Here is a 65,481-nt window from a genome sequence, read left to right on the forward strand (position 1 = left end):
TCTGATATATAATTACTGATTTGTGAGTTTTCCCTGAACCATCAGTGAACACTATGATCCTGTCCAATGTTCCTCACTCATTTTTGATTTTTTTCTGAATCCTAATTTTACTTTCAGCAACCTGTGACTCAGATAGTGAATTGTATAAATACCTGTATAATCTAACAATACAATTGCAAAATCCTGTGATTTTGGTGTACCAAATCAAAACACTGCTTTTTCATGGGTAAACACATTATAAAAAATCTCTGCCTGTCATTGTCATCAGCCTTGTTTTTCCCTTTATTATGATCTATTATTTTTAAATCTGTAAAAATTGTCTTCGGGGATTGGTAAGATAGAAAAATCCACTCTATAATCAAAAGTTGGTCCCTTTAAGACTCATCCCATTGAAAAATTAAACCATATGACTGTGTTCCTTCTCCCAACACCACTAAACAAAAAGGCAATGAATCTAAATAACGATGTGCTTGTTTCTGCTATAAAATTTCTGCAACCTTTTCCAAAGCTCTTCGTGCTTTTGGTGTGAGAGTTTTAGAAAATTTGATATCGCTGTTCCTTTCAGAAAATTAAATAAAATGAAAGGTTTTCTCTTGTGATTTCTAAAATCGGTTTCATCCAGTTTATCTTTCCAAAAAATTGTTGTAGGTCTTGCAAATTGTTGATTTTTGAATTGATTTCTATTTTCCTGAGACTTTACAATCTCATTCAGCTTTCTGAGATCATGAAGCAATCTCCATGAACCAGAGGTCTTCTTAGAGTAACAAACATGAAAAATTGCAATGTGCAATTTCACAAATCTTGAAGTGCTAATTTCCAATCCAGCCTTTTGCACTTTTGTGATCAGACAGTCATGAGCTTTTTGCAGCTTCTGTTGCATGGATGCCGCAATGAGCAAATCATCATCTTGACGAAATTCTTCAAATCACTCAATTTCTTCATTTTCAAGGCCTGCTGACCCATCTAAAGAGGTTTATTAGTTTTTCAAGTCAGGTGTCTGGAGAGAAGTTCATCATCTTTGTTTCTGATTCAATCTGTGAGCTTGCCCCTTCACTTCCAGGGCTGGCATCTGCCCGCGTCTTGTCTGGACATTGCCTCACGTATTTCATTGGCATTCATCTCCATCCTTTCTCTGTGGAGACACAAGCAGAACCCTTCCCCCAAATGCTTATTTTGAAAGCTTTTCAATATTTCTTTGTTTCTAGATTTTTGATCAAAACTGGAGAATTTTCCTTCAACTATTTTCTAACAAAAAAACCCACAAAGTTTAAATCTTCTGAAGTTAAAACACAATTCAGCGATTATCAATACTTTAAACATCAGACATACATTTACAAGATTAGATAATCATCAATCTTTAAAAAACTGTGTCATCAACTCTTAAAAAACTGTGTCTTCACCTCAGGGTCTGCAAACAGCTGACAAACCTCGATTCAATGAGGAATCAGATGGTCATCTCCGGAAAATGAACACCAAATTCACTTCAAGGTTAGCTTCAGCTGTCATACTGATAAGGTCATATTGCCAATCCAAACGACTGGAATATTATTTTGATGCAGAAAACTCCTGGGTTTACACATTTTTCTCTTTCAGTCAGAATCAAGGCTTGGCCAGAGCCTAAACTCTAATTGGAAGAGAACTCCCTGACATCTTCTTATTAAAGAAAAAAAAAAAAAACCCACAATTCTTAACAACAAAACTATAATACAAAATATTTCAAGGTGAAGAAGAAATCAAATTCCTTTAGCAACTCATTTTCTCTAAAATTCTTCTTTAGGGTAAAATGCTTTGAACATGGCAATCTGCTGCAATGCTTCTGTGATAGCAACTCAGGAAAACCATAACACTAGAAATTCATTCTGAGAATGGAGCTCAAGTAATTTTCTGAAATTCTGCAGAATATTCAAAACTTGCACAGGGCCAGGTCACAAAAGACCTGCCAAAATAAAAGAGAGAATTAATAAAAGAAAGACAAAAAAGCATTAAATTCACAACTTAACTAATTACACATTTGATTCAAGAATACACCTGGAGACTTTCCAAAACTTACTTAAAATGCTGACAGAGTTCAAATTAAACAATGAAACAGAAAATAAAATCATTCTGTGATACAGAATTCATACAATCTTATTACAGTGTTTTTAAAATTAAATACAGAAACTATATTTAAATCTTAAAAATTGAACTGATAGATAAATACTGCTTTTCCAATATATGTGAAAAGAATTTTGATTCAAATTAAGTTTTACAATTCAAATGATGATCCTAGAAGTGGTCTTGATTTGTGTTCACACAACATTTCATTGATAATTTTAAAAATGTAGACTAGAAGTCCATTGCAATTTGATTTGAAGGGAAAACTAAAATATTCATAAATCTGCAAAACATAAATCTGCAAGCTTCTTATAAGAATTCGAAATCTATTGATTTATATTGACAGTATTGCAAATACTTAGAAACTGGTTTCTTTGAAACAATTAACTATAGGAAAATTAAAACTCAATGTTGACATTTAAATAAACGTACACTCATATCTGAGAAATAACAAATCACTAAATATAGATGATGTGCATTCAAATAAAATACAAAATACCTTATTATACCTTCAATTATTAAAATACCTAATACTATTAAAATACCTTTACCACTCTTAAAATTATCAGCATCTTTTTAACAACAATACAAAAACAAACACCTTAGTTTAACATACAAGAACTGAAAATAAAATTAAGTCTCTTATCAATTTCCCTCGTTCTGCTTGTTCTCCACAATATAGGTAAAAACAGCTCTTGGCGTCTCTCCATCCCCCATTCCTCCTCCCCTCAGCAGCACTTGACCCGTGCAGGGCAGGGGAGAGCAGCAGGGGTACTGTCGAAGCCCTTTTTTGGGAGCGGGGCAGCCTCGCTCCCCCTCCTCTCTGTGAGCCCCGGGCTGGTGACCTCACGCTGCTGTGTCTGGGTTTTCTTTGGATCCGCACCATCCGGGCAGCTGCCTGCAATTGCTTAAAAGTTGTTAAATTTTTCTCTTTTGGCTTTACAAAGCATGACTTTTTCCCCTTTTGAATCTGTCTTTCCCTGAAACCATTTTCCCTGTATCGGGGCTCTGTGTCCCTATTGCTGACATTTCTGGATTTTGTATTTTTCGCGCGCTTCCTGCTCGGGGACGGCCGGGGCCGCTGCTGCCGCACCCTGTCCGCCGTGCCTCCGTCCAGCACGGGCTGGCTCCGCCCTGTGGTGACTCATTTCTGGCCCTTCCGAGCTGGAATCACTGCTCTGTGAACTAAATTTTGGCCTTCGGGCTCGCATGGTGTGATGTCTGTGTCCCTGTTCTGTTCCTGTCACTTTCGTGTTCGGGGATGCTGGCATCTTCAGGCGTTGCGCTTGCGTGTGTTCCCTACGCTTAGGTCGAACCACGCATGCGTCGCTGGCTGATCTCGAGTCGGGATGTCCTGATCTCCCTCCCGGGTGTGACCCGCCCCCCCCCGGGCATGGCTGGCCCCGCCGCCGCCGCTTGTGTGCCGGCCGTCGAGACCCAACCCGTCCCCGGCATGGGCAGCGCCACCCCCGAGAATCCCGCCGCGCCGATCCCGCTCGGAGCCAACTCCCCCCGGCCGCAAGAAATTCCCCCGCCCGCCGCCTCCGCGGCTCCCGCGTCTGGGATCGATCCCGCCGCCCCTGGGGGTCGCTCCGCCTGAGTTCCCAATGGGGCGCCACTGACCAACGGGGTTTTTCCGCGGACAATGAATCGCGCTGGGGTTTCTATACTCATATCTCCACCCCCCGCCGCTGCTGCGCGTGTTCCTGTCCCCCCCCGCCCCGCTTTCCGAGATCTGTGGCGTCCCTCTCTACGAAAGTGGTGACAAAGCCGGTAAAATGTCACTGATTTGAAATCTCGATGGTGTTGCAGTTACTCTGTGTAGTCCCGCAGCACCAGGAATCGGAGTTATAGTCTGTTCTAGCATTGTGGAAGTATAAGGCACCGTGTGTCCCGTTTCATCTCCCTCCCCTCTGTCCCCCACGGCCCGGGGAGTCGTCTATAGCGCCCTCCCACCTCCTGGGGTCAAGTTTTCTGAAGGGGTGAAGAAACAAAAAATCCGAGTTCTTTAACTCACTTGGAAATATTTTTAACTTCATTTTTCCTGACCTTGCTGCTGGCAAGACCTTTGCTGAACCGGCTGCTGCTGGCATGGCAGCTATAAACTTCCCTCCCCCAGCTCATGGCTAGGTGAGAATCCTTCCCCAGTCTCTGAGGGACTTTAATTGCTTTCTGCCAAGGAGAGACTGGATAAAGCTACACTTTCGGGAGTCCTTCACTCCCTTATCTCTCAGAGTTATTGACTGATACCAATTACAATTAACTTTTTGCTAGAATCCTGCTGTAAATAGCATATTTGTTTCTGCCTGTGGGTAATGAAGCTTCACCCACACAAGTAAATCTCAGAATTCCTTCTCTGTGACAGAGACAGGATGAACAAAAGCTAAAACTTTCAAAGTGGATGGTAAAGTGAGTTGTTCCTTGCTGAGAGCTCTGCCTATAGTGTTCCTATGATGTATCTGAATCTGAACCGTCTTACCCAAAAGCAATTTGTCCAAAATCGATTCGCAGGTTCCTGAAACCGACCAGCAGTGCACAGGAGTGAGGCTTCCCGGGACACCTCCTCTCCGACTCGCGTCTGGACCTCAGCTTTTCTTGGCAGAGGGCCAAAAATCTCCTTCACAGTCCTTTTCAACGGCGTCTTCTCGAGCTGGGTTTTCTGAGTCCAGGGGTCTGCACCCACCTTTGCAGGCTGCAGCCCACCCAGAGGACACCAAATGTCACATCCCAAGGTGTCTCCTTAGACCTGAGATCGCCTTAGGTGGACATGCAGGTGGTTTGGAACCCAGCTCTTTCCAATGCCCGCCGATGAGAGACTGCAGGAGGCTGTTCTTAGATGTTTTCATAGTTGTTTATTGTTCCTTATCTTAGGAATGCTTGGTCCAGCGAACAGCAGTTTGCTCGCCAGACATCCAGGACAGAATCTGCCTGGCAGAGGCAGGACTTATCTTTTATAGTCTAAACTACGTACTAGATATTTACAAATGACCCCCAATATAATACAATCTTGTTACATGGTGCAGCTCTGTTCTCATCCAATCTAAAAGTGCCAGCGTGTCACCCAGCATGGATGACATGGAGAAGAAGGAGGAAGAGGTATCCACACCCCCAATTCTCCATCTTGGCCACGTGTCCCTTATCACAAACATTCTAGAAATCTGCTAATTCTACATTCTAACAGTCTAATTTACACTTCATTCACTCTTGTGGCTTGCATTTCGTCTCTCAATGTTGGTAAGTTGCTCCAAGGAGCTAAATCCAGCCCCTGAGACACTTGGGTCTCATTCGAGGGTCTTTGGGGACCCCGCCAGTGGGGTCTTAAACCTTCCAGGGAAGCCAGAGGAATACTCTGGACTCCCACATGGAATGAAATCCTGAACACGTGGCCTGCGTTCCGCCGGCCATGCCAGCTCCGGGGAACCCCTGCCGCCTCAAGCGGGGTTTTAGGGAGTCCCCCAAGAGCTGCGCAGCACCGGAGCCGCCAGCTGCAACAGTTCGAAAGGGGTTAATTTAGCGATCCTGCTTGTCTCGGCGGGGGACCACTGCGTCGAGGCGCTGCCGCTGCAGCTCGAGGTGTCGCAGCTCCCACAGCAGCTCTGGGTCCTAAAGCCTGCCCTGCTGCTGCGCCGCGACCGAATCCGCCCGGGGAAACCCCTTCCCTCCGGGATCCCTGCCTCCCACAAGGGAATAGTCTTTACCTGTCCTGACGGACCTCGGTTTCTCGTGTGATTCGTGAAGTGTTTATCTTCTCCGGCCGGCTCCCTCCAGCACTGAGAGTGGAGTTATCGACCATCTGCCTCCGTACCTGGGAGCTGTTTAAAAGCAGCCAAGCAAGGGGGGTAGTTGATCAGACCAACGAGCTAAGAATTCCCAAAAATGGGATTCTGCTACCTGTGGGCTTGTAATTAAAACAAGCTGCACACATTGGTCGCCAACTGTAACACTCTATAATTCCCTCCTAGCTACTTACTCTGAGGGAGCTAAAGTGTGCTACATTAGATAAGCAAAAGAATCCAAAAGAGGCTCTTTGTCTTTCTCAGGGATCTCGTTTATTGCATCATGACTCCAGGGGACAAAGAGGGTTAGGGTCTCAGCTAACGGACTTTTCTAGGGAAAAGGTCAGGGAGGGGACTTGGAAAGAAGCCAATAGGATGTGGACATGGAGTTAGGGTAACACATTCCTTATACCTCTTTAGGTATTGGGTTACAAAATTGAATATTAATATTATTGAGGAAAAGGAAATGACTCCACATTAGAAGATGCTTTGATGAGATGTTTTCCATGCACTACAGCATTGAGCCATTTGTTGCATCCAGTAGTTGCTTGGGGTGATAGCAAGTAAAGGAGCAGGAAAGACCTTTGCAAGCGTTTTCGAGAGATGTATATTTCAGCCACAGGTGTGTATCGTCCAGAGTTCAGGACACAAAGGTGAAGGGCTTGTGGGGGGGGTTCAGGTTTGGTACATGGGATGAGCGGGCGGGGACCAATTACCAGGGGACAGGGGATGTCCAAGGGCAAAAAAGGCCAATAGGGGAACAGAGGGAGTGACCGAAAGGCTGACAGACAGGGAGAGGTCACAGGGTTGAACCAGGGAATACAACAGAGGCTTGTTTCCCCTAACTGGGAATGCTTTCGGTCTCCACAGCTCGATATAATTTTTTCATTTTATTTCAATGCAAGACTAAGTGCAGGTTCAATTTCTGTTCAGAAAAAATTATCACGCAGTTTCAGGATAATGTTCACACTTCCAAAATGAGTCAATTTACTAATCCTTCCACCCACATAAAAAAATTAACTTGGCAGTAACTAAAGAAACATTGTAAACCTACAAACTTCTGAATACAAATAATCTTATTGCAATAAAACTAGCAAAATTAACTCTTTCCATGTATGTAGTGGAAGAATGTCCCCATTTTGTTATATTGACTAGACTGATGATAAGATTAGCAAGATAAGAAAGCACAAATGATTTGGCAATACTGGTGACTTTATATCTAGTCCAAGTACTCTCAAATAACTATTGAAATTATTGGTCTTCTTTACAGTGCTTAATTGCATTTTATTTGTTATTTTATTTGTAATTTTTCCTTTCAGATAGTATGAAATTGGTGTTTTGAATGCAAACCTTTGGCATAGAAAAAAATCAGCTTATTACCACAGGGATTTACAAGCATTTTTTTTCAGTTTTCCTTTCCTTGGTTTCACATTTCTGCTTATCAGAATAGATCTTAACACAGCTGAAATCAATCAGATTATTTCATTGTGGTGTCTGGAAAACAGCAGTGGCAAATTAACCCATATCACATCTCTTCTCATCTGAAAGAATTTCCAAAATCTCTTGGTGCTGTGGTTCTAGACCTAAAAGAGGATTCGTACAGATTTTAAGGCCTTTAATTGAAGTGCACTCGTCACAGACTAAGGCAGCCCTAGAGGATGTGCCTGCAAACAGCTCCACTGCTTTAAATGACAAGTGTCCCTAAAGTGATATTCAGCTGCTTGCCTCACTCAAGATTGCACAATTGCCCTTAATATAGTTTGGCATAGAGTAAAATTAAAATCCATTAGATGACCTCTGGCTATAAAATGCCAATTTTATAGTAAAGCCTAAATAATGTGCTTGGAAAGGAATCAAACTGGAACTTGAGATGAGGGCAGGGGAGAGAGAGAAGGAAAAGGGAGGAAGAGAGATGGGGGAAGGGAGAAAGAAGAAAAGGGAAGGAGAAAAAGAAGTTCACAGTGCCACAGACTGTGAGCCATTGGTGCTGTTTATGTATGTCCTCAATTACCTAGTGTACCTGAAGCTGTCAGGTGAACGAGAACTTTACAATTCTGTCCCACCAGGGATCTCCCCAGCACGTACTGTACAATGTTAGTTATACCACAAGCACATTGCGCAAATATGAAATGCAACATTTCTGTTTCTGACTCTCTTCCAGAAAGAAAGAGGGAACAGGCTGCAGGTGCTTCTGCAATCATTGTGAGGTCAAAAAGAATGGGAGTTGGGATGGGACAAAAAAAACCAAACAAATAAGAAGCAGCATCCACTACCAAATTAGAAAAGCAAGATTTAAAAGCTGTGTCCTGTGAAAAGATGCCATCCGTGGGACCTTTTGTGCAGCTCTAAAATGGATCATCACTGAAGGGGAAGCATTTGTAATTCTACTCTTTGACAGAAAAGTTCATCTGTGCTAATCAAGCATCATGGGAATCTCAAGGCATTACATATTTCCATATTTCAGTGTGACAACATGATAATGCATGTAATTTATATTTTTATCATACTGAAATACATGGATGCACGCAAGAGGGCTACTGTGAGAAATTTCCTGATTAGAGTCTTCCTTTCTTGAATGTTTGATTTTATGACCCTGGTCCTGCAATTATATACTGCATTAGAACAGAAAATCTACCATAAATTGGAAGGAATTACTACAGAAACATATACACTGTATGTATACACTTATCTTGTCTAAGTTCCTTGCACTTTATTACCTGCTTTCCCTCAGTTCAGAGAAGCACAATGAAAGAAATATGTACTCTGCATTTTGTTCTCTCATTGGGAAAAAAAAAATCTGCTTTAGAACTAATGTACGCTGCACAACTATAAAGACTAAGGGGTAGTTTCTGTAGAAGACTCAAACTTAATAATAAGGAGACTTTGCACTGAATCTGTGTTCAGAGCTTAAAATATGGCACATTTTCAGTTAATTTCTCTTTTTTTACACTTGTTTTGTCCTAACAAAATTGGTATTTTGAAATGTGCAATTCTTTATACATACATGAGCAAAATAGCTTCTATTATAACAGTTTCTTTTAAATAACAGTTTCTTTTAAATGAGGAAAGCTCAAAAACCTGAAGTTAATTAACTGTGGGTTGAAAAAAATCTGATACTAAACAAGAAGGAGCATGAAAATCTTGTCCTTTTTGTTTGCTTGGTTTTGTTTGTTCGTGGAGATCTTACTTGGTTTTGTTTTTTGTTTTTGTTTTTTGTTGTTGTTTTGGTTTTTTTTTTTTTTTTTTTACTTAGTCTCATGTATATTAATGAGAAAAAAGGGAGGGAGATAGAGGGGTATTAATTTTCAGGTATATATACTTTTGGCCATGTTTGCATTCCCATCTGTTACTTAATACTGTAACTGCAAAATTGAAAGTTGCCATCATCTCTGAAATACCATGTGCAAGAGTATACGTGGAAATTATCTTTCAATTATTGACTACAATAGTATTGAAGCTTTTTGCTCTACACATGCTCAGAGCAGTCTATCAGCCTGTTGTATCTCAGATGCAAAAAATGAAATAAAAAAAAATTAAACAGGATTGGTTTTAACTCTGACCTGGAATGCTGCAGCCTCTGGCCTGCCTCTTATTGCTTCCTCTGAAAGGATCTCCAGTTGCAGGCTGGGGAGCAGCGTGGCTGCTGCAGCACCTGGTGCCACAGCCTGGTCTCTAACCTAAAGAGAAAAAATAAACCCAGCATTAATAGTAATTCTCCTTCAGACAAACCAACTGGGATGAACTGGGTCTCCTTGAACTCATTGAGTGAACTTGCATTGATTGCTGGACCTAATATCCATGAATAAAGTATTGTGATATATGATATAATATAATTCATGTAAAGTTGTAAAAAAAGTAGAATGAGCAATGCCTGTATAAATAAAATAATAAAAGCTTGAAAACTGGGAGCTGCAAAGGGAGAAAGAGTGATTGCTTAATTGCAACTCTAACTGCCAACAAAAGTTGAACGGCTAAGGTTAGCAAGACAACAGAACTAGCCACGGTGGAGATTGCTCTGTCCAGGAACACCCAAATGATAAGAGCCCGATAAGCACCCTCAATTAAGATAACCAGAGCCATCAAGAAAAATACATCTGAATGTCCGTTTCCAGTAAACCAAAATCTGCAAGTAACATCTCAATTCCATCTTCCTGTAAACCTGAACTTGCCTTCATCAAAATTCATCATCTCCCAGGATATGGTCTCGTCCAGCTCAGTCCAGCTCAACAGCGGTGAAAGAAGACTACATGAATATGCTGAACGACAAGAGAAGACAAAGACCTTCGCTCCGGGCAAGGAAAAACTGTATAAAAACTGGACTAACTAAAGCGGGTGTGTGAACATTTGGGGATTCGGAGCGATAGAGTTCGAATCACTGTGTGTTCGCCCAATGCCGACCCCGGGTTCGGAGTGTCCCTTTTTGATTGTGGCTATCGAGGACCGTGTTTCGGTCGCAAAATAAATATTGCTTATTTTAATCGTGTTTAATTCGGCTTGATCTTGTTTTTATCCATAACAGTATGATCCAATTTTCATTAAAAATAAATCTCTAATGCACAGTGCTGGGAGAGAATGCTGCAAAAAAAACAAATCAAACCAAAGTAAAACCAAAAACAAACCAAAAAAACCCAGAACCCACCTTGCACTAGTCTGAAAATAGAAAGGCCAAGGATATGGCATGTATGTATTACTGTAAAAACACAGCACTTGCATGACATCCACTTCCAAAGTTTGACAGAAGCCACTATGAAGATGATGGTGGCACAAAAGAAATCTTTTATCCGCAAAGTCTGCTGCAGGAGAAACACATAGTTTAGGTTCTGTCACTTTCTGTGAACATTAAAGGGAAGAGACTTGAAAAAGGCATCTGAAAATTAAATTAACAACAGTACTGGTGAACGCAGAAACTAAAATAGAGTTTCGAGTTTCCCATCTTGCTGGGAATTAAAAATGTAGTAAGGAAATTTGACACTCCAAGGTACGAAGACGATTCTTTTGCTCTGTGCTGCTCTAGATTAAAAACAGTTATAAAATCACCTGACATTAGAGCTATAATTGAAAAGAGCCCTTTCTCCTAAATAATTAATATATACAGCTTTGTTGGACCTTCAAATAATTCTAAACCATGGCACAGTTTTACAAGTCAGAGAGAAAACTTGAGATTACTATTAAATTTAAAATATGCTTTTAAAAATACCATGGAACTTTCTGACCACAGAACTTTCTGCCTTGCCATTTATGATGTTTACAAGGTTAAAGTAGCAAACACAAAGCCAAATGTTTTATGGCCACCAAGTATATGACCTCATTACTCAGAGAGGTTTAAGTCCACAACAATTGCCATATTTTTGCGTGTTCCATTAGTCTTCACTTGGCAACCAGAAATGGTGCTCAGCGAGGGACAGAAAGTGAATTTTGTCATAACTTCTACATTTAGAACAAGTTGTTTGTGTGCTACAATCTTGCATTTTATTTCACTGTGGTTTTTTAAGATAGAAGAAGTTGAGGGGGGAAACTTAAACACTAAGGAAAGCAAGTTGCTTTGCAACAACTTCCCCTGAGAATAATTCTAAGGCTTTGGCATGTTTGGAAACAATCAGAGGGAACACTTCAAATTCTTACCGCATTCAGGGTGGCATCCATAGCTTTCATATGATTAATGATCAACACTTTGTCTCTATTATAAAAGAAACAAAACAAAACAAAAACAACAGAGTAATTTTATAGAACTGAAATTCTACCAATATAAAAATTCATCTGCTACTTTATGGCTGTCATGTCTTGTAAAATAATTGTTGATAACTCAAACTGTTAGGATTTTCTCTCTTTTTCAAATCTCCAATGCAAACCCTAAAAAAATGTTCATGTATCACTATTTGGTACATTTCCATATGAAATGTACCAAAAAAAAACAAAATCCCATTTTTTCCATTAAAATAGATGTAATTATAGGTCCATCAATGAACAACCATCATAGCTTGGATATAGAGGTGATAAAATTTTCTAGCAGGATGGTATTGTATTCTTGTATTGGAAAACACCGGCAGATTCTGTTTATTTCATCTGGTTTGCTTATATGTTCCAAGGGGAGAAGAAAACCATACCAAATAACATTTGTCATTTAATTAGCTTATTAAACATTTCATTGAGGACTATATGAATTGCATTATTTCCCTAGTGCATAAAACCCTTAAAGCTTCTCAGATGTTGTTCTTCAGAGGTAGAATGACCCCAGACATGATGAGAAATTCTAATTAACTAAAATTTTTTTTAGACCCTAGCCATTGAACAACAATATTCATAATACATACTTCATACTATGATTAGTATTAGAAAACAAAGTCTGCAAATATTTATTTTTTTATCTGACCATAGGACTGTAAGAATAGGTCAGTAATAAGTCAAAGGGGTTCCTTTTGACTACTAGTCTTTTCAAGAGCAGTGCTGGAGCCTTCCACTCCAGGTTATGGTGTAAATGGTACAAAACTCCCTGAAATCAGCTGGAAGATCTATCTTGGCCCACAGGAAAGGCTAGGCCCAAAATGGGTTTCAGTCTCTTTGGCAGCTAAGACCTGTCCCCTTGCTGATGCCTCTGTATTTACTACAAATAAATTGTATTTGTCTATAAAAAGATGGCGTGGAAACACAGGGAACAAACAATCATTTCTTAACTAAACAAAACCTTAAGTATCTGCTAAAGAGATGTTGTCTGATCAGATGGCACAGATAGCACCTGTATTTTGTTTGCCAATTATTTCAGAACTCAGAATTTGGAGCACTATTATGGGATAACTGCATAAAATGTACGACCTAGTGCTTTGAACTAACACTTTTGTTTTTAGAAGACCATCCCGGAATTTAAAAAAAAAAAGAGACAGATATAGTTTTCTCCTCTAGCCTAACAGTGGCCAGGCCTAAAACCCTGCCCATGGAAGTAGGAATTGAAATTTTTGTTCATTTAAAGGGACATCCCCCAGACCCCAGGGCTCACTTTGCTGCCTGTTGGGAGGGCATGTTCTGCCTCCTGGAGAGCCTCCCACAGCCTCTGCCAGTCCTGCTTCATGTCTTTCAGGAGTTTCTTCTGGTGATTTGGAGCTTGGTCTCTTCTCCTCAGCTCCTCAGTTGCATCAGAGAAGCTCTGCCAGCAGACAGACGGCAGAGTTACTCATCAGCCCAAATAAACTTCACTTTAGGCTTTTGACAATGTGGGTGACAAATTGATCTCAGAAACTTCTCATGAACATTCTTTTTGAATACTCTCATTCCAGCTGACTTTACTCTGTTGAAGACAAATCTTCTTTTAGGATACATAAATCGTAACATTTCCAACAAATGGGAAGACCAAACTCTAATTTATATGGGATATTTCGTTCTATGAATCAAAAGGAAACTCCAGTGGAAAAGGAGTATTTCTAAATACATATGACTTCTAGTTTAGTGACATTTACAAGGCAAGTTTTCTTGAAAATTCTGTTAAAAGTTAATCAATATTATGGTTGTTTTCCAAAGGAATACAAATCAAAAAATGTGTAAAAAGGAGAATCTCCTTTAAGCAAGAGAGTCTCCAAATCAAATATGCTTACATGCTGAAGTTCATTTAATTGCTCTTGCAATCTTTGGGCTTTTTCAGCATCTTTTTGCATCTCATTGAAAGACCATTTGAATTCTTCAAGCTGCAAGTGCAGCAAGGGTGACTCTACCTCTGCAGTATGAAGCCTTTGTGAAAATTCAAATATTTCTTGCTGCAAGATTGCTATGTTTATCTGTCAGCAAACAGAAGTTGATGGGCTATAAAATCTGCTATTTTAGCAATAAAAAAAATCATATTTAAGACCCAAGAAAATTAAGACAAAACTTTTATTTTTTCCTCCATCTCTAAAAGACATACACAACGACGAAAGTTTGAACCTGTCGCCTACCATGTGTTACTACAAATTCTGTTTACAAGGAAGTACTATTTTCACCTAAAGTCTACTATAAAAGATTATGACAGAAAGAGTTTATCCTTTCATTTTGGTTGAAGAGAAGAAGGTTATTTTTACTGAAAGAAAGGAAAGAAAGAAACATGAGAAAATAGAAAACAGTAATAAAAAGCAACCTTAACATTCACATCAAGCTAAATCAAATTTGTTCTTATAAGCTAATACAATTCTAGTAGAACTTGAAAAAAAAATCTTTCACTTGGATACACTAAACCTCCTCCAAAAATTCTTTGTCAATAAAACAGAAGACCTATCCACACCCTAATGTGTGACAAATCAACTCCTGAGTGCCCACACAGTGGTAATTTATTGTAATGGACTCATGACCAGCCTGAAAAAAAATAAATGATCCTATCAAGGGAGCTTCACTGTTACTGTAAACCTTCTGTTTCCATGAAGGAGGACTGTAAATATGCTTGCTGTGCTGAGCAGTCTGTCATGCAATTCAGCTTTCAGAGCCTGGGCATTTACTCTGTGGAGTCCATAAGCCAGCCTCTGTATCAGGAAGTCCTTCTCCAGCTCTGCACTCGCAAAGTTTCCCTTGAACTGTCTCCATCAACATGCTCAGATTGTCCATCAGTTTTGCAAAACAGTTCCTAGCTGGACTGATAAGTGAACGTCCAGAAACCCAGGAGTTTGGATCTTTAAGAAACAACAAAAAAAGGGAAACATCAAGCAGGCTATTAGTTCTTATAATATCTGTCTCTATTTCATGTATACAGGATGGAACTTTCAAGTATTCTGAAACACAGAATACTGAATCTGAAACATGGTTCAAACTTTGCTTTTTAAGGATATGAATTCAATTTAAAACAGCATGATCAAAGAAGAAAATGCCCAAAACTGAATCTAAACACGTTTGATTCAATGGCAATTTTTATACCAATTTAGTGTTCAGTCTTCTGGAAAATGCATCACCTTGTCTTTGTCCTGCTATTTCCCTTTATTCATGCGAATTATCCCTTTTCTAATGTTCTTTTTTCTGTGACAAAAATGTGGGGACTCTAAAATGTGGGGACATGTTAATAAAGAATCAGGCCTGGCAGCAATGCAGAGATGAATCAAGGGAGCCTGTATCAGTTCTCACTGCAAATAAACTCCAAAAAAACTCTGCAGCCTCCTGCTCTCATGGCTCTATATACTGAAAGGATAAAATATGCTATGAGCCATTAAAGAAAAATAATCTGTTCCAACAGTACAGAGATGTGATCATTCAGAAAATGTAGAAGAGGGGTATTATTTTACCCTGCAATAAAATTACCCCTTCAGGGAAACAACCCCACAAAAATTTGTATTGACTAGCTCAGGATATAACCTCTAATCAAAGGTGTCTATCATAATATTCAGAAATATCTCTTTGGAGCTATGATCTAGAATAATTTAGATAAAATTGTAAAAATGGAAATTATGTGACTGCCCTGACATTTATTTTTTAAAATATATTTCTGCCACAAGAATATACTGTTAAAATTACCTGGTTTGTTGAGAACATCCTGCAGTTCAGAGAAGGAACTGATTATTGCAGTATAGAGGTTAGATCCAGTCAACTCCTTTCTCTTCAAAACCTGTGGAACAGAATTGCAGCTAGCAGGATAACTGAATTACTAAGATACGGCACACTGCTATCTCCAGCTCTTTCAGAAATTAACCAAAAAAATGCACACACAGATTAATCAGGACAATTTAGACCATATATGCTTCCAGAACTACTAATAAAAGAAAAAGAAAAAAGTAGATGAAACTTCTAATTTGCAAAATATTTTTGGTACCATTTATCCTTGTAGGGGGAAGCATAAACTGGTCTGGCAACAGAAAAGAACAAATAATAAATAATATTAATAATAAATAATTAATAATAACAAATAAATAAAGGGACATAATCTCTAAAGAAAGTTTCTAAAGCTTATGCTAGTATTTCACCTGAATCAGAAAGCAATTTTTTGTAAGCTTTAGTAGGAAATAAATACTAAAAATTATTTTATAAAAGGAAATATCTTTTTAAAAAGCACAAACAACAAGTTGGTGGTTAATCATTTCGAAACATTGCAAGATGTTTACCACAGAGAAGATGCTGTAGCACCTACTTCTGAAATCCATGACACAAATATCAATTATGTCAGATAGTGTCGAGTTCATATGTGTTGCCTTTAGCTGTTGCTTGGGGTAGATGCGCAGAAAAGGCCTTTGCAGGGTTTTACAAAGATATTTACTTCAGCCACGCACAGATTCAGGGTTCGGAGAACAAAGGCAAAGGCTCTTGTGAGGGTCCAGGTTTAGTACATGGGATGAGCAGGGCGGGGAGAGCATCAGGGACCAATTTTCAGGGGACAAAGGGGTGTCACAAGGGAAGGGCCAGGGCAGAGGACCAACAGGGAATTAGGGTGGGAGTGACCGAAAGGCTGACGGACAGGGAGAGGGCACAGGGTTAACCGAGAGAACAAAACAGGGGTTGCATTCCCTAGTTGGGAAAACTTTTCTGGGTCTCCACAAATGTGTATAATTGCAATTTTACCAGCAATGCTTAACAGATTAGGCATTTCCTCCTAGAGAAATACATTTGTCAAGAAACATAAAAAACATAAATCCATAAATAATATTTGTCAAAATGTCATTAATAACATTGCTCTTTGTTATTCCCTAACCATGTAATTTGACATAACGCTTTAAAACCATTTCACTTACTTGACTCATGATGCCTGCCTTTGGATTCTCCCGCACAAACTTGAATTTTAGTGCTTCCTCTTGAGCCATCTGTCCAGACGAAAAGGAAGTAAGAATATCGGGCCAGAGCTCTAAGCCTTTTGGTGGCCAGAACTGCAATCACAGCTCTTCAGAACACATAGATCAGCTGTTTGGCTCTTCTCTGCCTCAGCCTTTCTTAGTCTTGATTGCTTTCCATGTTAGTAAGGAGAGCATAAAGGAGAGTCCTGATCTTCTGGTTCACTAATTTGTGAAAGTTTGCCTGGTCCTGGAGAATGTCTCTTTGGGAAGACATAGCACACAGTTGGCTGTAGAGAGGACACAGTGCCCCTGGCAGCACTGCACAGGCTGCCAGCAGAGATGAGTGCTCCTTGTTAGCATGTGAAAATGTATTTCTCACAGAATTGTTCTCATGGGCCAGCTTCTCGCAGATTTTTTCAAGGCCATACACCTTTTGCCTGCTTTTCTGTGCTGCTTTTTCACCTTCCTGCGACAGAAACAAACCAAACAAAAATGGAAGAAATATTAACTTTGTGGTTTTTACCTAGACAAGAGCTAAAAGAAAATTGTTAATTCTGCCATTCAAATGATGCATTAAAGGGGCAAAAATTGTTAGCAATAATGGTGATGAATGTATCTCTTCTAGTAAACAATTATGAATTAAAATCAGATGTATGAAACCAAAGCAATGAGTATGAGAGAAATTCGTATGATCATCAACTGCAAATGGACTCCTGATTTCTGACAACAATCCACTAATACCATGACAGCTCACAGAAGGTTCAACACCACCTGTCTCACCACAACATAGTTTGACTTAATGTCAGTAATAACATCCTCCTATTTCAAAGAGAGCCTTCCTCCACCAAGCAGAAAGCCAGTGTAAGTGAGAGGAAAAAAGTAAGGAAGGCTGGACCATGAAACTAGACAGATTAAATTTTTCAGCATGCAAAGATTTCCAGTCCTGAAATCTGCATCAAGTATAACATTATTCTGATGAAGTAATTTGCAGTAACTCACAAATATCAGGGGACATCTATTTCCTTTATTCACAACACTTTTAATTGAAACAGGTGTGAAGGAATGTGATGGTAAAGACAGTAAATGGTGGTTGTGGAATAATGGAACATTTTAGATTACAAATAGCTAATCTAACAAGAAGTGAGAGCTTTACACTTTTAAACCACTTCTCATTGTAGTATCAGTAAAACAGAGTCACTTAACACTGTTGAAATCTACCATTGTCCTTAGAGTCAATACATATGTAACTAAATTTATCCCCAGTTAACACCACATTATTGCTACTCTATACAATCTCTGCAAATTATGATGCTGAAAAAGTAGCTGCTGTTGTCTGTAATTCTTAAAATAAGCAAATTTGATCTTACAGCTTTAACATTCGTAGAAAAAAAAATAAATTACCAACTGTAGACCAAATCCGGCTTCTGAATTGGGGCTGTAAACCAAATTCTCTTCAGAATGCTTCAACAAAGTACTTTATTTATTATTTTAAGTGATGTTAATATTAGTGCAGTGATGGGTTGGTTTGTTGTTAGCTTTTTTTTTTTTTAATGTAAAAATAAACTAAAATTCCCAAATTACCTTAAACTGCTAAGGTGCTTAAACTACTGAAACAATCCATCAAATGTTTAAAAAAAAATTAGAAGTTCACAGTGTCTTACCTTACAAGAGCATGTGCTCTTGCATGAACTTCTGCAAGGAGATTTGAGTACTGGTTCTCAAGATACTGCTTTTCTTTCTGCCAGCAGTCTTCCTGTGCTTTTAACTGTCCAGACATTTTCACAAAAGCGTCCTCCTGGTTCTGCTGAAGGTTGTTCATAGTGTTAGTCTTGTGCTTGCAAATATATTCTAGATGAGATATCTGTGTGACAAGCATTTAAGAAGAAATTATTCCTTACCTTTTCACTTTAAGTTAAGCACAGACTATTCCAGCATAAAATCTGAACTGTAATGTCGTCAATATTTTTATTAAAACTAAGTAAAACCCTTTCATGGCACATTAGTTACTTGGTTCTCAAAACAAAACTGAAATATATTCTGAAATAAAGTATTCTATTTGGTTTCAGTTTTGCCATCCTTGTACCATCTTGCAGATGTTTGTCAATTTCTTTGTAGCAAACCTGATGCAGATACTTCATACTTTTTTTAAACAATTGTATTAAATATTAGTAAATTAATAATCCAAGTATATTCTTTAGAAGTTTGTGATGATGGCAAACAATAATTTAAAAACAGCCTTTAATTTTTTGTTTGATTGTTTGTGTTTTTTGTTGTTGTTGTTTAAAAGCCAGGACATTCCAGATTAACACAATTGCAGAGAATGTTTTCCTTACGAGTAGCTCATAAATTCATGATGTGTATTCAACAAGCATGAAGGGATTCACTCTTGTGGTTTAACACTGCACTTCCCATGCAAACTAAATGGAGGAATGAACCAAGCCAACAATGATCTCCAAATGGACACACCTGCATCTTGTTACTAGAAGTAAAATCCCAGAAAAGCTGCTAAGCACATGAGAATAGCCCTAGAGACCTCACAATCACTCTTAATAACAGTACTTAATTAAAAAGCAAGCAACAATAAGATACAAGCCCCACAAATACGGCCAACAATATTCATCCCCCTTCCCTTTCCTTTCCTCCTCTACTTCAAAAGAGAAATAAACCAGAATAAAAAGTGGAACCCTAAAGAGTGGCAGAGCTTAGTCTTTAGAGCCAGCTGACTTATTTAAAAAGGGGCTTTTTCCTTTCTAAAAACACTAGGATTTCTGGGAAGAATGACTGTGTAAGCTCACTTGCATTAAAATCACTCAAAAAGTACAGCTCTCCTTTCACACAAATACTAACATGTTGTATAATAGTTATTTCTATTGTGTTTCTGAATAAAAATGTCATAATCCAGAAGTTACAATTAAACAAAAAAAACCCCCAACACTGACATTCTTTTATATAGTACATCTGAACCATCAACACATAATTTAAAGATGGAATTCCTGGATAAAGTGTCTTTTGCCCCAGGATTATGGTAAAATAAAGACCTGCTTCACGACTGTGAATGACTACATTTTGTGAATTTCTTCATCAGTAAGATGAATTTATTATCTTTTAATTAGGTCCCTGTGGCTAGTATTAGATAGACCTTTCAGCATGTCCTGCACAGAAAGTGGAGCTAAGAGGCTTGATTCACACACCAGTCAGATCTAAATTGCCACAGCAACAGCATCAAACTGAGCAGTGGACGAACCATGATTAATGGTATTCATTTGTTAATGTTCAAATCTTTTGGGGGGATGTGTATCAGCCTTTTTTAACAAGACTGCAGTGTGAACAAATGTCAATGAGCTCAGCAGAGGAGACTCACCCTCTTGTTAGCCTTGTGGAAGTTCAAGATCAGGGCTTCAACATTCTCATTCTCGAACTCTCTCCAGGGTAACACCTCCAGGGGAATGTCCGGGTGTCTGGCAATCACATGGCTGTCTGCCATGCTCTGGAATATGTTCAAGAGGATGGACAGCTCCCTCTGGAACACAAAGAAAAATTAATTCCTGTATCTGAGTAATGTTAAACTTAAAAGAGAGGCATCATATGTGTAGTAGCAGTGCTGCATGCAGCTGAAAACAAGCCCTCAAAGTTAATTCTCACTGCTTTACAAAATTCATCAGTTCGTATCTAATAATAGCAGACATAATATTGCATAATATTACAGCAGCATGAGAAAGCAGGTTTCACAAAATGTATCTAATTAGACACATTATGTAAATAAAGTATGTGAATAAATTCCAGTCCTGTGGGGACACAACCATGACATAGCACAGATAAAAATTTCTATGCTCTTATAGGATGCAATTCATTCACCCATGTTAACACTTTCAGGCGCACTCAAACTGTGCTCCAATGTCACTGCCCACCCAGAGGGACGCCAAATGTCACATCCTGAGGTATCTTCTTAGGCATGAGATCACCTCAGGAGGACATAAAGGTGGTCCGGAACCCAGTTTTTTCCGATGCCCGCCGATGAGAGACTGCAGGAGACTGTTCTTAGAGATTTTCATGGTTGTTTATTATTTCTTATCTCAGGAATTCTTTGCCCAGCTAACAGCGGTCTGTTCAACCAGGCATCCAGGGCGGAATCTGCCTGGTAGAGGCAGTACTTATCTTTTATACTCTAAATTACGCACTAGATATTTATAATACAATACAATCTTGTTAAACTGTCCAGCTTTGTCCCCATCCAATCTGAAAGTGCCAGCATGTCACCCAACATGGATGACACCGAGAAGAAGGAGGAAGAAGTATACCCCGCCCCAAATCCTCCATCTTGGCCACAAGACCCTTAATATAAACATTCTAGAAATCTGTTAATTCTAATTCTAACAGTCTAATTTACACTCTGTTCATTTTTGCAGCTTGCATTTCTTAATGTTGGTAAATTGTTCCAAGGAGCTAAATCCAGCCCCTGAGACACTTGGGTCTCATTCAAGGGTATTTGGGGACCCTGCCAGGGGAGTCTTGAAGCCCCCAAGGAAGCCAGGGGAACACCCTGAGCTCCCACACCCCAACACCTGCACCAGAAAATCATCCAATTGTTGTGCTTGGCAGCACAACACACTCTAAATTCTTTTAAAATTTCGTTTTGCATAGATTATGTATGATTAAATCACTGGCCAAAATAGGCCTACAGCTCCACAAGCCATGCCTCATTTATTTACAGTGACTTTAATCAGTGGTATAATAAATTGATTCAGTTTATAAATAAATTCTAGCAACAACAGCATGCAGTAGAAATTAAATTCTTCATACTTTAAGTACATACCAGCAACTTCAAAACTTTGATTAAGATAATACAAAGCTGTATCTCAAATGCCACGAGCATAAAGTATGTCAACCACTGTATCAGTATGGTCAGAAATCAATATAAGATTCTCTAGAATGAAAAGAACATATTCAGGGAGCAGAAAAGTAGTATAAACATGAAAAAACACCATATAGGTCAGGAAAACAGAAAGGGAAAATGAAAGGAAGAGAACACACTGACATTTTAGGTTATTTAAGAATTGTTATTTCTTTTATCTCTCAATGCCCTTGTGCCCTTTGGGCACCAAAATTCTGTCCTGGTTTTAAGAACAGGTATTTGCCAATAAAGGCAGAAGCTTCTCTTTGAAAGGGAGAATGTAAACACCCTCCCTCCAAATTATTATAAATTTGAAATTAAGGGCCTCTATGGCAAAGATATGGGAATTAAGAATAACAGTTCTTTATTGGGAAAACAGAAATACAAAATATGTATTACAAAAAAACTCCCAATCCTAACCCTGACAGAGTCAGAATACAACCTGACACCCCATCAGGGTGTTGATAGCAGTCTGATCAAATGGTGGCTACAGTCCTCCTGCAGAGGCAGGAGCAGTGCTCCTGTAGAAGGGTGCAGCCTTCTTCCAGAAGTCCAGGGATGATGTAGAAAGGTCCGGCTTCTCCTAGGGAATTCAGTGGAAAAACTGATAACTTGCTGTCCAAACGCTTCGTTTTTATCTAGGTAGGAAAGGCTTGGTTCCTCCCCCTGGCTGGAGCATCTCCCAATGGGATGATGTAATTTTATCAGTCAAACAGTGGGACTTAATGGTCCAGCAGCAGATGATATCTTCTTGGAGGGAGGATGGGTTGTGGAAAAGATAAAGATGATTGCCCCTTATGGTCTTAAAGATGGCCCATTAGCAGACAATAGTGTCACGGAGATAAGGAATCACTGCCCCACCCGGCTTTCAACAGATGGTGATAGAATACACATTTCTGGCCACATCAACCCACTACACCATGATAGCACATCATATGGATTCTGATGTTGCTTTCCTTTTTTAATCAAATGAAGAAACTTATATTCTTTCTAAGAATGTCTTTTCAAGTGGTTATGTGTTCAGTTACCAAGCCTCATATCATGAAATTCAATTGATTACTTGGATATGACCTAAAAATTACATGTAACAGACAGAATTCTTCATATTTTAGTTAACGCAACAGCTCTCTTCAGAGAGACCATGCCACACCTTGCATCATCAACCTTGATTTCAAGTACAGTTCTTGCTCCTAAGACTCTACTCTGGAATGACTTTTAAAGCAGACAACCTAGAATTTTAATCTGTTCTTGTACTGTGTCAGTCAGGAAAATATATACATCAACAGCCTGGCATGACTAAACAGCCAGACGATGAGAAAACTGCAAGGCCAAACAACAGCACAAAAGACATAGAAGCAGAAACAAATCCAAGGAAGAATTTAAAAAAGATTGCCTGAGTATTTAGGCATGGTATCAGAAAAGCCAAAAGCTCGCTTAAAATTGATGTTTGCAAAGGATAACAAAGGTTTTTACAGCTCAAGTTTTAACTCTCTTACTAAAAACATCTTAATTACCATGAATCTTGAATGAAATGCTCAGACCACAAACTTCCTTTCTTGACGGAAAACCAATTTCTTTCATTCTCCACTATTCCGTGTGTATGTCAACATAAACACCTCTGTGTACAGACCCAGATAGTTCTAGGCTGAAAGAGAGGTCATCCAAGTTCTGTTACCACAGACACAGCAGATTGTGCTGAGCAGGAAATATGCCCCAAGTGATTTCCTCTGCTCTCCCACATTTCAGTATTTTTTAACTGATTAAAGCTTTCTGCAGCCATTCAAAAGTTGAAAACAAAGATTACCCACTATAAATGATGCACAACTTCTTGACAGAGATTCAGTTGGTGCACTGAAGTGGAAAACAATGTTTCCATAATAATGTAAGTGTATATAGGAAAGCCATCTTTTCTAGAACTGCTGAATATGTTTTCCTACTCTCACCCCAGCCATTACTGGAGGCTAGACCCTACCATAACTATGATTTTCAAAATTTTTGTTTTGGCAAATAATCTGTAAAAGGCCAGTTACTCTCTCTACCCATTCACAATATCTTTGGTTACTGATATGGGTCTGCTATGAATGGACTGTCAGGTTCTGAACCTTTGGTTTGGCACATTGCAATAAATTTTCTGCTAACTGAAAATTGCAGGGAATATAAACTACAAGCTGCACTCAAGCTGTCTACTGCCTTTTTACAATGGCTTCAGAAGGAAGCTTACACTTCTTTTCCTCTCTCATGTGCATTTTCTGTCTCTTTGAAACCTTTCTTTGCTACCACTGAAAGAGCTTCTCTCCTGCTGTCTTGCTCTTCAATCAAAGCATCTTCAAGTTCTTCAATTCTTAACTACCAAGTGATAACAAAACAGTTTAAGGGAGCTAGGAAAGACTACCATGGTCTTCAATGCTCTTCACCATTATGTTCTGCTTTTTACAGGTGAATATATTTTCTTTAAATTCTATATGGAATTAGAAAGCATTGAACACATATAAAAATGTATTAATACATAGGGTTTAAAACAGAGAGAAAGAGATATGCTGATCAAAAGCACATTTCGTTTTCCTTTCATGGTATTTGGATTTTCCTGTTTTCAATTATTTATATTACTGAAGTTTTCCAGGGGAATACTATTTTTTTAAGTTGACTTGTAAAAGGGTGAAAATAACTGACTGAAGAAGTGACAATGCTTATTTGCGCTCATCAGAAAAGAAGAAAAAAAAAAGATTAAATTCCTTTTTCTTTTCTCATTTAGTTTTTCAAAAATCCAGTATGAAGGCTTTGTTATTAAGTACAAGATCCCTCAGTAATCATCTTACAGGTTTTTCCACAATATTTTTTTTTAAATTAACCCTAATTGCTTTAATGGATCAAACCCTGTGTGATGCAGTTTAATAATAAAATAATTTAATATTCAAGTATACATATTACATTTTTCCATTTATTCAAACTTCTCTGGTAACTGGGGATATAACAGCTTTGAAGCTGAAATGTACTCTGAATAATTACATTTGGAACGGCAATCTCAGGATGCATTAATATCTCACATCTAGAGAAGCTGGATGTATGCACTTTATCTCCAAAATTACTCGAATGCCCATTCCAAAGATATAGGACAGGATATTTTAACAGTTTGACTATTGTGAAACATTTTCTTTCCCCTCACTGTTTCAATGCGACTTTGAATTCTCAAACATAAGAATGTGACATTTTATTTTAATATTTATTCTATTAACTTGATAGTTCCCTGAAAAAGGGAGATATTTTTCTATTACCTTCTACACTTTTGACATTCATTGCAAAAAATCTATTCAGGTTTTCACTGGAGCAAAGAACTCTTACCATTTTTGAAAGATTGTAGCTTTACAAGCTCATCTTCTGTTTAACTGTAAACTTCTACCAAATATTTAATAAAAAGTTTACCTGCATGATTTCTATTATGTATTTATATTCCATATGTGCGAATCTTGCTGCTTCAGCATTTTCCTCCAGTTTCTTTATTTTCACTTAGCTACCTAAAAGTATATTTTGAAAATATTTAAGTCCAGATAGATGATAACATCATGCAAAGACAACTTTATTTGTTCAATTTATTAGTTTATTATTTAGTAGTATATCAGTTTATTAGTTTATTTATTTAGTTTATTATCCATCAGCCAATCTGTGATATCTGAACTACTTGCACTTTGGAACTGTGAAAACTCATATCAATAAATAAATAAAAGAGAAAAAAAGACACACCCAGAATATTAAAACAGTATTTTCTGTTTAGTTATAGAAATTGACATAGAATTATGTTCTTGTTGCATTTTTTATAATCACTATCTCCATATAAAGACCTAGACATGGAATTTCAATTGAAAAAGTGCTTTCAGCAAAAGCAGTAACTGCGGAGCTGCTATAATAGAAATTCACATGCAAATTTAACTGCACTGTTTTCTATCAAAGAAATCTTTTCACTTAGAGTGATGACAGATTTGAAAAGAACAATACACCCCAAAATGACTCCTGCCTTCAAGTTATGCAACAAAGATCAAGAAAAAGACATGATTATTAAAAATCATTTCAGACACTTAAGGTTCCACAGATATAAGTGAAGTAACTGATTTTGAAAAGGTAGAGCAAAGTAGCAAGTATGTAGGACTGAATCCGCATTCTAAGCACTTCTGTTAGGGAAATATGAACAGAAAAATAAATAAATAAATAAAAGTTTAAAATACTAGCTGTTGGCAATAAATTTAAACTCTGTATAGTCTCACATATTCATAAAAGGAAATAATTGAGAAACAGAGATCTGTATAAGGTCTATGACAGACAAAGTCAGCAACAGTACAGAGCTTACCAAACCTAGTCCGCAACATCAGCCAAAAGGCTTAAGCTTTGCCTCTTCTCACAAGATTTATCTGCTTAACATGCTTAATCAAAAAAAAAAAAAAAAAAAAAAAAAAATTTCACAAATCCTGCACAAATACTCCCCCTATACCTCCATATTGCTAAGAGTATTTTCCCAGTGACATAAACCTCTTCCCATCTGCTGTTCAAACACCACTCCAGGTCAGACTCGCAGCATTCACCTATGAATCCACCTTTCCTTGAGAAACTCCACATTTTGTTAATCAAACACAAGGCACTCAGAGGTTCCACCCCTCAAAAATGAAACTTCTCATTTGTGCCAGTGTTTTCTGAGACTCCTTTCAGCAGGCAGAAAGCTTTACCTCCAGGTCCCTGACAGGTCTCTCCTTCTGTCTGTCCTTGAGATCCAGATGATCAGCCTGGAGCCTCAGGATCTTGCTGCAGCCATGGTGCTCTACCTCCATATCCCTCAACTTCCTGAGTGTGTTTTGCAGGACAGCATTTGTTTCCTAAAGAGAAATAGGCAAATGAATAAATAAATGCATCAAGAGGTACTTTTTGGAAGATGAAGTATTGCAGTAGAGAGTTCAACAGAAGAGTGGAGACTGCATCAGAAGATGTTCGAATTTTAAAATCTAAGAACGCCAACAGAAACTATCTAAGAATACGTCAACAGAAATGTTTAACCAATGCAGACACACTTTTAATTCGTCATCAAGAAATCTGTGAAAAATCACTGTGAACATCACATTCTGTGGTAAAACTAAAATCAGAGCCAGATCTCCACATCAAATCTTCCCTTAAAGAGTAGAGCTCTTCCAATCTCTTCTGTCTCCCATCTCAGTGGCAGTGATAGAAATAGGGTGAATTTGGTGAAATGATGCACGAGGGCAGAAGTTCATTTTTGTTCTGATTTTAATTGCTAAAGCTTCAAATCAGATGTTTTTAGAAACAGTTATTCCCACAGACTAAATAGTTTTAATTACTGCTATTCTGAAAAGGATTTTCTTCTACCTAGAAATTGAATAACTTTAAAAGCTTATGAAATATGAAGTCCTCTGTAGAATAAAATAAGCTGGTCCCAACTTCAATTTCTGTATTCAGAAATTGAACTAAGCTACAAGTTGGGAGAATTACTGACATTGCTGGACTCTGCAGCTCTGTGAAGTCACTGCTACAAAATCCCTGTAGCCCATATGAATTTGGACTATATTTAAGCTAATCCTCTAGGTTTGCTTGTCCAACAAGACAGGATCCTTCCTTTCAGAATGCTAAACAAATAAATAAATAAATAAATAAATAAATAAATAAATAGGAACCATTTCTACAGAAATATATACCTGGAAAGATGAAGAAATACGTATTTCTTCAGGTTTATCTTCCAGATGTTAACAAATGTGAACTGGACAATGTGAAATAAGTAACAGATAGTTTGCTAAACAGATAGTTTTTATACTGGAAATGTAAGTAATATTGGCAAACTAAAATTGTCGTGAATATTTCAAACTCATTAAACAAGTCACCTTGAGCTGCAGGATTTCAGAGTTTTGAAGAATCTTTTAACTTTTTGGAGGTGGTATTACTAATACAATAATAATAATAATAGTAGTAGTAATAATAATAATAATAATAATAATAATAATAAATTATTATTATATATTATTATATATAATATATAATATATAATAGTAATATATGTTTAATACTATTCCTGTAGCCACCTGCAAATATTTTTGAAAAACACTACTGGCCTTTTTTTTTTTTTTTTTGAGCATGTGTAAGCTGTGCAATCTCACAGGTATTATAATGAAAAAACTGTGAAGGGATATGATCTCCTGCCTAACCACAAGATGATGCTATTGCCCTTCCTATAGAACTCCAACCTCTCCCATCCTGGACCAGGATACCCCACCACAGCTCACCACAAACCTGTCACAAAGCAGAGAAGGTGACTTTTCCTGCATGTCCCAGAGTCACATTTCAATACTCTATGACTTTGCTCCCATGTCTGCCTCAGCATTTTCACAGCCAAATTCAGAATTGCGGCTCATGAAGTGCACTTTTTCCAGCCAGGATTTGCCTGCTGTAAAACAGTGCTCAGAATCTCACTTCTCTGCACGTATTAAGACCACAATTAAATCTCCCCAGCTTTCATTTTATAATTCAGAATAACTAAAGGAGATTTAAACAGGGCCTGTAAATATGTAACACAAAACACTGCCACACATTCCAACTCATAATTTATAAATCTCTTCCTCTACAGCCACGGGCAGAGAACACTGCCAAGAAACTGACAGAGAATACTATGTCCTGAGCCATCCACTGCTCCTTTTGTACTTTTTTGAAGACAAACATCACTTGACAGAGCATGACTGTGTTAGTTTCACATGTTTGGGGGGAGGGGCGGATTCACCTCAGAGCAGGCTCCATGAGGCTGGGGAGTGGAAGGGGCTCTCCCGTCTCTGAGAGCTTCCCCTGTGAGCAGCTGGCACCAATCAGAAAGCTAATTTGGTGATTGACAGCTCGGGAAACCAATGAAAAGTTTGCTTTCACAAATCACAGTGGATCAGGTCTGCTGGCTCTCTTTCGGCTTCCGGCCTCCGAGGGTGGTGGTCCCTGGCAGGGGGGCTGCGGCCCGGCTCTGGGCTCGGCCTGGAATCCGGCCCGGTGCCCCGGCTCGGCACCTCGGCTCTGCGGGGGGCCCGGCTTAGGACCCCAGCCTCGGCTTGGTGGGGGGCCCGGCCCGGCCGCATGGTCCCGGCACCCCCCCCCCCACCTCCCCGACCACATGGCTCCGGGCGGCTCCGGAGCTTCCCTCTCCACGTGGCATGGCTGAGCAGGGGGGATCGGGGAGCCACCAAAGGCTCTCCCTTCCCCCCTCCCCTCTTCTTGTACCTTTCTAAGTTTTAAGCCTGCCTTGTCTCTACTCCTGAGTCCTGTCTCTAAAAGAAATTAATATATTAAGGTTGGCAAACCCAAATCACACCGTGACAATGGCAAACTTTTTCAACACTGATCTTTGATGCAGCATTAAACTCTCTGAATGTAGCTTCTACAAAACACTGTACAAAACAGAAGGCAAAAACATTTTAGAGCCTCCACACAATAACTGAGCCACTTACTGTTAGCCAGAACTTAGAGCTTACCCTGCTGTATACCTGCCAACTTAAAAAAGAAAACTCTCTTTAAATTAGCCTATATCCTGCCCTACTTTTCCAAGAATTAGTTTTGAATAAAAACTGACTTGTGTTTCTCCTTGTTTTGAGAAGGATCTTATGTGATGTCCACAAACTCCTTTGTTTTCCTTTACCACTGCATCCTGATAGCTTGGGTTAAGTGTTTACCATGACAAACAGCCACAACACATTCCATCAAAGCCCCAAAGCAGTGTTGCACACTAAGTGTAACTTCATGAAGCTGTAATCTTCAGAACTATTCTGCAGTACTTAGCCATTTGGGGGATTATTTTTCCCCTTAAACCAGAAAAATCCCAAACCACCACATACTTTGTGCCAAAAAAATTTTCAGTAAGCATCTCATGGAACTTTCCATCTATTAATACAGCATACCTGATGTCTCAGTTTGATTTGGATTTGCCAATTTTAATATATTTAATTTCTGTAAGAGATAGGATTTAGGAGTAAAGACAAGGCAGGCCTAAAACTTAAAAGGGTATATAAAAGAAATTTATTGGTAACACAGGAAACATAAGAAATTCAGAATAAGATTTCCACATAATTCCTTCCCCCCTGCCCTTTCTATATTTCTTAACCACAACATACAGAAACACTTCAGTCAGTTTTCCACTTAAATAATGATTTCAGTTCACTTTAGAGAGAAAAGTCCCTTTTTTGGTTTAGGCATAGGGGCTGTCTTCACTTTCACAATTTGCATCCGCCCAGGGAAAATTTGCAAATTGTAGAAATTCCTCCCATTTTCACAGTCTTTCCAGAGCTGTGTTATGGGTTATGCCACACACATGGCGTATTACTTTTAAGGACAAAATATTCAAAGACAAAAATTCTCTTCATCACCTTTTCCATCAAATGTCTCTGTCCATCTTTCCAGTCTCCAGAACAGAAAGCCCCATTCCCTCAGGGCAAAGGATATTTTCTTCAAGCACTTCAACTCTCCCAAGTAATTTTCCACTGTTTAAAGTAATTTCAATGTAGTCCAGTTCCCCCAGAGCTCACAAAAAAAAGGTTTTTTAGCCAACTTATCTATGGTGTCTCTTCAATCTCTTCCCATCTGGAAACTTAGCTTTCCCTTCACTGACTTCAGTAGACTTCTTGCTTTATTCATCTCATTCAGGGGAGCTCAGGAGATCTGCAGTCTTATCTGAACATTAGATGGGTTAAAACTGCACACATAAGGTGAAGGGAGCTGGGCCAGGTTCTGCTGGAGATGTGCCAGGCCATGCAGGCTGCGTGAGGGAGGCTCTGCCGCCCACAGCTGCTTTGAGCTGGTGGCAGAGGCTTCTCTCTCGGCCATCAGGGCCCCTGGCTGAAAAACGGAGAGGCCTCGGTGGCTCCCCCACACTTGCTTGGCCAGGCCACATGGGGAGGGGGGCTGAGCCGGGCTGGGCCAGGCCAGGCCGGGCGAGGCCAGGGCCCAGCTGGTTGTTACCTGTGTCACAGACGGAAGTGAAAAGAGGCAGATTAACTTTACTGGTGTAATTTATTAAACAAAAATAACTTTTTAATTGGCTACTCAGGCTATCAATTATTAAATCAGTCCTCTGACTGGTCCCCGCAGACCAGAGAGGAAACTCTCACACAGGAACAGCCCTCCTGTGTTTCCTGGTTCCATGCTCTCTCAAGGTGACTTCCCTCAATGCAAAAACAGCACATCTGACAAGCCCTTTCTGTTTGAATATTTTCCTTTAATAAGAAATTCCATTTCAGTGAGGTGTACTCTGCAGGTGTTATCTCTCTCCACTGCAAATCTTTGTTGTTCCTCTTCCCACTGCCACTGAGCACTTTGAAACATTTTCTCAGCCTCTGCTGCTTTCTGTCGATACTTGTCATTGTGTACTGTTGTTTACGGGAAAAAAAAAAAAAAAAAAAAGTAGACAAGTAGCACTGGAAATAAGCATGTTCAGGAAAAAAAGATATAATGAATGTAAGTTCTTCTGTGTATTGTGATATCCTGTGAAATGCTGTAACATTAACATTTTCAGTTTCACTACAGACAAACAATCACATTTTGTGTTCCTGTAGCATCTTTCATACAAGGACATAGAAACGCTTTAGAGATTTTTACAAATTAATGCTCTTCTTGCTTTGGAAAGAAATAAAAATTCAGCTCTTTCAACTGATGCCTCCATAGCATGGGGAACTTAATTGCATTTTTCTGGCAACACTTGGTTATCCCGGTTTAGGAAAAATTGGGGAAAATCTCCAAAGGAGCTCCCCAAAAAACAAACCCCCAAAAACTCCTCCCCTCCCATCTATGGGTTCGGAAAGAACTTCCTCAGAGGTACAGTGGAAAAAACCTGTTTATTTAGCAAAACACACAGAAAAAACACTCCCCAACACGAGAAAAAAAACCAGCCACGGGTGATGCAGAAAACTTCACCCGTCCGAGTGGATGCAGCCGGTGCTGGGAAGGGCAGGAAACACGTATTTCTTGTCACAATGGTGCAGCGTCCGGGGGTCCTTGATGTTCAGGCCGCCCAGGATCAGGTATTGCTAGCTAATAAGGGAAGGAGAAGTAAAGCAAAAACGGCAGAAAAGGCGCAGAAGCAGAGGGGGATTTGCAAGTGGCAGCAGGCTGCAAGCCGCAAGCAGCAAGCAGCAGCCAAGGGGCGCGGTTTGCTGGCCGGCCCGCAGCAGCTCGTACCCGTGGGGGCGGGGGTATGCTGCCTGGCTAGACAAAACAAACTCTCCAGGCATGAGCAACACACGATTTGGGGATACAGAGCTCTGCGACGTCACCCCAGGACACTTGTCTAGCTTATTTCCAAGTACCTATGTGATACTTTAGTCTGTGTTGATTAATTTCAAGCTCAGTTTAAGTAACAGTAAAGGCAGACACCTGCCACAGGAAAAAGACTCTAGAAAAACCTGAGGCATGCTGGGCGAATGAGAAAAGACTTAGCTTTTCTGGGGAAATTTAATGTTGCTCAAGAAATTTAAATCTTCAACCCAGCAACTGACCCAAGATAGGGAAATACTGCATATATCTCTCTGTGAAAGCTTAAATGCCAAGGAAAAATTCTTCTCCTCTAAGCAGTTTTACTAGCAACTTTGCTTCATTCCACAAACTGGCTTTTGGGTCAAAATATTTTGTATTAGCCTTTTATGTTACTAAGTACAACTAGCTATATTGGCATTTATGAGCTCACCACTTTCAAGCAGATTTTTACTTCAAATTCATCCCATTCTTCAGAAATTTCTTCCTAGCTGGAGAAGGGTGAAAAATCCAGAAGAGACATGTAAACATAAACACAGAGAATTTGTGCACATAGCGATGGAGAAGACCTGTCAGCTGTCAGGAAGTCAAGCCTCAAGAAGAACAGCAGAAAAACAGTTTGGAGAAAACGCTAAAGACAGGACACAAGTGAGGTGGTCTGTCCAAGAAGTGGGATCTTATCAAAAGCACCACATGAGGTAAGCAAGGCTCCAAGAGACCAGGAAGAAGAAGCAATAAGTTAAAAAGTGAAAATGAAATGAGAAGCAACAGCAGGACTATTTGGCTTTTTTGACATTTATCACAATAAAAACAAAAATGTAAAGAAAATGCAACAAAAAAAACAAACCAAACCAAACGAAAATGAAAACAAAACCAAAACAAACAAAAAATCCCCAACCAAACAAAAAACAGCTTGAGAAATTTAAACCAACCAGAAGATTTTTATAATGTGTGTATTCTCCAAATGAGTGAAAGTGCCTATTTCCTATTATCTTAAAAAAATCTGGCAGTATAAGTGCGCTTGCAAGTTCAAGTTACCTTCCATCCTTGTAAGGTTACAAACTCCGGGAGTGCTCCAGTCTTTCCAGTGAACACCAGATGTTCACAAATACATCTCCTGTACTAAATTTAAAGAGTATTATACTTACATAGGTAATAAAAAAATGCATCTCCCCAGCTTTTAAGAGTGAGAAATCTCTCTCTAAGAAGGATTTGGTTTCTGAATGCAGAACTAGTAGGGGAAAAAAAGTCTACGTAAATCCCTTCCTTTCCAAATACTACTGTCATAACACCCATTATTTGTATAAAAAGAAAGCCAAAGATGACATGATGAGAGAGATATGAACAATGAAAAGCTAGAAATTTGTGAAAAGATGAAAGAAAAAAGCAGGACAATGAGAACCCTTCGGGGGAAAAAAGGGCTTTAAAAAGAATGTAAACAAATAAACAGGACTAGATTTTGTTTGTTTCCCCCCTGAAATCTAAAAGGAAGAACTGCTGGACATGGTGATAAGCAGGATGTGGAGAGGACACGTTAATTCCAATTCTGTACACACTGAAGGAAGAAGTAACAGAAGGTAAAGGAGCAAGAAAAAAAAAAAAAGGATTGATAGGTATAGTAGGTTATATTTCATTCATATGAGATAGCAAGGGTTTTGTAAACTCTTATGAGCTTACTAAAACAGATGAATAAGACATGGGAAAATAAGATGCTTCCAAAAAATGTAGTAGCCATAAAACTTTGTGCAATCTCTGCATGTTTTAATAACTAGGGACAGATGTGTCCTCTGGTCTGTAATTTTTTTTTTTAACTTACCTTGCAGTTCCAAAAGCTTTGCTTTTGCATCATATAGCTCTGCAGAATACATCTGTACATGAGCATCTCTTCTAGCAAGGGATATTTCACTCTGCAGAACTTGACTAAAAGCCTCTCCTCTCTTGAGTGCCAACTTTAATTTCATTATTTCTTTTTCATAGCAAGACATATAGAAAACAAATATTTCGGAAATTGCATTCAGAGCTGCCATCTTATCACATCTGAATTTGAAATACATTTGAAATGCACATTTTAGATACTTTTAATTTTTTCATCCAAACTGATCCTCTTCCTAGATCATTTTCATGTACCTTAAACATACCCCTCTGTTTTTCCAAACATACCCTGCCTTAAGACAGACAATATAATTATATTCCACAGGCAATTTTCTGGTAACTGTATTTAACAGCTAGAAAAACAGTCATGTTGGGATACTAGATTATCAGACACCTAGTAAGTCACTATGTAAAGACAAACTTCAGTCTAACCATGTTCAGCAGTGAAGCAGAATGCTATTAAAAACAACAAAGAAAACACTTCAAAAAGGGTTTTTATTTGGTATAAGATAGACAGTGTAGTCACTGCTGCCAGAAATTTGATCCAGGAAACTACATTCAAGCCATCTGAGTGCAAAAGGTGGAAAGCAAAACATGCATTTCTTCAGGACATCTACACAGCAGCATCATCATTATTAACAGTAGCTCCATTAGTGGGAAATATTTTAACCCCATTACAAAGGTTTTCTCTGATGCTCTTGTGGCAAACTAATACCTAAATGAAGTAGCAGTGAGAAAACTAAAATTTTCTTTAATTTGTATTATTATTCCTGCTCTAAGTAACATTACTGCTCTTAACAGTTTGTTAGGGGCAGCTGGTGTGGTGCTCATTCCTTTGTTTTAGATTAAATACAGCCAATAAACCAAGTTTGTTGTTTCACATCCATTTTTTTTAGAGATTCTTGCTTCTTACACAGTGAATTGCTCTTGTCGTGCTCCCATTGTTCCATCAGTGGTGGGGTGATTCTCTAAAATGGATCCCTGGAATTACCGGGATTAAAACACTCAAACAAACAAACCATGTCTTACGTTGAGAATTCCAAAGCTGGGATTGCAACATATTCCTCTGCATGACTTTGCTGTTGTGTAGTGCTCAAGTTATTTACAAACACCTTCAACTGCTAGCAATGGCACTAAAAGTGATATCAGTTCCTACAGACAAGTATGAGAGGTCTGTACAGTGACGCTGCTTTGCTGTTTTTCGACTAGTGACTGTGATTTTGATTCACCTGTGTTGGGACTCTAGACAAAGGGGTAGGTGGGAGCTGGCTTCCGGGTCGGGGCGACTCGTGCATCCGGCAAGCAGAGGAGGAGGAGGACTCCCGTCTGCAGCGCACACGGCCAGAACAGAGGAGAGCCAGGCGCTCTGAGATAAACGGCCGTGCATCTCCTCCGCTCCAGCCTCTTACCTCTGAGGGAACAGCTAATCACCTGTCAAATAAGTGGGCCAAGTGACCTGGCCTTTATAAAGCCTTTGTTATTACAGATCAGCTCTGGGCGGAGAGCCTGAGCGGCGGCGCACACCATTGCTACTCCCAAAAAGGCCACACGGAGGAGGAGTAGAAGTTTTTCAGCTCCCTTTTCAGAGACAAAGCTGGATCTTTCCTCCTCTCACCTCCTGTTAGAAACAGAAGTGGTATGTTATTGTAAGGGGAGGTCCTGCTGGGAGGGTGTGATTCAGGTCACGGAGCAGCTCCGGATGGTGACCTTGCCTTCTCTGTTGTATTTCCCAGCTGTGGAATGCTATTTTCAGTCTTAGATGTTATTTGGGCTCGTTATTTTAGGGGTTTCAGCTCTGAATGGTGTCCCAGCATGCTCTGCGATTTGCATTTGCATGTACTCCACTGACGTCACTCCTCCCCCTCTGTCACTGGTGCCATTTTAGGGAGACAATTAGGGCATTAACCCGACGCGAAAGGGGTATGGGATAAAACGATTGGGCCGAAAACGGGGTGAGGCCAAGAACTGAACATTAACAATTAACATTACAGACAACTGCAAACATTTATAAAAACACACAACTTTAACGGCTGTAAAACTTTCTCTGGGGAATGTCCCCGTGAAACCACTTGCCCTGTCCGGAATCCCAGTAGGGACCGAAGCCACGGGCAGCATCCCCCTCCCTCCCGCGGGAACGGGAATGGGGTCAGGATCGGCATTAGGGACAGGAAGGGGAGCGGGCTCCGGGAGCGGGATCAGCAGCAGTCCCGCGGGGACAGGAGCAGGGAGTGGGGGCGGGGCAGGAGTGAGGACAGGACCAGAGGCAACGGCTGTCCCGAGGAGACAGGAGCAGGGAGCTGGATCGAGATTGGGGGCAGCCGTCATGCGCGGACAGGAGCGGGGAGCGGGATTGAGGGCAGCCATCCCGCACGGACAGGAGGGGGAAGCGGAGTAAAACTCTCTCTGAAGGATTTATTCATAACAACCTGGATGCAAATGGTGAGTGAGGAGCCTGCTCAGACACAGCCTCCCCCGTCCCCACGCTCCCGCCTGCTCTCCGCAGCTCTGCGGGCTCTGCCATGTGTTACATCACCGGGAACAGACGCAGGCTGAGTGTGTCCGCGGCTTAAAAAAGGACTGGAACTGAGTTGTTCTGTTTTGTTGCTAATTTTAATAACTGCTGTTGTTTTCTGCTTGTACAGTTAGATATATTAGTAAGAGCTGCTATTCCTACACCCTATCTCTGCCTTAGAGTTCTTGATTCAAACAGTTATAGCACTTGGGAGGGAGCGAAATTAAATTCTCTATTTCAAAGAGGAGCATCTGCCTTTATTGGCAGACACTTATCCTTCAAACTAGGACAACCTGATGAGAGGATTATTTCAAGGAAACAAATTGCATCTAAGGAAATAAATTACATATATTCCAAGTGTAAAAAATAAATCAAGCAAACAAACAAAAAAGTCCTTACAGCTTGATTGTATTGATTGATGAATTCCAAATGTTTTTTCTCAAGCTTATAGAGTTTCCTTCTCAAATCTTCAGTGGTATCCATTTCAGATTGATTTCTGTACTGAGGTAACAGTGGCCCTTGCATATCATTACCTGAGCTGAAAAATGTGTTTTTAAAAAACATGAGTATTCCTTTGAAGCTTTAATACTTCTTTACTTCAATTACCCAAGCGTGGCCACAGAGTTTTTAACATTCACATAAGTAAAATTACTTTATGCAATTTTGATCTTACTATTACTCTTTGAAGAAAGGATTATATAGAATTGCTTATTTTGCAAGATATGAGAGATGTGGCAGCAGGAACTTAAAAGAGAAATACGCTTTGGATTTACAAAGTTGGTTTAAGCAAAGTATGTTCATTATTATTTTTAAGCATCTTTATTTTCAATAATGAAATTCCAGAATTTTTTATAATTAACTTACAGGAGGCTTAAAAACAGCATTCCAATCATGGAAGTTAAAATAACTGGCAAGCTTTTTGTCTCCACAAAGTCTAATTTCTAAACACGAGTTACCGTGTAACAAACAAAGACACAGATGTGGAAAAAAACTCTCTTTTTACATACTTTGTCTTCAGAGATACACACATTCAAACTACAGACATGCAACTGACCACAAACACAACACAAGTTAAAGGTTTATTCCTCCAAACTACCCTGATTCATCTTAATTTCCACTTCTATTTCAGTTAAAATCTACTTGGAAATTAGCAGAATCAGTCCTCAAGAGCCCCAAACAATAATAAAAGAGTCAAAACCAAGTTTCTATATATGAAGTGAAAAATTTAAACACAGAATACACAAATTTATGTACATACACACACTTAAATATATACGTATACATATGTGTGTATACGTATATATTGTGTATGTATATATACACACGTACATAAAAATACACATATATTAACTAGGTAAATAACTTTAAGTGAAATTATTATAACTTCAAACCAGAAAACTTTTAAGTTTTTTCAGTAACAGAAAATCAGTGTTCATGTTATTTGATATATGTTAGTTTTTACATTATTTTAAGTACGTAAGAAATACTGCAATAACTGTTTTCTCCACACAAAACGGCAAGAGTTCATGGGCAATAAATGTGAAATACACCGATAAAAGAAATATGATTAAATTAAGCACTAAACTGGTATTATATAATACAGAAATGTAAATACTTGAGTACCGTGCCTTTGCTTACATGAAATATTTTTTACAAAAATGATATTGTACTGGCATTTAATTAATAGATCTTTCTAAATGTGACCACTTTACTTCTACATTTATGTATAGTACAATAAACCAAAATTTTGACCAAAAATGACCAAAAATTTACCTAAAGACGTTTGTTTTCTCACGTATTTGTTTTTTGACTGGCATAAAGACACAAATGCCATCAAGAAGGGGATTGGTAACTTAGATTAAATCTTACCTTTAAAGACATTACTACAATTAAAGGATAAAATTTCAGGTTTTTAGCTGCAGAGTATAAATATTTACATATAAAAATTATATGACACCACAAGAATTAGCAAATTAAGGATGCTGTGGGAACTAAAAATGTGCATTAGTGCATTAAAACAGAGAACATTGTACTAAGTAATGGAAAAAAAAAAAGCATAAGACATCTTTTAGAAATAGCATTTTATGAGCAGCTTCTGAACTCACAATGCATTTCGTGGAAACTTTAAAATGTATATCAGAAAACCCTATTTTTTTTTCTTCATATAGAACCAAAAAACCCCAAACCAACAAAAACAAAACCCCCCAGCCAACCAATGACAGAACTGCTGAACTATTTTTATGTTAACTACTTCATTTGGTTGTCTACTTAAACATTTTCAAATAAAATAGAAAGTAGCCTTAAGAATTTCTTTCTATGATACTTTCGTTAATTATCACATCATGACAAATAAATGCAGGACTTTATGAAAGCTTCCTACTTCCACTTGCAGGAGGTTTTCCCCTTCAATCTTCATGTAACAACTAGAAGGGTTACAACCATAAAGTTCTCAGAAGATTCAGTCAAAGACGAAACCATACAAAGTCCCTGGTGAGTTTCAAAGCATGCACAATTTGAAGTCTAACAAAATTCAGAGATGTTTTCTACTTCCATTTTCATATATTTCTAGTTCATGAATGCTTGGTTTTGAACTAGAATGTTTTTTACCAACTACAGTTTTTACCTAAGACATCATTTTTAGCAGAACTTTAAGAGAGAAATGTTCTTTCGCATACTACCTAACAGTGTAATTTTGCTAAACTTCTGCAGCTGAAAGAACAGACTGCAGTCTGATTTTCTAACCAAAGTCCTTATTTGTGGAATTTTGCTGTTCCTATGTAACTGGCAGTTTGTACAGACTACAGAGAGACAAATAGTCTGTGCCAAGGATCAAACTCCTATTAAGTCATAAAACACAGGGGTCATGGTAAGACTTAGAGCCAAGCTCTACCATCTCAATTAATGTGGAAAACCCTCCTGTGCTTCCTGGGCAGTATTCCTACATGCTGGCAGAAACTCTCTCTGCCTCCTGATGACTCTATGACAGCTTGCATGTATCACACCATATCTGGGTTCTTCCTCAGCCTGAATTGCATCATTTCAGGCATCTAGAAAATAAATAAGTCACAAAAGCAAGAAATAAACTTATAGACTTAAAAATCCAGAACTGGACCTCACCGATTAGCTTCCCCAGAAGAGATGTTGATTGAAGAGGGTGTACTCATGGTGGTCAAAATGCAGTTTTTAAGGTCTGTAAACTGTGGGGAATTAAGAATCATATATACTTTTACTTGATGAGCATCAAAGATTAGTCTCTTCTATATCATAAAACCATTAAGGCCTCTAGCAGAGACACTAAAATATATATTTTTTTAACCACTCATGAACAGTTATCTAACAGTATTACTACCATGTCACTTGAGTAATAATCACAACAGCAATTTGTCGGCTTTAGAAAACAGAATGTACTGCTAGTCCTCCAAGCCTGAATATTGTAGAGAAATGAATAAATATATATAGCAGAATACCCACTGTCAGAATTTTTGGAACACCAATAAAAAATGTTATGTTTGTGTAGATTGAGATACATTCTCCAGACTGCAAGCTCTTCTTCTCTTCAAATCAATTCTAAGGGAGATAAATTATAGTACTGTGATTTTTTTAAGTAGATCAAATAGACAAGGTTGCCTGTCTAATAGAACAATTGCTATGTTAAAGGCTGATAAGTCTTTCACAAATTGCACAGAACTTTTGCATTAAGATGTAGCCCTGAGAACTAAGAAATTAGATTTTTTGTAACACTAGTCTTTTTATTATTGCAGCTCACACCAAAGTCTCATAATGAACAGAAAAAAACAAACCCCCCCCCAAAAAAAAACAAAAACACAAAACACCAAAACCATCACAACTGTAGTTTCATAACAGAATTGAAATGCTTTCTGTCACATCCGCATCATTCTGAAGTTTTAAAAATTCTTTAAATTACTCTGAAGTCAAATAGAGGAAAAGAAAACTAAAGCTGGATAGCGTCACCTGGGAATGCTAAAGATTTTGAGTACGCAATATTCCTCTGTTAAAATAGGTATCAACAGCTTACTAGCAGACAAAAGGATAAATTCAAAAAGCATGCTATTTCACCTAGGAAAAAAAAATTCGAGTGCCATGGAGCAGCTTGTGGGAGTTCCATAATTAAACAAAACAGCAGAGGAAATTTTTGCTTGGGGAGTTATTTGCTTGGTTCCATGTTTCTTTAAAAGCTTGTGTCAGTTTTTTCTTACAAACTTCTGAATATGTGCTGAATACTTCAGAACAGGCTACTGATTTAGAATGGACATGACGAAGAAATTCTCCCCATTGAGGGTGGTGAGGCCCTGGCATAGGTTGTTCAGAGCAGCTGTGGCTGTCCCATCCCTGGAAGTGTCCAAGATCAGCCTGGACAGGGCTTGGAGAAGCAAACGGGGAGAGCAGAAGGTGCCCCTGCCCATGGCAGGAGCTGAACTGAAACATTTGAAGGTCCCACGACATTTGAAGGTGACAGACACCAGTCAAGAATAAATCCAAAAGTGATCTTAAAAAATCGACCCGCACTAACTTAAAGCAGGCAAAGCCTGGAGCAAGTAACAAATCGGCAGTGGAACTACAGAGCTCACCGGACAGTCTGCCGCCGGTAGCTGGAGCGGTGGCGATGCTGCTCCTCCTCCAGCACGATGAGCTGGGACGGTCGGAAGGCAGCGGCTCCGGCACCGCAGGAACTGCAGTGCTGGGACCAGCAGGGACAAACGCGGAGCCAGAGCCGGGAATTCCACGGTTGTCACGGACGCGCACAGTGATGCCACAATGCCCCGAACCGAGCGCGGTGCTCCCGCTGCTCACTCCGCCCTCCCAGACATGTTTTAAGGCTTAAGGGCTCCCGACGGTAAAATAAAAGTGCAGGACATTGAAAGGACCGACATTCAAGAAAGCCTGACTCAGATGTGCAAGCTCTCAGGACAGAGCACTCTTTGGCCAGAGAGAGGAACAAACAGCCAGAAAGTTTTGAATGTCTGTGCGTAGAATTCAAAGCAGGGCGCTCTCTGGACCAAAGGAGCACATTCCCCTCGATGAGGATGGAGTTGGGGTTAGGAAAGTTTCTCGTGAAACCTCTTGAACCGAGAGACTTCGAGGCCCTGGCGTGTATGTCAAACAACAGCTGAATAAACCCCACCCTACAAGATCCTGGAAAAGCACTTTCTTCTTCTCTGAGCACTGCTCTACTTTCTGTAGCTCTGTTTGTAAAGTTCCTGTTAAATTCTCTTTGTCTGCACACTTAACATGCAGATGATTTAACTCTTTGTTGGCACCAGCCACGTGTCCTGAGCTTCTTTCAGGTTTTGTCTGACAGCACATATCCATCAGGATATTTGGGATATATACCTAAGACTGAAGGTTTTAATTGCAAGAGATAAAAACTCCATAGCATTTCACACTGTCTGGCATAAGTCTCAAAACTTCATTTCTTGTTTGTGACCTGCTCTCTGTAAATGGCTTTCAGCTGTGGTTTTGCTAATTCTGTGCCATGTAGTTATTTAAAATATATTGTGCCAAACGAAATAAGGGGGGGATGAAGGGTGTATTGTGTGTTGTTTAATTTTTTATTATTATTTCTGAGAGGTTTTAATGCAGAAGGTGTGATTTTAAAGCAAATAAAATCATAAAGTAGAGAGTAAGACAACAACTAACTCCATGAATAAATCACAGAAAAGTGAGGTTTAAGTTTGGATATCTGAAATAACGATTGAGTTATAAAATGCAGACTCTCACAGTTGTCTTCTCTATCCTTTTGTGGGGAAGTTGTCAGGTTTAGTCCTAGCCAGATGTTCTCTATGGGTCTTCTTTCAGAGTTTCATGTAAGTCTTGCTGTGATCTGCTTCTTCACTGGGGTGCAGCTCTAGTTTTTTGTTTGACTACTGTGTTGTTGCTCCTGTTCATTCCAAAGTGATTGTGCCTGCTGCTTCCAACATATGCATTATTTAATCCTCCTACACTGTCAAACCTCTCAAGGGTGACGAATTTTTGCTGAAGCATGTTTAATTGCTCTCACAGGCTCTGGCCTTTGTCAGCTTCTTTTTTGCATCTTACTGAAATTCCATATGAATTGTGCAAGTTGTAGGTGTGGTGAGTGGTGTTCCGTGAAGCCTTCCTGTAAATTCAAGTATTAGGTTCTGCAAGGATGCTTTGTTTTTCATACTGGACAGTCTATCACACAATCCATGCTCCAAACAAGGAGTCTTTCTCTAGATCAGTGGTGCACTTTTTGTGGACTGCTGGAATTGTCTCCATTGTTACATTCAGCTTGTTCATAATTTCTGAAAAGGAGTTTCTGGCTGCACCTACTTGTAAGTGTCCACAAAGCCAGGACTTTGGTTTGTTGAACACATTCTGCAGTTCAGTCATGGAACAGGTTATTGCAGCATGGATGTTAACTAGGAAGCCAGCTGAGTGCTTCAAAGTAGTCAATTTCTTCCTCTTCAAAAACTGGCAGCTTATGCCTGTGTTTGCACTCTTCTACAAACACTCGAAATCCAGCATCTCCTTTTAAGCCCCTTGTCCCAGTCAAAAGGGAAAAAGAAGACTGAGTTTAAACTTTAAGCCTTTTAGCTGCCAAAACTGCAATCACAGCTCCTCACAACACATAAACCAGGCCTTTGGTTCTTCTTTTCCTCAGCCTTGCTTCATCTTGATTGTTTTCCTTGTCAGCAGGGAGAGCAATATTTAGGCTCCTGATTTTCTGTTTCATGGATTTGTGGATGTTGACCTGGTCCTGGAGAGAGTCTCTTTGGGAAGACATAAGCACACAGCTGGCAGTAGAGGGAACACAGCCATACCACACTCCTTTTTGCCTGCACCTATTCATTGCATTCTCTAAGTCATTTTTTAAATTGCCTGCTAATGTTCTGGAGAACACCCCAGGTTCATAAGTAAGAAGAATTATGAAGCTTTTCTATACCGGGAGAGAAGGGAAGAATGCCACTATTAAGTACAGGTGCAAATAAGGAAGAATAAAATAAAGAGCAACTGCACAGCCACAATATGGGAGATTTTGTTTCCACAATAAGACCCAGCTACTCAAGATTTGGAAATCAGCACATCTGTTTGTGGCAGCTCACCATCATTCCATAGCCTGGTAATCATGTGTCCTATCACACTGAGTATATCCTTCAGAAGAAAAATATGCCAGAAAAAATAATCTTCCACAGGCCACTCTGAATTCTGCAGGAATAAAAATGATTTGTTTTTTTTTCTGAGCCAGTTAGCTCGTGGGAAGAGAAATCATCATGAGAGTATGATAGTTATAAATTGGACAAATTAGGACTGATGCTAGGAAGCTGGGTTTTGAAGTGTTCAGCAGTTTACTCTCCATTCATCAGCACCTGAGGCATGGACTGTGCAAAATTAGAGACAGGAGGAGAACTGGACAGTTCTCAGGTTGGAGATTTCAGGGTTGTTACACCAAGCAGAAAATGATGGAGAGGTTTTAGCCTTAAACTTTACTTCTGAGAGCAAAACCACTTCCTTAATAGCCCCATTTTTTTTTCCATTGCTTTTGGGATTAAACCTCTGTTGCAGCCAAGGATTTTAGAGACATTTAACCCTGACTTCAATCTCCCTAGTGCATGAGCTGGATGAGCACAATATCTCCTGCTCGTTTTGCACTCATTTTCCCCCTTGCACTTGTTTTTTCCCTTCTTCCCTCCAGAACTGTGGAGTTGTGGGTGTGTGATCCATTTTCTTATTGGATGAGTGCTGATTTCCAATGCCAGTTTGAGGTTTTTCGTTGTCATCTGTAGCTCTGACTTTTCTGATTTGCTCTCTTCTCCAGCCACGGATCCTGCTGGGTAAGAAATACCAACCCTCAAGTCTGACCAGAGAGTGGGGCCCAGTTTTGAATGAAGAATATCAGGTCAGCTTCACTCTATTGTCCTGCTGAAAGCTGTGCAAGGGAGAGGTTATTGGTGGACTCAGACGGTTGGTAATGACAGTGAATGGGGATTGACCCAGGCAGAACCACGGTCAAGAATTTCCTGGGGTTTGTTGAAGACATTGCAATAATTCTACCGTTCTCCAGTTCCTATAAATTGTGGCAAGAAGTTCAATGTCCTTCCTGCAGCCCTGGCACAAACAACTCCCAGTGTGTTTAGAGGCCTGGAGACCAAATGAGTCATCAGAATGATCTTGCCCATCTTTGCAAGGGATCATCAGTTCAGGAAAGTTTTTCCATTATTTTTCTGCTCAGGGAGAGGGCAGCAGTTCTGATGTCATTCCAGTGTCAGCTGAGGAGAGGCAAAAGTTATCCTCTTGCTGCAGAGGAAGATTGCAGCTGCAGTGTTTCACTGGGCTGTACTCCACGTAATCTCAGTCCCTGTGTCACCTGCAAGGCTCAGTCCTGGCAGTTCCAGGCAAATTTGCTCTGAGGGATTCTCCAATGGTCCCAGGCCTTGCAGGTGGGCTTTGAGCCCCCTATCCCAGCCTTTGGAATCAGTTTGGAGAGGGGATGTGCCTCTAGCCAGCACACTGAACCTTGGCCCTGCTGGGTTTTGGGATCACAATGCACCAGCTCCAGTCATCTCTACCTTGAATGTCGGCATTTTAGTAGCATTTACCAATTATCACCGAGTTTACACTTTCGAATGATGAGGAAGATTCTTACATGTCTTGTTCTTGTTTGAGTGATGTATTGTGAGCATTTGATCTCAAACAAAGCTAAAATTGTAAAACATGTCAATAAAAACAATATGTTGTCTCCAGTCTTGTGCTCAACTACAAGTGTTTTTTTCCTTCAGTACCTGCCTTTCTTCTTTTGACAGGCTGCCAAGTGGTGGAGTCACTGTTCCTGGAGGGATTTAAAAGCTGTGTAAACATGGTGATCTTGGACATGCTTTAGTGGTGGGCTTGACAGTGCTGGTTTGACAGTTTGAGTCAAAGATCTTAGGGGGCTTTTCCAACCTCAATGATCCCTTGAGTCTGTGATTATACATTGCCCAGTAAAACATAATGGATTATATCCATTTTACTATTTTGTGGAGGGAGTTCCGTTTAGAAATGAGCAAGCAGAGGCCAAGTGAAAATCTATTTAGCTGGAGGGAGACTCGTTTGCCATAGAGAAATATGAAAGGAATAAATCATGGCATTGATGAACCTACAGAAGCTGAGTGGAACACTTCATGCAGATAATGATGAGGTGGCAGCAATCCTCATTTCAAGGTCCTGCTTTAATTAGAAATTAAACATATGGCATAGACTAGCTGAAGAAAATGGAGGAAATTGCTTTTCCTGCAAGAGAGAAATTCCTTCCAAAGGTCCCAAGGCAATATGAAAATTACACAACAGCTTTCCAGCTCTTCACAGTGATAATGTTTTTTTCCTCCATTTAACTGATGGCAAAAGCAAGACTACTATTTTAACTTGTATGCTGCAATTGTAGCATACAAATTGCATATTGTAACAAATAGATAGGATGATTTGCTAAGTAGAAAGAACAAGTGGTTTTCATGCAGATAATACATTATTATTGACAATTTGATGTTTTTATCAAGTAATGGTAATCAACCTTTACTTGCTTGATAAATTCCTAGCCCAGGGTGTTGATTTTATCAAAATTACCTTAGCAGTTAAAGGTGTAATTTTCTGCTTGTAAAATGAAGGATTTCTCAGCAATTCGTAATTGTCCAATTATTTGGTATAATTTTTTAATGTTTTAGCATGTTCCATGAGTTTCAAGGCAGCTTGAGTGCTCTTCATGGTGTGTCAGCATGCTGAATAGGAAGGCACCTGTCAGTGTTTTTATTATACACAGTCTTCTTGCTAACTAGGAAAATAAGACCTGAGGGTGTTTTTTATTGCTCACAGTGACAAACACATCACATTTTCTCACACTAGAACACAAAACAAATCCCCTTCCACTTTAAAAACTATGTTATTTATATATATATTAGTGCCTACCAGGACACAAAATTATCCCAGTTCAAAGAGTTCTGTGTCATTAAATGGGGACAGCTGCAATCAAAAATGTGATGATTCTGGGTTCAGTATTAAATCTGGTACCACTGATGCCCTGCGTATGTGTCTATCCAGAAATGAAGACTCTGCTCACAGAGATTGCAGTCGTTGGGGAGGCTGGTGCTTCCCCAGGGCAGGAGGAAGAATTTGCTGACAGCATAGGCACTCCCATCAGATGAGTTGCTTGCAAATTCAGCAGCAGCAGGATGAGAAAGGAACTGGCTTGCTGCAGCCAAATGAAGTGCACAAGGCAACAAGTAACATCAGCAGCTCCAGGAAACCCTTCAGCCAAACCTGAGTTGTGAGCTGCAAAGAGAAAACTTTTCTTAATTTACCTCTATTTACTAGCTTCCTATGCTTAGCAGCCACTTTCCAGTCTGGCTTTCTCCATTTCCACCCCAGCTTTTCTTGCACTGTTACCTGAAACAACAAGGAACACATCCAAGGGTTTGCAACTGAACAGGATAAAAACCAAACAGCTGTGTGAAATCCATGTTTTCCTCTGCTCCCATGCTTCCTTGAACATATTACTCCTGTTGTGCTTAAGAAACAGTACCCTGTACCTGATAATTGCAGCAGATGAACTTGGTCAGTGAAAAGGCTGTCTGGGTCTGAGAAGAGAAGTGAAACACAGATTACATGCAGTGTTTTGTACCTCCAGGAACTCAGAAGGCCAAAATGCCCTGAACAATGAACAACAAGTGTTGCCTGGCAATATTACGGATGTTTTTATTCTGAAAGAATACAAGCCTAAGATAGCACTAGAAGGCACAGCTGCAGGAAAGCAAACCAAATCAGATTTGGACTGCTGTGAAACACTATACACTGATGGAATTCCTCTCTGGTAATTTAATGTGAATCAGGCTCAGAAGGAACATTCTCATTTCCAAGTTGGCTGAAGGACCAGATCAAAATGATAGGTGACAATATAGCAAACTGGGGAGTGTTTGTATAATACGATGGCACAGGGATAGACATCAGGAATTGTTCTATTTAACACCTTCATTAATGATTCAGAAGAAGAAACAAGCAGAGAGTAATGGGATTTGATACTTGGGAGGATTACTTAGAACTAGTCAGAGCTACAAATTAATGCAAAGCAACAGACACCAGAATCACAGGCACAGAAAAGCAAAAGGCACAAAGCACATGGGTGGAAAGCAAAATTTAATAAAAAGAAACCTGGGGGAATTGCAGGCAGAGTAAACATCAATCCAGCAAGAGAAAACCTAGGAAAGGGTAACATGGGAAGTGAACTTGGCAGAAGAGCTGACAAGTTATCATAGGCCAGGTTGTGCCGTGAAGATGCTTCAGTGATGTCTGGGGACACGTACAACTGCATTGCCCAGCAAGGAGCTCCAACACCTCTGGGTCCTGGAATCACATGGGGAATTAATTCTCACATTGTGCTCAGCTGCCTTGTCCTGCACATCTGCAGCTGGAATTCAGATGAGAGCAATAGCAGTAGTGGGAAAGGAGCTGGGTAGCTTGATCTCGAGGAAAAGTCTGGAAGTGTTGCAGCTTCACTGCAGTAGCACAGACTTGAAAAGCTGGTAGGAAGGCACATCCATCACTGGCATAGGAAGAAAGCATAGGTAAGCAAAAGGCAGCTGAGAACACTAGAACCACAGTTTTGCCTGTTGAGCAAGGAAGATTGGACCCTTCCTGAAGTATTTGGGCCATAGTGTACATGGGAATTTCAGCATTTCAGAATATAAAAGCAATCTAAGTAAATTGTAATGACAGAGAAAACCTATAAAATCCCCTCAGTGGAGGGACCTGTCTGTTCAAAACTGCAGACTGTTGTTGTGGAGGAGCAGCAAAGACAGTGAGGATTATTCTGTATCTGGGCAGCAGTGGGATGTGGATTTCTCTCCCTGTTCTGAGAAGAAAGCAGAATTGTGACATGGAAGTTGCTGAGCAACCTCCAGGGAGAAAGAGCTCTGGAAGCTGACATCTTCCTGAAAATTTGCAGCCTTTCTGTTTACAGAAGAAGAAAGCAAGTATTTCGCAGAATCCCAGAATCCCAGGATGGGTTAGGTTGGAAGGGAGCACAGTGGGTCATCTAGTCCCACCTCCCTGCTCCAGCAAGGTCATTCCAGAGCACGTTGCACAGGATTGTGTCGAGGTTCTGGAATATCTCCAGTGAGAGAAACTCCCCAGCCTCTCTGGGCAGTCTGTTCAGTGCTTGGTCACTGCACAGGGAAGAAGTTCTGTCCCTCACATTCAGGTGGAACTTCCTGGGCTCAGTCCCTGCCTGTTGCTCTGGTGCCATTGCTGGGTCCTGGAGCAGAGCCTGGGCCCTGCTCTGACCCTCCCTGCATGCAGGGACAGACAGGGATGAGGATCCCTCTGAAGATCTCCTCTCCAGGCTGAACAGCCCCAGCTCCCTCAGCCTTTCCTCATGTGGGAGATGCTCCAGGCCCTTCCTGACCTCCACAGCCTTTGCTGGACCCACTGCAGGAGCTCTATGTCCCTCCTGCCCTGAGGAGCCCAGAGCTGGACACAGCACTCCAGAGGTACCTTTCAGGGCTGGCAGAGGGGCAGGATCGGCAGGATCCCTCCCTGACCTCACAGCAATGCCTTTCCAAATGCACTCCAGGTTCCCATTGGCCTTCTTGTCCCTAGGATATGCTGCTGGCTCAGGGACAGCTGTTTGTCCTCCAGGACCTCCAGGTCCTTCTCTGCAGGACTGTTTGCCAGCAGATCACCCTGGCCTGTGCTGGTGCCCGGGGTTGTTCCTGCTCAGGTGCAGAACTCTGCATCTGCCTTTGTTGAATTTCAGTGTGTTCCTGACATCCTTGGCTAGATTTAATTCCACATAGGCCTTGGCTTTCCTTGTCTCATTTCTACTTACTCTGATAAGCTCTTTATGTTCATTCCAAGTGGCCTAACCCTGCTTCTACCTCTTGTGTATTTCCTGCTTGTCTTGCATAATGACAGGAGTTCCTTGTTCATCCTTGCAGGTCCCTAGCACCCTTTTCACCCTTCTTCTTGCTTCATTCTGCTCCAACTCTGATCTACTCAGTGCAGGGACTGTCACACAAATCCTGTCTGCCAGCTGTCTCCTGCAGCCAGCTTCATCTTGTTTCAGGAGTGTTTATCAGGATAAAGTCAGAGTTTTGTCTAGCAAAGAAAAGCAGTGCTGGGAATTCATGTATTACCTGAAGCTAAAAAACCAGAAATAACATTTTAATCTTGCTTCTGGGCAACCCTATTTGTCATCAGCTTTACTGAGGGCATGCCAAGCATTACCCAAGATCAGAAAGTTTATAAACAGCAGTCCCACAGATGGCACAACAAGTTATTAAACATGAGATGCATAGGAAGATAACTCAGCCTTCCCTTCTTCAGGGCAAACAAAAGGTGATCCTACCTTATGTGTGTAATTTTTCTGGTTAGCTGAAGTGCTAGTGCTAGTCTAACAAGAGCTTTTTCCAATATATTACTAACAAAAGGCAATGCCCCATTCCAGGATGATGATGGCCACTTCACCAACAGGGACACAGACAAGGCAAAGGTGTTTAACACATTCTTTACCTCTGTCTTAAACATGGATGATGGACCACAGGAATCTCAGTGCCCTGAGCTGGAAGACCACAGCTGCAAGAATAATGAACTTCCAGCTGACCCTTATGTGGGATCTGCTGCTCCAACAGAATCCCTACAGATCTGTGGAGTGTGATGAGATTTGTTTGAGAATCTGTGGTGGTTTGTATTAATGTCCAGAAATAGCTCCCTGTCAGGACCTGGGTGGCTTCCTTTGAACACAACAAGGTCCAATAAGTGTCTGATTTTTAGTATTGACACATTGTGACACCAATGAGATAGCTTATGCACCTTTGTGAAACACACATGTAAAGATGAAAAATACCAGAAGTCTCTCTTTTGGTTCAGGCTGTTCAGCAGGTAAGTAGTCTGTCTGGGGTCAAGGCCTGCACAGGCCATGGGCCTGGCTGAGCCTGGGCCTGGCTGGGGAGGGGAGGCCCTTTCCCACTGAGATCCTGGCTGTTTTGCCCTCTCCCCAGTGTGGCCAGAACTGGCCTGAGGTGGCTCAGCAGAACTCTTAGCTGCTGCTAACACCCCGGGAGCAGATCCAGGCTTCCAGGCCTGCCCCGCCATGGTGCCTGCACAGCCTGGGGAAGAGGGGGCTGATCCAGTGCCCCCTGGAACGGAATGCAGTTGGAGCAACCACCATCACTTTCTGTCTGGGCCCTAGCAATCCTAGCTCAGCCCCAGCATGGCTCCCAAAGACTCTTTATCTTAAACATCTTCTGGCCATGGCCCGGAAGAGATCATACGAACATCTGCAGGCGTGGGCAAGATATTAACTCCTTTACTGCCCAGAATGAGACTTGCAGATGCTTGGTCTCTCTCCTGAGTGAAAGAAAAGGACACAGATGAAGACATGCACAGGAATGAGAGGAATGTTGCATTTGTCTTTACAAATAAGCTGTAGATCTGCTGGTAGATAAGGTTAGTACAGAAAGATAAAAGAAACAATAGGAGGGATTCCACTGATTGATGAATGGGAAAAGAGATTTGCCTTTACAAACCAACTGTAGTTTTGCTGATAAATGAAACTGGATATCAGAAGATGAAAGAAGCAACGGGGAAAAACTATGAATTCTATAAGAATTAAAAATTAAAAGGAAGGGTTATACATTAGAGGGGAATCTCAGGTGTCAGGTGTTCTGGGAAGTCTGTGCCTCTCAAGTACCTCAGCCAATGGGGAAAGAGAGAGGGAAATGTGGCCGGGAAAATAGGATAAAAAGGGAGGCTGTGTCCTCCAAAAATTTGAGAGATCCCAGGGGAATGCCCCATGGCTTCTCCCTTTATTCGAATAAAGCAAAGAGGACTCCTCTGTCTCCTTTTAGAACATAAGCCTCTGGTGTTTGTGGATTAATTTTCCTAACAATTTTGGGGGCTTGCCTGGGATATTTCCACCCTCTGGGGCAGCGGGCAGTGGGTGGAGCTGAAGGTGCGCCTCACCTTCAGTGATTAGCTCCCCTGGGTGCTGGCTGGCACCAGCGATCGATTTGGTTCTGAAAACTCTCCAGGAGACAGATGAGTGGCGGACCAGGGGGGACCATGAAGAGTCCACAGGGAAGGACCACTGAAAATCTTACCAGTGAGTAAAATGGGATCCTCGGGGAGTAAACCTGGTGTCACGGTGTGACTGGGGTTTGCCAGTTTTAATATATTTAATTTCTTTTAGAGATAGGATTTAGGAGGAGAGACAAGGCAGGCTTAAAAATTAAAAGGGTACAAGAAGAAATTTATTAATAACACAAAAAGAATTCAGAATAAGATTCTTAGATTGTTCCCTCCTCCCCCTTCCTTCATTCCACATTTCTTAACAACAACATAGAGAAAACACTTCCGTCAGTTATCTACTTAAATAATCATTTCAGTTTACTTTAGAGATAAAAGTTCCTTTTTTGGTTTAGGCTTAAGGGGTGTCTTCACTTTCACAGTCTACATCCGCCGGGACCTACAAAACTATGAATTTCCTCCCATCTCCACAGTCCTTTCCAGAGCTGTGCTATGGGTTATGTTACACACTTGGGGTACCACTTTTAAAGGCAAGCTGCTAAAAGACAAAATCCCCTTCATCTCTTTTTCTTTTAAATGTCTCTGTCCATATTTCTAATCCCAAAACAGAGAGCCCCATTTCCTCAAAGCAAAAAGGTCTTCTTTTCAAGCACTTAAACCTCCCCAAGTATATTTCACAGTTTAAAGGAATTTTAGTGCAGTCACAGTCCCCTTATGGCCCCACAAAAAGGGTTTTCAGCTACTCATCAGTTGCATCTTTTCAATCTCTTCCCATCAGGAACTTTACCTTCATTTCGCTGACTTCTGTAGACTCCATGCTTTATTTCTTCTCATTCAGGGGAGCTCAGGAGATCGAGAATCTTATCCAGGCATTAAAAGGGTTAAAGTTGCATCCAGGATGTGAAGAAGCTGGGCCAGGCCATTGCTGGAAAAACTCTGAGCCACATGGATCATCTGGGGCCTCTCTTCTCAGAATTTGGCAGGGAGGGGGAAGGGAAAGCCTTTGATGGCTGCCCCATACCCCTGCTTGGCCATGGAGAGGGAGGCCAAGCCAAGCCGAGCTGAGCAAAGCCAGGCTGAGCCGAGCCGAGCAGAGCCGGGAGCTGCGCAGGGCCGGGGCTGAGGCCGTGCCCGGAGCTGGGGACCTGAGCCGTGGCCAGGCCAGGGGCTCCCTGCAGAGCCGGACTGGGTTGAGGCCGAGGCTGAGGCCGAGCCTGGAGCTGGGGAGCCAAGCCACGGCCGGGCCAGTGGCTGGCTCCTTGCAGAGCCGGGCCCTGGCCAGGGTGCTGGGCCGAGCCCCGCAGAGCCGGGGTGGGGGGCCCGGCGCCGGGGCCGGAGCCCTGCAAGCTGCTGCTTGCCTCTCCAGCTGGAAGACAAAAGAGAGCTAGTTGACCTTATCCATGTGATTTGTGAAAGTGAAATAACTTTTTAATTGGTTTTCCGAGCTGTCCACTACTAAATCAGCTCTCTTATTGGTCCCTGCAGCTCACAGGGGAAGCCCCCAGAGATGGGACAGCCCTCCTATTCCTTAGCCTCGTGCTGCTTTCCCTCAGGCAGCTCCACCCCTCTCCCCTTCCATGTGAAACCAGCAGACCTGGGAGGGCATCCATGGAGGCTTGCACAAGTGAGAGAGGACACCCATAGAGGGTTGCACAAGTGAAACAGGACACCCATAGAGGGTTGGAAGGGTGAAGCTGGGAAAGGGCCCCCGGAGAGTCCCTTGGGGAGTTGCTGAGGTTTTGGGACAGATTGTATATTCACCCAGAGGTGACAATGGAAATGATGGTAAAATATTGTTATTTTGTGTGGCTAGAGTATAAGTTTGCAAAGAGGCTTATATGGCTATGTTATATAGATGCCCTGGGGCGGGGGCAATAAGGGGACTCAAGAAGGAGTCTCAACAATTCACACCGTGGGGGGCAAAAAGGGGAATCAGGAAGGAGTCTTGACAATCCATGCCCTGGGGGGGCAAAAAGGGGGGTCGGGAAGGACTCTCGACAATCCATGCCTTGGGGGAGCAATAAGGGGAGTCGAGAAGGGGTCTCGACAGCAGCAGATGGATGGATGGATGAATGGATGGATGGATGGATGGATGGATGGATGGATGGATGGATGGATGGATGGATAGTGTTTGTGTGTTGGAACAGAATTGGTTGAAGAGGAGTGTGGAGAGATATGGATGAGGCAATGAGCGGCAGGGCCGGGCATGGATGTGCAGGACTGGAAGCATGGGCTGGGGGCCTGTAGGGCTGCCGAGGCTCAGCGCCGGACTGTGCCTGACCCTGCCATCCCCGGGCAGGGCCGGCAGTGGCTGCTGGCACCTGTGAGGCTGCGGGGCGCCCCAGTGCCGGTGAAGCTGTAAGATGCCACAGCCCTGTGATGCTCAGGATGCCTAGCTGCCTGTGATGCTGCAGGCCGTGCCCACTGGGGGCACCGGTGGGGGAGGAGCCATGTATGGACTGTGACAGGGTTGGGACCAGCTCTGGTATGCGTGTGTGATAAAGAGAAGGAGAACAAAGATAAAAGACGATCCGGGAAATGCAGATTCTACGTGAAAAGATTAGGATTCTGTTTTAAGGATTTTGTGAGTTTTGCTGGAAAATAATACAGGGAAAGCCATGGAAGTTTGCTAAATGCGTGAGATGGGTTTGAAAAGCATGAGTTTCTGATTTCTCCTCATTGTGATCGTAATTTACTGGGAAGAGATTTGATGACTAGAATGACAATGCAAATTAGTATTGTGAAAAATAACAAGAGTAAAAAAGTAAAAAGTAGCTCAGAGTCTGAAACTGTGATATCTTTGTGTGAAACATCTGAGAAGGCTTGTGCTGAAATAAATCTGGAAGTATGGGCAGCCCCAGGGAAATACGGAAAACTAAACTACTTTGAAGCAACCAAGACATTTGGTGTCTAAAAACCAATACTCCCTTTTAAGGGAGGGAAAGAAGGGGGCTACAGCCTGTTATTGAGTCCATGCTAAAGGCAGGTCTTTTGGAGCTGTGTATGTCTTTCTATAACACCCCTATCCTGCCAGTTAAGAAACCAGAGGGAACCTACAGAATGGTGGGGAATTTAAGAATAATAAATGAAATTGTTAAACCAAGGCATCCCAGAGTTCCGCATCCATATACCATCCTAAATCAGATCCCTTCTTCACATTGGTATTATTCTGTACTAGACTTGAAGGATGCTTTCTTGGGGATGTCCAGTTACAGAAGATATAAACAGTATTTTGCCTGGGAGTAAGAACAGGAGGAAGGAGGGAAGATGATAAAACAACAATTGACATGGACAATCTTTCCCCAGGGGAAGATAAGATAATTTGCTGTTGTTGGGGGAACAGGAAAAGGTGGTTGAAGAGGCTACCATAAAGCTGTTTAATTTCCTTGCAAAAAAAAAAAACAAAACCAAAAAACAAACAAACAAACAAACAAAAAAAAACAACAACAAGGACTTGGAGTGTCCAAAAGCAAAGCAGTTAGTGGAAAGAAGGGTCAGATATTTGGGACTCATTCTGACTGAAGGGTTACGGTGTATTGGTCTGGAAAGAATGCAGGGGATTTTGAAGGTACCAATGCTGCAGACTAACAAGGAGTTACGGCAGTTTTTGGGGTTGGTGGGGTACGGCAGAGCATAAATTGAGATTTTTTTTCTGTTGTGCCTAGAAGTTTATATAACTTTTTAACCCAAAATGGTCCTGGTGTTGTGGTATGGACACCAGAGGTAAAGCAATACTTTAGAAAATTGAAAGACAAATTGGTTAATGCCCCAATCTTAGCTCTTCCAGACACAGAAAAAGAATTTCAACTACATGTGGGTGTTAAACTAGGTCATGCTAAAGGAATTTTGGTAAAAGAGTATAGGGGGACACGGAGGCCTGTCACCTATTTTTCTAAATTGTTAGACCCAGTGGCCAGAGGCTGGCCCCATTGTCTGCAAAACTTTGCAGCTATAGCTTTGATAGTGGCTGAGGCTTGAAACCTGACAAGGGGAGGGTATCTGATGGTAAAAGTTACACATCAGATTAAAGCTTTGTTAGCTGAGAGAGCCTCTAAGTGAATGACGAGCACTCGATTATTACAGTATGAATCTTGTTTAATGAAACAGGAGGATTTAGAATTTAAAAATAGGAAAGATTTTAATCCAGACTCCTGTTTGAATGGCCCTGAAGAATGGGGAGACAGGAAGAAACCCATGATTGTATACAGGTTGTAGATCTCTTTCAGGGCTAGGGAAGATTTACTAGATACTCCCTGGCCTGAGGGAGAGAATGTGTTCTTTGATGGGTTTTCAAAAGTGATAGAAGGGAAGCGGTTTACAGGATCCTCTATCGTGAATGAGAAACAATTAAAGGAAGTGGGGAGGTTACCCCCAACCTGTTCAGCTCAGACAGCTGAGCTGTATGCCTTTATCAGAGCCTGTGAGTTATACCGGGACAAGACAGTGAATGTTTTTACTGATTCTAAATATGCATATGGGGTGATACATGCATTTGGGAAACTATGGGAAAAGTATGTCAATTAACAGGGAGGCCAGAAGTATTCCCAAATGTTTCAGCAACTAGAGGATCAGTTGTTAAAGTACTTTTGGAACAAATAATTCCAAGATATGGGATTGTGGAAGCAATAGACTCAGACAGGGGAACTCATTTTACGGGAGAGATTCTCCAAGGAGTTATGACTGCTTTAGAGATCCATACCCCCTGGCACCCCCAGAGTTTGGGTTGGGTTGAGAGAATGAATGGAGAAATAAAGAAACACCTTCTGAGGCTGGTGGTAAAAAACTAAGATGCCGTGGATACGGCTGCTGCCCCTGGCTTTGGCAGGAATAAAGACCAGACCCAGGAGAAATATTCAATTGATGTTTGGAATTCCTTACCCTTGCAATTCTCAGCCTAGTGGGGGGTAGAGAAAACTGATGTGTTTTTGAACCAATATGTGGCTTGGATACTGTCTCTTGTGAAATCTCTTTGACAGTAAGCTCATCTGGCAGAGACCCTGCCTTTGGACTTTGCTTCTCATAACATCCAGCCAGAAGATTGGATCCTAGTTAAGGAATGGAAAGAAGCACCACTAGTGGTGAACTGGTGTGGACATTTCCAGGTGTTGTTGACCACAGAAACAGCCATCAAGACATCTGAGCACGGGTGGACCCATCACACGTGGGTCAAGGTCTCTAAGGCCCCAGAGATTTAGATATCTCAGCTGGAAGAGAAGGACGGGAAGCCACGACTGACACTCTGCAGGGGTGGACTGGAGCAGTAGCGAGTGCATCGACATCGAGGGAAGCCTCATGTGCCTACCCACAGACTGCCTATTGAAATAGTTGCTGTGGGCATCCTCCTCTCGCATCTCCAGTCATTGGGGGCCAGCCCTTTGCCATTACTGTTTTCTTTACCTTAGGCTGTTTCTGTGCCTTCACTAGCCACAGGTGTGGAAGACAATGTGAAAATGAAAATTAAGTTAGGGATTACACAACACCATTAGAATGTTTCTCTTAATGATCTTACCTTTATATTGTCAGTGAGGGTGGGGCCAAGAATGGGAAAATAAGTTTTTAACCTTGGGAGAAAAAGTAGCAAAACCTTTAACCTTAGCAATTGCTGGGTCTGTGGGGGGCCAGGGGGATCTGAAAACTGGCCATGGGTGGCCAGCCCAGTCGAACCTAAATGGTGGGTTAGCACCCTGAGTGAGGTCCATAATGGAACAGGATTTTAGGATGAAGAAGGAAGTCCATGGCAATTTCATTCTTCTGAAAGAGGCACTTATTGTCTAAACAGAACAGGAAGCATATACGTGGGAAAAAGCATTTGTGACTGGACTTTATCTTTGGGTTTAGATTGTTCGACCCCCAGCTGCCTTCCTTATGATTGTTCCAGATATCAAGGCAGATGGAATCAAACTCATGTTAAGCTCTCAAATGGTAGCTGGGTAAAGTGTTCCTACCATAATTACCAGAAAGATTTGGAAGGCTGTAAAGCAGTGGGGAAGGATAAGTTTTTTAACTCCTTATTTTTAAGCTATGCCTGGGATAATTCCACAAGTAGGACACATGTTGTTCGTGATTATCAGTGGAAGTGGCAACACCGGAATGGAACTTGAACTCTTTTTAACAGGTTCTAGTCCAAATCTAATAAAACAGATCTAGGGTGTAACTGCAGCTGGAAACCTCTTGTGGGAGCATGGAAGTGCAAATACTGTGATTCCTATGGTGGGGCAACTATTGTTGGGAGACAACTAGGCCCAGGAAGCAAGCTGTATTTTGAGCTCCCAGTGGATCATGAAAATTGGGAAAGTCCCTTTGCCAATGGGACCTGGGCTTTAAAGTGACATTACTAGATATGTGGCCAACATGCCTATTGCAGGTTACCCCCAAACTGATCAGGGATATGTTATGTGGGGTATATCAGACCACTGTTCTTTCTGCTAGCATGAGTTCAGGGAAACCAGTTAAGAACCAAAGTATATGATGACCTAATTAAGGGAAAGCGGTTGATTGATGTATCCCTGGCTGGGGGTAGAACCCAAGAGTGGGGTGATGATGAATGGCCACCTGAAAGAATTATACACCACTATGGACCAGCCACTTGGAATCCTAATGAATTAATATCAGAGAACCCATTTATAATTTAAGTTGGATAATTAGGTTACAAGCTGTCTTTGAAATAGTAAGTAATCAGACAGCTACAGCTCTTGACCTTCTTGCTGACCAATCTACTCAGATGAGAAATGCAATATTTCAACACCGGATGATATTAGACTATTTATTAGTAGATGAAGGGTGCGTGTGCGGCAAATTAAATGACTCAAACTGCTGTTTGCAAATAGATGACAATGGAAAGGTAGTGAAACAAATAGCAAAAGGAATAAGAAAGTTAGCTCATGTACTGGTCCAAACATGGAAAGGATGGGAATGGGACATGTTTTCATGGCTACCTGGTAGACTGTGGGTTAAATAACTGCTTTGTTTTCCACTTATGTGCTGTAGCAACTCTAATCTTTTTACCATGTATGATCCCTTGCTTAGTACAACTTATTCAACATGTGATCAAAGGAATGCAGGTAATAGCCATGCCTACTGATCCAAAGATGGCTACAAAAAGGCAGAAATTGATGTCATTGCAAAAAATTGCAGAACCAAAAAGGACACAGGAACAAGAAATTAAGTCCATGGCTAAAGTTTGTAAAGACAATTATTAAAAATAAAAGACGAGGGATTGAGAGGAATGTTGCATTTGTCTTTACAAATAAACTGTAGATCTGCTGGTAGATAAGGTTAGTACAGAAAGATAAAAGAAACAATAGGAGGGATTCCACTGATTGATGAATGGGAAAAGAGATTTGCCTTTACAAACCAACTGTAGTTTTGCTGATAAATGAAACTGGATATCAGAAGATGAAAGAAGCAACGGGGAAAAACTATGAATTCTATAAGAATTAAAAATTAAAAGGAAGGGTTATACATTAGAGGGGAATCTCAGGTGTCAGGTGTTCTGGGAAGTCTGTGCCTCTCAAGTACCTCAGCCAATGGGGAAAGAGAGAGGGAAATGTGGCCGGGAAAATAGGATAAAAAGGGAGGCTGTGTCCTCCAAAAATTTGAGAGATCCCAGGGGAATGCCCCATGGCTTCTCCCTTTATTCGAATAAAGCAAAGAGGACTCCTCTGTCTCCTTTTAGAACATAAGCCTCTGGTGTTTGTGGATTAATTTTCCTAACAGGAACAACATGAAAACATTGAGGTCAGACCAAAGGAATAGTCAGGTCCAAGATGAAGGATTGAGGACATGCCTTATTTTGGACTGAAATTATTTTTTTAGGCTATGGAGAAGATTATATAAAGAAGATTGATAAATCAGATACTCTTGTTTCCATGTAATTTATAGAAATGCATATGGGGTGGATGAAATGTTCTAACCATAGACATGAGCTGAGGCATTTGTATTAAAGTAAGCAGTAGCTGTGATCCCATGAGAAGTTTGGACAAAGAGGATAGATGAAGATTCCTGTTGCTCCCCAGGGAAGAAGAAGAAAGACCTCTGTTTCTGAAGAACTTTGCTTGAACTGCTAATCCTTGAATTTATGTGCCCTGTACATAGTTGACATGGTCCTCAGTAACAGTTGTGGGAAGGCTATTAATCAAGGGAGGGTTTTTTACAGTGATCAGCTTTCCATTCTCCTGGGCAGCTGATTGACTGTGGCATCAAGGCCAGGAGCAAAGAAGTCTCCATAGACTGAAGAGAGAAACTCCTCTCCCAAGTACATTGGAGAAAGACTATTTTTAGATATGGTAAACTGATTTGTTTCTGTATGTTGTCAGTGTGAAAGAAAAGAAGTTGGTGGGGGGAAGAGAAGTGTTTTGAAAGTTTTATTCTGATTCATATTTTTCCTTGTAGTTTCTGGTAATAAACTTTTTCTTTATACCCTTCAAAGTTTGAGTCTGTTTTGCCTTCCTCCTAAACCTATCTTGCAGAAGGAAATGAATAAGTACTTCTAGTGGGTGCATTGGCAATTTAGCCAGCGCTAAACCCACCTCAGAACCCTTAGTTGCTGATGTTGTCCCAAAGCCTTCCTCAATGATTTCTGAGCAGTCAGGAACTGGAGAGGTCCTAGCTGTCTGGTAGCAGGTGAATGCTGTTCTGATTTTCAAGAAGGGCAAGAAGGAGAACCTCAAAAACAACAAGCCTGTCAGTCTCATTTCACTGACTGGTGAAATAATGGAAAAGATTATCTGGGAGGTATCAAAAACACCTGAATAACAACACAGTCATCAGTCACAGCCAGCATAGCTTTATGAAGAGAAAGTCCTGCTTGCCAAACCTGATTTCTTTTTACAACAAGATAATCTCCCTTGTGGATCAAGGGAAGCCAGCTGATGTAATCTTTTTGGATTTCAGCAAAGCTTTCCATACTGTTTCACCCAGGATCATTCTGGACAAAATTAGCTTTGTAAGACTCCATCTTAGGGCAGATTCTCTTCAACAGCTTCACAAATGACTTGAATACAGACCTAGAAGGAACACTAAGTCTGACAACAACATTAAGCTGGAAGGAGCTGTTGACTGCCTCAGAAGAGAGGCCCTGCAGAGAGACCTTGACAAATTAAAGGGCTGGAAAATTACCACCAGTGTGAAGTTCAACAAGGGAAGATGTGGGATTCTGTCCCTGGCGTGACTCTTGGGGTGTTTTGCATGAGATCAGGACTTGGACTTAGTGGGCCCCTTTCATCTCAGCATGATTCTATGATTCCATGGTCTTTCTCCTGGATGACAGCTGCTGGAACAGGAAGGCTCTTCTACTCTGGTCTCCATTTGCCATCTACGAAAAAGTGTGAAGCATTGTCAATGAAGGAACATTAATGCTACTCAAGAGAGCAGTTAGTGATGCTTACTTTGTATATTTTCCACTGATTTATGTAGAGATATATCCATGCATGTTTGTGTGTGTTATTGGTAATTCTAGAGGACAATGACCACTACTTTCAGGCTGGGTAGTTCGGTTTCAAATCGAACAACTTTTGGCTGCTTTACATATTTCTGGTCTTAAGGATATATTTTTTTTCAGGTTATCAACTATCTGGAGTCTGTTTTGGAACCTACAAGAGAGCCATCATATTCCTACATGTTACAAGATCCAAGTGATGGCAATGAGAATTAAATGTATAAGATACTGTTTTGTCATTAATTTCACTCCACCAAACAAGCCCTTCATTGAGGGTGAAGGCAAAGAGGGCTGAAGACAGCCTCCATTAAACAAAATCCTTGTTATTTTCAAATGTCTAAATCCCAGGAGACTGTTAATCTTTTTCATAATTTGGTTATTACTGAGGGACAGCCATACTGCCTGATGAAAACAAAGTGCCTGAGCTGATAAGCTCTACTTGTGACTCAGGAATGGAGGAGATGATGATGGGGCAGGGTGATCTAGACATCAGGTGCAATGCTACGTGCAATGCAGTAAATCAAATTTCTTCCTCTTCCACTTTTACTCCCACACACAGAGAAACTAATTCTATGACTCCACACGCTGCAGATGCAAACACAGGATATTTGGAAGCTGAGCCCTGGCTTTGAGCTAACAGAAGATGATAATATTCACAGTTGGAAATCCATGCATGGATATTTTGTTCCAGGGAGGTGCAATATAGGCTGGGTTTTAAAATATATCAGAATGGGTTTAGCTTCTCAGACACCACTGAAAGGTGAGGAAAGTTGACCCCTCCTTCCCTCTGCTTCCCTTAAAAGTTTCTATAAAGACAGACCCTTCCATCAGTAAGAATGGTGTGTGGTGATCATGCTTCTGATAGGTGTCTCTAGGGTTTTTGGACAGTTCAACAAGCTGAGTTGAGGAAATTGCCCTTAGCTTTTCTGAGAAAAGTAAGCTCTGATCATCTCTGAAGGTAAGTAAATGTTGATAACTGTTCCCAAAAATGGATAATGGCTTAGGATCTCAGCTAATAAAAAATTACAGGGGTGAATTCAAAGAACTGATGTCATTAACACAAACTGCAGAGCCGATGAACCTTGAATAGCTGGAAATGCTGGCCTTTGAATTTTATAATTAGGCTTCTGATAGGAAAAAGAGACATGAGAGAACAAGAAAGCAATTAATTCTGTCACAAAATAAACCATATCTGACTCATCAGCATGAACAGCAGAAAGATCTCTAAAATTTGTCCTTTGAAGCCAGGGTACTATAGCAGAGCTGCTTGAATAAAGAGAATGGAACAGCACAAAATGCACAAAATGCACTCCTTCTTGCTAGGCTCTGTTTTCAATCTGCCATCTCTTTCTTTTCAGCTGCTGTGGAATAACACCCAAGTCATATAATTTTTATTTGTTTTCATTTCTTGGTTATGTGAGTGCATTCAGAATGAGCATTGCAGACTTACTCAAAATTCATAACAAAGCATCTAACTTCTGACTGTTCTTCAATCTTGATGTATCTGTTCAGCCCCATAATATGAAAATAAATTAATTGTTATAATACACTGTGCATGGCCTAGTTTTTATGGATGTAGAGCATTCCCTGAGCTTCCAAAGAAGAGTAAGGTCACACAGGGATGAAATACCTGAACATCTGACAAGTTTATTAAGGACATGAAGTTATCCTGTGTGGAAGTAAGGTCTCCAGACATATGATGTCAGGGGCTCTGCAAGTGTTGTTTCCCTAATAAAGAATGTTTTGCACGCATTTCCCAAAAGGAAGGTGTTTCACCATGCCAGTTTGAAACCCAGTACACTGCAATGTAAGCAGCTCATGAGACTTGGTGGCACAGTGTATGGAAATCCAGGCATGACTCACACACTCAATATAGCATTGCAAGGAGGTATTTGCAATAATTGAGCAGAACTTTAGCATCATATCCCTCCCACTCTGTGCAGAAGTACCATACAGGAGCAATCCTTTCTGATTCAGCCAAATGCTCAGGGAGGTACTTGATCCCATGTATGCACTTGAACAAGACAGAAGACTGATTTAAGCAAGTAAATAGGATTAAGGTAGGTTTAATGGTTTTACATCACATGCAGCCTGTGCTTAAATGACTTGCTAAAGCAAAGAATGCCTTTTGTTTTCTTGATTTTTCTCAAGCCTGGGGGGTTGAGGAAAGAGAGCAATCCAATTGCAGAGGAAAATCTTGGACAGCAATGGGACATGCCTGCAAATTTTCTGAGGCCATGAGTGGGCTGAAGTGCTCCATTGTCTGAATACACGGGCAAGAGCTTCAACCCAGCTATACAGAAGTTGGGCTCAGCATGGCTCAGCACCATCCTGGGAGCAGGAGGAGGAAGAGATGAGGGCGGCGTTAATACTTTAGACACATAAAATTCAGAGCCTGCATGAAGAGCATGATTCACATTTGCTGTATACACCTGGAGACAGTCAGTCTCCTCCTAGTATGACTCAGAATGACCTCTGGAACCTATAGATGCTTTTAAGGAAACTATGTCTCCTTTATTGCAATGTTTTTGTTAGAGACTCAATATCTAGCGTTTGCAAAGTCCGATACACACTTGTTTGTTGTGTTACAAAGTCAGCAATATTTAACTCTCCAAACGTGTCAAATCCCCCTGCAGAGTTATGGCTATCTTTTGCATTAGAAGAGTAGAGTTATTTTTCCATTAGTGCAATTGAAGAAATACAGATTTCTTTGGAAAATACTTCACCCCCAGTTACTAAAGGGATTACCATACAAGCAAACCTCCCTTCCTCTTCTGTCCCACTCCAAAACAGCATGCACTATCAATACGACTATGATGGAAAATCCAGGCTGAAATTTAGCTGTAAACTGCGTTTTAGCAAATTAGTGTTGCAGCTACTTCCTTCTTGCAGTTCCTGCTAAGAGGTGCTACATGTACGTGAGACATGGAGTTGTATGGAGTTGTTACATGTGCACATGTGTGTATTTTCCTACATAAAAGTGTAAGCAATGAACTGCGTTCAGATAGCCTGATGCCTGGAACTCTTGGCTGAAGCAGTGTTTATAGCAACTACTGGTATTTTCAGAAAAGTTTCATTTAAGGATGGGGCACGTCTCTGAAGTGAGGTAATGGAAATACAGTGTAAAAGGAGAGAAACTCATAGATGACAGTTCTTTCTAAATCCTCAGTTTTTAATATGCCTCTCATGAGCAGCAAATTAGGATGGAAGTAGCTGAGCTCCCTGTTGAACCGTGAGACTGGATGTTTGTGGTTCTCTGCACCCCACCAATGTTAGTCTAAAGAGGGGAATTAAAACTCTGGGTCTAATGGGGCTGGCATATGGCTCTCCTTTTTTGCCCAACCTCTATGGATCTGTTTCACATGAGCCCTTCGTGCAGCAGTGCATGCAGAGCTTAGGTCCTAAGTGCATTTCCTTATCAGAATATATGGTACTGCATTATGCTGCATGTTTATGGTTTGAACACTGGCTGATAATGTGACCATAGTCAAACAAAATGCTACATGCAACAGCAACCATTTCATTTGTTTTAGGGAAAGAATATGACACCAGAAAGAAAGAAATGTATACTTAGCTAGGTTTGCAGTCAAATAGCTGAAATGAGATAACCATTAAGATATGTTTTCCTGATAACCATCCTCTTTCATATATTATCTATTTATTTTTCTCTGGTATCTTAGTGGAACTTGGAACATATTAGATCTATGTTTTTTTCCAGTATGCATTTAGTTCATTGCTGGAAGCAAAATTTCTCATTCTTTCTGGTTACATTATTCTCACAAATTGCAGTAGAAGAAGTGATATTTTTAATGGGTACTTGTGTAATTAAATAGAAGAATGCTCACATAAATTAGCTTTATTAGTGACTAGTAGGGTTGGAGTTTGAACCTATTGCAGTTTGCAATATTAGATAGCAAATTGATTCTGAGCAAAATGCACATTTCTAGACCTTTCCTTTTCTAAAATGCTGTTGTAGATGAAATGGCTCCTTAAAGCCAAAGAAAATGGACTTCCTGAAAGGAAATACTTGATCAAACAGAAAGGGTTTAGACTGTACAGGTACTCCATGCTGTATAATAACTCTTTTATTTTTTCTTTTCCCCAGTAAATTTTCATGTACAATTATTTTCAGAGATGAACTAGCTCATATGCCAACTTTTCTTAGATGTGTAATGTTTGGAAAACTGCAGTGGCAGAAGCTAGCTTAATGTTGCAGAAGGAGACTCACAGGGACAGTGGAGTCCCTCCTGTTGCTCTGATGCACAAGGAGTTAATTGTGACTCCTTAATTGTCACCTCCACAGTGTGATCAGCCCACAAAAAAAGGCAACAATCAGGTGTTTCCCCTTCCCGTGAATGTGCTTTTAACAAACAGACCACGTCCTCATTTAATCTATGGCACTAAGATAATGCAGTAATACATACTAGAGCTAGCATTTTTTTAGTAAGCTCGTCCCCCCTCCCCCCAGCTTTTCTCTCTTAAAATAACCTTCGATTTACTAAAAATGCTTAGGTTTGTTTTCAGAGTGAAGAGGAGAGGACACTTCACTTGAAAACTAAATTAACAAATTTGGAGTTACAAGATGTGACTGACCAGAAACTCTGCTCGGTTAACTTAGAGCGGGTGAAGGTAGAAATTTCAAATGCAGAATTTCAAAACGTAGTCAACTTGAGAGAAAAAACGTTGTTTAGTGTGGAGGCTAGGTAGTTTGCACTAATTTAGGCTTAGATTTCTCTCTTTCCTTAACACTACTTCAGAAATCAATTTTCTGTGTACATTTACTCTAAGTATTTCTCCTAAGGGAATGTATCCATTGAATTCACATTAGAAGTTTGAATTATCCTTAGGGCATTTGACAAAGCAGATTTTGTAACTGAGAAGCAGCTGGTTACATTATTTCCGGT

General features: G+C 40.7%; 1 long non-coding RNA gene across 1 annotated transcript; it reads left to right on the plus strand.

The window, feature by feature from the left end:
• The first annotated feature begins 38,444 nt into the window (after positions 1-38,444).
• On the plus strand, positions 38,445-44,834 carry LOC130265613 (uncharacterized). Its single transcript, XR_008842636.1, has 2 exons — positions 38,445-38,601; positions 43,910-44,834. It is a non-coding gene; the product is annotated as an uncharacterized LOC130265613 (long non-coding RNA).
• The last annotated feature ends 20,647 nt before the right edge of the window (positions 44,835-65,481 follow it).

This window comes from Oenanthe melanoleuca, chromosome Z, assembly GCF_029582105.1.
Source record: "Oenanthe melanoleuca isolate GR-GAL-2019-014 chromosome Z, OMel1.0, whole genome shotgun sequence".
NCBI lineage: Eukaryota > Metazoa > Chordata > Aves > Passeriformes > Muscicapidae > Oenanthe > Oenanthe melanoleuca.